Source organism: Scardinius erythrophthalmus (assembly GCF_964197995.2).
Source record: "Scardinius erythrophthalmus genome assembly, chromosome: 21".
In the NCBI taxonomy this organism is placed as follows: domain Eukaryota; kingdom Metazoa; phylum Chordata; class Actinopteri; order Cypriniformes; family Leuciscidae; genus Scardinius; species Scardinius erythrophthalmus.
The window spans coordinates 34,476,765-34,548,853 of NC_138241.1; the positions used below are offsets into that span (position 1 = coordinate 34,476,765).

Genomic DNA, 72,089 nt, shown 5'->3' on the forward strand with positions numbered 1-72,089 from the left:
AATATGTTTTGATGTGTTGCAAGTGTGTTTTTAACTATCTCGCCTGAGAACTGTGATAATAGGACAGCGGAGTCTTTTGAGGTGCGGCATCATGTGAAATAAAGATCCAGCGTTTTCAAAGCTCCACCCATTTCCCTCCTCATGTATAGAGTTTATCTCTGATGTTCAAGCTGCAACACATTAAAGGCTCTCTGTGGATGACTTCATAGTGAAACCAGAGGCTTTTACAACAGTCATTAACCATGTCATAACCAGGACCGACGCAACATATGGCTTACTGCCGACTGATGGATCTGCTAAATGAGACGCCTAATCCTGAAATATATGGGTGAAATGCTAAACTATTTATGTTAAAACATCCTTTTTAAGTATTTAATAAAGCTTGAAATAACCTGGATGAACTTTTGATTGTCCCAAGCTCAGGAGCAAAGAGAGCTCTGGAGTTCTCGCATATGTTTCATAGAAGCATCAGCTTTGTCTCGGTGGTTTCTCTGAAAATGCTAAGAGAAATGTAAATTAAATTGTTATGAAATTGTTATGAGAAATGTAAATTAAACTTTAAGAGTAGAGATGCACCGATACTAAATTTCTCCGCCGATTATGCATAATGATATCTGCCGATACCGATAGTTTGATTTTCTTTTAAAAAATCTCATATAATGCTGTAAACTATATAGGGAACCCTCTCATTTGGTACAATAATTTAATATTAGAGATTAACATTAATAATAGAGCTATTTTATTTTCAGATATATTAATTACAACTGAATGTTTGTATACAATTATATAGTATTTTTCAGAAACACTTGAATGAACGAGGATGAACCTCATTGGTTCTTGCTGAAGCTCAAACATGATGCGTAACACGAGAATGAACCTCATTGGTTCTTGAAGCTCAAACATGATGCGTAACACAAGAATGAACCTCATTGGTTCTTGAAGCTCAAACATGATGCGTAACACAAGAATGAACCTCATTGGTTCTTGCTAAAGCTCAAACAATAACCGCGTTTAATTCATATGGATTAGATTTACGATCTCTTTATGAACTTTATGAAGCGTCAAAGTGGTAGTTGCGTAGCCTGTAAATGGAGGGACAGAAATCTCTCAGATTTCATCAAAAAGATCTTCATTTGTGTTCTGAAGATGAACGAAAGTCTTACGGGTTTGGAATGACAATGACAAGGGTGAGTAATTAATGACAGAATTAATTTTTTTTCATTGAAATATCCCTTTAAGCACTTCAAACAAGTATTTTAACACAACTTTCACAAGCTTTCACCCCGTCCATCACGTCTGTCGTTTTCTCTGCTGTTGTAAATGTGACTTAGTCAGCTCCACACATGCCCTTATATCACTGTTGTCAAGGGGTGAAAGGTCATCATTTGTTCAGAACACATGTCGTTCCTCTGCCTAAATTAGCTTGTGCTCTTTCATTGCTCAGGAAACCTGTTGAGACAACTGTTGGAGGCCCAGAACAAAGACGTGAGGAGAACGTCTGAAGCGCTTCATTTGAGAGCAGACAGCGACGCGAGTGCAACTCCAGCACTGATCTTCACAAGGTCCATCAGACGCCATAAACACCACCTCAGATTTGTTTTTTATTCAACTGAATCAGCGTCTTTGGAATGTGAAGCCGTATTGCTTTTCTCAGTTGTTATTTTCCTTAGGAAAGCATGCGGATCTGCTATTTCTAAATATTTGCAGTAAGGTAAGGGCTTCTGTTTGCATTGCATTCTGGGTCGCCCAGGGGTATCCGGCCGTCTCGCTCTTATCTCCATTCTCCTCTGTTCTCAGTCAGAGAGGAAGTTTTGACAGCCAGACTTTACAACCTCCCGCCTGCGCTTTGCACATGCTCTGACAGAAGTCCAGTGACTTCATCCCTCATTCACGAAAGCTTCCCCTCCTCCTCTCTCTCTCTCTCTCTCTCTCTCAGTCCGGCAGCATGCCAGCCGTTTTCCTCTTGCTGCGCTCTCTGGTTGTCAGTGTGTTCAGTAGCAGATTAGCAGGCTCTGTCGCGCAGCTCCTCCGCCGAAGCCTCACGGCGGCTGCTGGCCGACTCGGGACCGTCCTGCGATACATCTGGGACCGGATCAGTTCCCAGGAGTCCAAGGAGGCCATCCTGGGCTGCGTCTTGTGCATTCTCAACATGCACAAGAAGGTGGACAACTAGATTTTTAATTTTTTGTGTGCATTTCTTGGACTTTTTTTTTAATTTAGACACTAAATTAAGTTTTTATCCATACTGAACTTAACCATGTCGGAGAGCATTGTGCGGAAGATCCAGCCTTTCACCATCGGGACCAAACTCTCGGCACCGGCCGTGCCGAAGTGCTCGGACTTGGTTCCAGATGGTTACCTGCCAAATCGCACGTTCTCTGAAAACTGCAAACTGAGGCACCTGAACGAACAGGTGTCTCTCTATCTGGGCCGTGAGAATCGCTGCGGGTCGATCCCGGCGAAGCATCCAGGTGAAGACGAACACCTGAACAGAAACACAAGCCCCGTGAACACTGCGTCCAGATCCATCCGCAAGATCACCATCTCCAGCCGGATGGAGGCGTCGAAGGACAGACTGACTCCAGGGATGGAGCTGAAGAAAACAAGAGCCAAATCTGAGAATATTAATAACAACAATAACAACAACACAACCTCCAACACGCCGCTGCCTAAAATAGTGGGCGTCAGCTGTGAGAATACACCCAACTCGCATTTGAAGGTAAGAAACGCTTTGTTTTGTATTCCTGTATTCGATTTATCTGTAAAAATGTGTCTTAAAGAGGAACTCACTGTAGCTTTCAGAAAAGTCATGCAGTTAGAATGAGTCAAAATGAAGATATGCAAATTTGCTTTAAACAAATCAAAAAGGATTTAAGTTTATTTATCAAATGATAATTAGCAAAATGATAATATAAATAAGGCTGAAGTAAAAGGTTTTTTATGTGATGAAGATATTAAACAAAAATGCTTAAAACTTTCACAAAATTCTATTTACGGCAATATAATGTTACATAATGTGTACGAAAATCCAAGCCATTGATATCCAGAAAACAATGCATTTTTTTCCCATTCATTTGATCATTATCAGCATACATTTTATTTATAAAGCACATAATATTCATTTTAAATAAGTGCTTTATATATGTAATGTATGAATTCATATTATAAGGATGAATTCAATATTAAGACAAAAATGCTTAGAACTTTTACAAAAATCTATTTAGGGCTATATAGTATTACATCAATATTATTATTATACAATTATATATACTATTAAAAAAGTTAAGTTTTTTTAAAAGGGTGAAATACATTCTAATTTTATCATTATTAATGATGGAATTAGCATACATTTTATTTATAAAGCACATAATATTCATTATAAATAAGTGCTTTATACATATAATAAATGAATGAGTGTTTATTTCATGATGATTTAATAAGACAAAAATGCATAAACAACAAAACTGTTTTTTAGGGCAATATAATATTACATAATGAGTAAGTAAAAAAAAACGATTGATATTCGGAAAAACAACAATGTTTTTATTTAGGTTGCTCATTTCATCATTATTAATGATGAAATGTTGATTTGTTTCATTTATGAAGCACGTGATATTCTTTATAATCAAGTGCTTTATAAATATAATAAATTAATGAATGAGTGTATGAATAGAAAGCTTTTTTATATATATTTTAACTGGTTATTAATAGGGATGATATCAAGACAAAGAAGGCACAATCAACAAATCTGTTATAATATAGTTCATTAAATAGATGAACTATATTAGATGAACTAATCCGCTGAAATCTCCTGGTGTTGAGGAATCTTGTTTTCGGAATCTTGTCATTGTTTAGCCAAAGCTTCCGTAATCAAAACATAAGGAGATGTCATGGAAACGGTACACAAACACACACTGACCCAGATCTGGCCCAGGCCGATGATTTCATCACTCTTTCAGCTTTAATATTAGTCGATGCAAGTCCTCCTGAACTGATAGGCACGTCTTCCGCGAGCTGGAAAGCGCAGGAGACGAGTGTGTGTTGTGTGCTCAGGATCTGTGTGGTTCAGATGATGTGTTTATTATGTAACGCTGCTCGAGTTCAGATGATGTCAGAGCTTGGGCTCAAAGGCTCCTTTCTATTGCCTTCCTCTGTCAGGATCCAGCGTGTGTTCGGCCCGGCTTTGTTTAATGTCAGTGGGTCAGCAGGAGACACCGTTCACAAACACTTCTCTATGTTTAGACTCCAGAACATAAAGATATACTGTGGGTCTGATCACACTAGTAAAGAATGATCCTTTTTTTCTTCTCATGTTTATTTCATTACAAATTGTATCATTTTTAGTTTGAGTGAAACGATTTGAAATGTTTAGAAATTTTAAGTATTTCTTAAGTATTTGGTTTGTTCTCATATTAATACAATGCAATGCAATACAGTACAATACATAATATAATATAATTAGTGCTATCAAAATAATATAATATAATATAACATAACATAACATAACATAACATAACATAACATAACATAACATAATATAATATAATATAATATAATATAATATAATATAATATATAATTAGTGTTGTCAATTCGATTAATCGCATCCAACATAAAAGTTTGTAATAATAATATATACATACATAAACATTTATATTATATTATATTATATTATATTATATTATATTATATTATATTATATTATATTATATTATATTATATTATATTATATTATATTATATTATAATATTTACAAATTTACAGATTTGACAACACTAAATATAATATATAATAATATAACAATATAATACATTATTTAAAAAAGACAATAAACATATAATAATATGTATATATAACATAATAATATATAACATAATAATAATAAATGTTTCATTTATATAGCACCTTTACATAGTCTCAAGTTTTCTTTAAAATAAATACATGGTATATTATTATTGCATTTTAGTGTATTTTAAAACCTACAAATAACCGGGTTTGGTCATGAAAATCAAAACTCCAACGTTGTCTATATTTCAGATAACAGTTCTGGATCATACCAGCTCATTGTGTGTGTCTTTGTTCAGGTGTTGCTGTGTAAAGACGGTGAAAAGCAGTGCAGTGCTGACCGAGAGAAGTTCACCTCTTCTCCACAGGTAAACCTCATGATTTACCAGATTCATAACACTATTCTGAAATGACTGACACCATTTAGAGGCCAGTTGCATAAACATGAGACTTAAGTACTTGTATAACCAACATTTTATTTCAATTAGTTTTAGTTTACTATAATAACCATTTTTGCTGCTATTTATGTTTTCATGTATCAGTGACTTCTCTCATTTGTGAATTATGCTTATTGCATTTAGGAATGTATAAATTAAACATCTGGCTCTTAAAGAAGCAAATATCTTCACTGAACAACATTAGAGCTCAAACATTTATGTTATTGTTAAAAATCTATTTCTCTAAGGAGAAAATTAATAATTTTTGGTAACACTTTTTTATTTTAAGGTGTCATTGTTACAGTGTAATTATATAATAATAATAATTAACTACATGTACTTACTATAGGGTTAGGGTAGGGTTAGGGTTTGGTTGAGGGTTAGTTGCATGTAATTATGCATCATTTACTGTTAATACTATGGTAAGTACATGTAACATATGTAACAAGGACACTGTAAAATAGAGTGTTACCCCCTAAACCAAACCCCAATCATAACCTAATCACTAGTAAGTACATGTTAATTAATATTACTCACTACTTAAATGTATAATTACACTGTAACAAGGACACCTTAAAAATAACAGACTTTTAAATAGTAGAAAGCCAATGGGATTGTAACTATATCACGTCTCTATTGCTGTGTCGGTTTGCAGATTTCTTGTATTTCTTGTTCCTCTTCCGCTGTAAAAGTGTCTGAAACGCACGACTGACCCCTGACCTCTCTGTGCGGCAGAATTAGATTCTGTCGGTGAATTCCCTGTGGAGTGGTTTGTGTTCAGCCGTAGCCAGATGTATATAAGATAATGGGCTCTTGGAATTTAGGAAGTGATGTCAGTGGCGCAGCCGGCCAAGCCTAAACGACTTATTATTTTAAGTGTTCAGTTGGGTTTTGCAGAGGAAAAAGCCGCGGTGAAACTTTTACAGGCGTTCTGGGTTAATGTGAGCCGAGGGCCTGAGAGCGCGAGTGGGCTTTGATGAGACGTGGATGTGGTCTCGGACACCTGTCTCGGTTCAGAGGCTCGATGCCTGTGAAGTAAACGTTTACTTGCAGCATTAAGGGGAATCAGCGGCGCTCACAGCAAACCGGCGGCCTGTGGGCCGAGGCTTGAGTCATCCTGCCATCGGGAATCTTTCCTCACTGCGACATGCGGAAAACATGAGGTCATTCAGGATGAGATGACACTCGGAATCACTGGACATGGACGGGACACGCCGAGCGATGGACACCGCTTAGATTCACACTGCAAGAAAACCTCCATAAAACAACATTGCTTAAGATTTCTGACTTGTTTCATGTGTTTAATTAAGTGTATTTTTTTTTAAAAACATTAGCATGTTTTTTCTATTCTATATGTGGAGTGTATAATATTTTCTGTATACATATTATTTTATTTGCTTAAAACAAACAATTTGTGCTTATTGGATATATGACTATTTAAAAAAAACATTTATTGCTTAAAACAAGAATAAACAATATTATATAATATAATATAATGCTTTTAATATATATATATATATATATATATATATATATATATATATATATATATTATAATTACTTTACATGTAGTTAAAAAATAATATATATAAAATATAATATAAAAGTGTATAACCCTAACTTTTTGTTCGCTTGAAACAAGAAACAACATTTTTAAAGCATTATTAAAAAATATTGCTTAAAACAAGAATAAAAAATATAAATTCATATATGTATATATACATTTAATAGAAATAATATACAATATAGTATACTTTTATAGTTTTAAAATATATACATATTTATCTTTAATAATTATAAGCATGAATTTTTTACTATATATATTTTTTTATATCTATATCTATATAAAATTATTATAATTTTTTTTTTTAAGATATAATTATTGTAATAAGAATAGTCAAATATAAATGTATCTTGCATAAAGGATATTTAATAATGAAAAACAAGACAAAGATACTGATAAAGGTGATTTTTTTGCAGTATAATGTTTTTGGAAACAAACATATGCTCTCATCTTTTATTTCTGATGGTGATGATATGATAAAGTAATGTGCCGCCCTTTCCCAGCATCGCCACAGATGTTTCCTGACTCTATTCACTTTGTGAAATTGTTCGGGCACTTTAAATTTGTCCTCGCCACCATTCTCGTCACCGGTTGTGCTGACGGTGTCTTCTGGTTATATAAGACTGTTTGCTCTGGCTCTCTGTGTTGTAAACCGTGTCATTATCTGTTCACACAAACGTTCACAGCTCCGGTCAGTCAAGAGACTTGATTGGATGGGCATTAATATCATAGAGCAAATTACCATGAGCATCACTGTTACTGTTGCACATGTGTTAGTGATAACCATAGTGGATCATTTCCCACATATTTAACCATGAGCTGCTCTTCCTCACTCGTAGTCATCAATGACATAATCACTGTGGGAATTTACTTTGTGGTTTTGTGTCCCAGTGATCTGAAATGACCTTGTTGCTTGTTTTTCAGCCCTTTCATTCTCACTCTCAATATAAACTCACAATGACGTCACACAAACATCTCAGGCTGACCGGCACAGAATGTTCAGATGTGTTGGCTCGTATATATTACCACTTTTTCCCATGAATAAGTGACATTTTCTTATTTTTTTCCCCACACAGACCCATATACTCAAAAGCCAAACAAGAAGGGAGGCGGTGGACAGTCCGTCCTGTGAGCTTTTGGTTTCAAACGTCTCATCGGTGCAGAATGACCACAGCTTTACCCAACAAAACGCTCTTTTTAACAAGGAGATCACTCAGGTATGATCGCTCGACTCTGACTACCATAGAGGAATTATTCTCACAAAAGTTAAACAATTCATTAGTGGCGTTTTCTGGGTTATTCATTTGCAGTTTATGTACTTGGCAGATGATTTTTATTGCTTTTATTGCATTCAAGGCATGAATGTTTTTAAATAATTAATACATTTTATGTCACATTTCACACCAAACGTCAAACATATTGTAAGAAAATTAAGACTATTAAGTTTATCATTGTAACTATTTATTTTAACAATAAAAAAATACGCCAATAATTATTTTATTCAAATCAGAATTTTTTTTTTTTATTAAGCAGTTCAAATTATGCAAGCATAATATAGACATAAAATACATTTAAAATTATATATATGTATATATAAAATGTATATTTTTATAATAAATATAAATACAATTTAAATAACATCTGTACTTTCTGTAGCATTATAAAATGTCACAATGCAAAAAAATTTGATGGATAGATAGATAGACAGATAGACGAATGGATACATAGATAGATAGATAGATAGATAGATAGATAGATAGATAGATAGATAGATAGATAGATAGATAGATAGATAGATAGATAGATAGATAGATAGATAGATAGATAGATAGATAGATAGATAGATAGATAGATAGATAGATAGATAGATAGACTGATGGATGGATGGATGGATGGATGGATGGATGGATGGATGGATGGATGGATGGATGGATGGATGGATGGATGGATGGATGGATGGATGGATGGATGATGGATGGATGGATGATGGATGGATGGATGCATAGATAGATATTATAGATGGATGGATGGATGGATGGATGGATGGATGGATGGATGGATGGATAGATATTATAGATGGATGGATGGATGGATGGATGGATGGATGGATGGATGGATGGATGGATGGATAGATATTATAGATGGATGGATGGATGGATGGATGGATGGATGGATGGATGGATGGATGGATGGATGGATAGATATTATAGATGGATGGATGGATGGATGGATGGATGGATAGATATTATAGATGGATGGATGGATGGATGGATGGATGGATGGATGGATGGATGGATGGATGGATATTATAGATGGATGGATGGATGGATAGATCTCTTTGAAGAGGTAGACCTGTTTTTGTTCATTTTTTAGTTTTTTTCCCTCTAAACTGATGTCAAAAGTAGTGAATTGTTTGAGTGGTTGCATCACTAAAGTGGAAAATCACACTTGCAGTTCACAGACAAAAGAATAAACGCGTGCAGATAAAGGTGTAAACGGAGCGTTCTGGCCCTCTGACCCTGTTCTAGCCCTTCTGTGCTTCTCCTCTGTGGAGTTGGGGAGTGGGAGGGAACAGAACAGCCACAAGAGGAGCAATTATTTTGGGATGAGATCATTGTTTGGCCGCGTCTGTTCACGCCTCTGGTCTTCTGAGGCTCGAGCGCTCTCGTTCTCCCATCGCCACACACTCGCTCTGACATACAGGGCATTTGTGCTTCAGGACACAGCTGCTGCTCTCATGTGACCTGTGTTTCTGATGACGGATGAGCGTAACACGTCCTTAATGTTAATAGGCTAAAGATTTGTTTAGGAAATGGCCTTTAGATGTATATTTATTCTTACGTTCGTGTTGGGCAAACCCTCCATCTCTTTATGGGCTTCAGTTGACTGATTGACTGCGTGCAGCATTATAGCGTCGAGGATGTGGAAACGGGCCTCTGTTTAAGAAATCCCAAATGAAGGTAAATTAAAGGGGTGAAAGTCAACACATCCTCCAGCGCTCTTTAAGATTGCCCCGTAAAACCCTTTATAATGTAGAAAGCATAATATTGTGTATTCTGTAGGGATCCACTTACAAAAGTGGGTTAATTCTAAATTTATATACCAATTAAATGAAACTAGATTTAGATTCAAATTAAGTATGGCATTTACTCTGAAAGAAAGAAATTAATCCTTTTATTCAGCAAGGATGCATTAAGTTAATCAAAAAATACATGGATAATGTTACAAATAAATGCTGTTCTTTTGAAATGTTTCTATCCCTGAACAAGAATGTATCACTGTTTTGACAAAAAAAAAAAAAAATAAGCACAACTGTTTACAACATTGATAATTATCAGAAATGTTTCTTGTGCATTAAATCATCATATTAGAACGATTTCTGAAGGATCATGTGACACTGAAGACTGGAGTAATGATGCTGAAAATTCAGCTTTGATCACAGGAATAAATTACATTTTATATTCAAATAGAAAACAGTTATTTTGAATGATAATAATATTTCACATTATTGCTGATTTTACTGATTTTTTAACAAATAAATGCAGCCTTGGTGAGCAGAAGAAACAAAAAAACATGAAAAAATCTTACTCTAGTGTATGTCTGTGGGATTATTTCGACCCGTTTCATCGTCCAGCAAGTGAAAATCGTGCACCCGATTGTTTAGGAAGCAAACAGCTCAAGTATGAGGAAGATTTTTCAATTCATATTAAACATTTCCTAACTAAATGTGACCCTGGATCCCAAAACCAGTCATAAGTCGCACTGGTATATTTGTGGCAATAGCCATTGTATGGGTCAAAAGTATAGATTTTTCTTTTATGCCAAAAATCATTAGGATATTAAGTAAAGATCATGTTCCATGAAGACATTTTGTAAATTTCCTACCATAAATATATAAAACATTTATTTTTTTTTATTTTTTTGCACCCTCAGATTCCAGATTTTCAATAGTTGTATCTCAGCCAAATATTGTCCTATCCTAACAAACCATACATCAATGGAAAGCTTATTTCTTCAGCTTATTCGTGATGTATAAATCTCAATTTAAAAAAAAATGACCCATGTGACCGGTTTTGTGGTCCATGGTCACAAATAACCTCAATGTCACTCTTTTTGCTAATTCACTCAAAGAAGGAAGTTGAAAAGCCCGTGTGATGTCAGGCACGCTGATGACATCTATTGCAGTATATCATTTCACCAAAACATGCGGTATGATTTACAGAATGTTATTTTTTGAAAAACAGACTATTGTTCTAAAGGGAAGCGGAAGAAACAAAGGCTTTGGCCTCCTGTATGAAGTCATCGAAACGAGGCGATAGAGCTGTTTACACAGGCCTCCAATATAGAAATACCTTTGAGCCTGTGGGAAGCCATTAAAAATAATGGCTGATCTTTTATTAGAAGTGACATCATATTATTTTTTTATCTGCACTGTGAGATCTTGCCAAGCATTGTGGTGTTTTTTCCCCCTTTAGTCCACATGTGATGTGAATCTCCGTGTTTTTGATGCGAGAAAGATTTTGCTTTATACTCTTAAGACCACAAATTTCTGAAAAATGTGAATAACAAAATTGACGTGTCCTCTGCAATCAATCACATCTGTCGGTGCGGGACGAATTTATGAGGCGAAGATTACTATTTAATATGTGCACTAGTAATAGTGAAGGTTTCTTTAGCCATTATCCCAAGCCGTCTCCTTATATTTAGCCTGATTTGTTGGTTTTATTGGCTTTGGAGATCACAACGCAAACCGCAGCGTTTAGTCTTGTAGAAATGACAAGTTCATTTAACAATCCTTTCGTTGGCGGTGATGTGGGTGGGCTTTTTGAGGACCGCCAGTGGTCATACATTGTGTTCATACCAAATAAACATGTCCAGGACCTATCTGGGCTCGGCCACCTGTTTTCTATTCGCGCAGTGCAAACATGGCCAGAAATGGTGCTTTCAAAAGCCTTATGCAACAAATCTGTGCGCTCCAGCCAAAAGAAACCTTTGCTTCTCATAACGGGACATCTGAGAAGCAGCGAGCAATCTCCCGATGATCTTTCTGAAGTGTTTCTGTAAGCCGAGACACAAGTAATCGCTGTTTTCTTCAGAAACAAGAACTTGTCTTTCCTCGGCGTGAAATAATAGCGAGCGACTGTGACTTCACACATGTGCTTTAAAGAACCCTTTAAAATCTATTTGCTTAATATTGTGTTTCCACAGTGCACTCAGAAAGCTAAGCGAGCGTAAAATGGGCCTTAAGTGTCTCAACATGTGTTCATGTTTCAAGCATTAACAATAAAGTACAAAGCAAAAACAGAAAGGATGAAACTAACATGTGATCCAGGCTTAATAGTTCTTAAAATGGTCATTTTGCGTGGAATTGCCATTTGTTTTGGCCAGGTTTCTCCAAGTTTGGGGTTGGTGCGATATTTTTTAATGTTTTTGAAAGAAATCTGCTAACCAAGGCTGCATTTATTTGATCAGAAATACAGTAAAAATAGTAATATTGTGAAATATTTTCTATTTGATTATATTTTAAAATGTAATTTATTCCTGTGACCGATCAGCATCATTACTCCAGTCTTCAGTGTCACATGATCCTTCAGAAATCATTATAATATTCTGATTTGCTGCTCAAGAGACATTTATGATTATTATCAATGTTGAAATGTTGAAATCAATGTCCCAATCAGGCAGCATCCATTTAATCATTTTAATAAATATAATCTTTTACACTTTGGGCCCTATTTTAACAATCTGAAACGCAAGTATCAAACGCGTGACGCAAGTAACTTTTTGGGCGGATCTGGTTATACCAGAGGATATACCGGCGGATATACCGGCGGATATACTGGCGGGATAAATGACTCTAGCGCCTGACGCAAATCTAAAATGTGTTGATCTGAAGTAGCTTCATTACTCATTACTCGTGCAATAAACCAATCAGAGCGTCATCTCACATTCCCTTTAAAAGCAGGCGCGCTTGTTCCATGGCGGATTGCTATTATAACGGCGGAATGTCTTGCCACTATTGATCAAACAGGTTTGATCCGTCATTACTGCAATTAGCCTGAATAATTTGGGTAAATATGTAAGGTAGATTTATGCCTATTTTTTCACATCTTCATGGACACCACAATGATTTCCCTCGTGTGGTAATATTTTTCCTTGTAATTATGTATGATTTGCAAAAATGTGAACTGCTGCGTCTGTGTGTTGATGAGAGAAGCAAAGTGTATGTGCGTTGTGCACACGGTACATTATGGCCAAGCATGCGCCCTTAAAATAGCATCTGAATAACGCGCCACTGACTTTAGACGAGGTTTCTCCTGGTCAGTGCAGGAATTGTTTTCTGAATCTGCAAAATAGCACCAGGGAACGTTGTAGCACCTCTTTTCGCTGATCCGCCCCCGGGAGCGCAAGTTCATTCCCTAATTTACCGACGTGCGTCTGTGGAGGGAAAAGTTCACTGTGCGTCGGGTGCAAAATAGGAATGATACATGCGTCGCTGTACAAAGTCAATTGCGCTGGGTGAAAGATAGGGCCCTCTATGTTATTATTGCATACCGTTTAATGTACAACTGAGGTGCAAACAGTATCTGCCACTATTTTTAAGTATAAATAGCATCTAGCTACTATTCACACTTATTGCAAAGTAAATGCTGCTATTTTCAATTAGTTTATTTTTACTTGGTATAAATAGAATCTAGTTGCTATTTTCACTTAGTGCAAATAGCCGCTGCCTTATTTGAAATAGAACACTTTTTGTAACATTCTAAATGTCTTAACTGTCACTTTTGTGTTCCAAAGTTGTCACTCATGAGGTTCCATTTCAATTAGTTGTAAGTGTTTAAAGGAAGCGTTGTGTGTTTGTGTCCCGCAGGCTGAGGCGTGGATCAGAGCGAAGCTACGAGACCTGCGGGACGGCGGGAACGTACAAAAATGTCCTCTGACAGACTGGGAGGAGGTTTGTCAAACACTCCAGAGAGATTTGAAGGACTTTGAGAACACAGTCATACAACTCAACCAGGTGAGGACACACTGTCTTCATTAGGACAGTAAGACTGATGAATCATCGTTCTAAAACACGTCAGGTTTCAACAGGTTCCTCAGCCAAAATCAACAAAAAGAAGTTCTCCCTTTCGCAAATAAACGGCAAAACATTTACAAATTGTTATGGTAACAATCTTTTAATGCTGACCCGTCAAAGCAATTTTTAACAGCTCAACTGTTACAAGACCTGTAGAACCTCAAAAAGCTTTTTGTGAGACATCCAAAATGACAAAAAATAATAATAAAAAGCACAGCTAAATTTGTCCTCTTTTCCTACATTTTGAAATAGATACATTGCAAAGAATTAACCTCTCCTGACACACATCCCAGGAGGGGTTGCAAAACTGGAACTCTTGTTAGTCTAAGAGAAGGGGAACGAGGACTTGGGTGGATTTCAAGTCCTCTGATATGATTAAGCTGTTGTTTTAGCGGACTGTAAATCATCAGAATGTTCTTTTGTAGCTTGTGTAATGCTGCTGAATGTTTGTGCAGATGGGAGAGCAATTAATGTGCAAGCTTAACCCGACGTCTGACCTGGTGAAGAAACAGCTGGGTCAGATCCGCGACCAATGGAACGCGCTCAAACAGACGGCAGCCAATCAAATCAAGGCGATGGGCGGAGCTAAGACTCTCCAGGAGTTTAACAAGAAGGTGGACCGTCTGGAGGCATGGATCAAAGAGAAGGTTAAATACACCACTAAACCTAGTTATACTAATCAACAAAGCCTTTGAATGGGATTGGTTTTGGATTTTGTCCTGAATCAGTAATCTCAGGGGTTTATATAGAGAACATGGAGGTGATTCTGTGTTAGGATAAACATATCACAGTCACGTTTCAACTCACAACCAAAAGAGACAAATATGAATTTATATTTTGCATAAAAAAAATGAAGCCTGTTTCATGGCCCATTTAGATTTTACATTTTGCGTTGTGATATTATTTTCATGACACACATTTTCATACACATTTTCTACAAAATTCTTATTCATTGTACATACGCTTTTTTAATCCTTGTAATTTTTAAAATGATGCTCATTAATGAAGTAGAGTAAAAGCGTACTGTAATCAAATTAGCCTTATTTTAAGGCAGTTCAACAAATACTAACATGATGTACACATATTTTTAATTTTATTTTTCAAATTACAGTAAATTTGTTTGTTTGTAATGAGAATTTTCTTTTGGTAAAATATAATTTTTGAAATATGTTCTTGTTCTTGACAGGTTTTGTGAGATTTACCTGCTAATTGTAAATGTGTAAAATGAGATTTGGGTTCAATTCAATTCTACATTTATCATTTATTTTAATATTATTCAATATTGTAAGTTTCAGTGCTGATCTTTTAAAGTAATGATAAAAATACACTTAAGAAACAAAGTACTTACATTATTGTAACCTTACAGAGAGTTACTATCAGTGTAAAAAAAAACATCACTGTGAAATTTACTTTAGCTAGAATTATTACAATGAAATGTTTCATATTTTAGTAGCCTATTTATCATGCTATATATTTATTTATGAAATGTATGGTTTGCAACACAAACATAGAGCCATATACATTTTAAAATACATTGTTCCTTGTGTGATTTTGGTCCTATTTTTACTGTTTTTCTTCACTCGTTAATCGTCTGCCTGCTTTGCATCTGCATCCAAGAATCCGAGGTGTTACTTAACAAGTCTGTTTTACATCTCACCATGGTAGCCAGGCTCATTTAGAGCAACAGTAGCCGTATTCAAAGCAAACAATCACTGGGCTACAACAATTCAGGGCTGTAAAGCTTTTATATGTGTCAGCAGGAGCAGGAACAATCGCTGGCCAACATCCTTGGGGAAAACACTGACAAGATGCAGCTTACCAGGAAGATACTGGATTTGAAACAGGTGGGTGATTCCAGACAACAACCGTAGAAATTGCTGCTAAATTCTCAGCAGGCATCAATTATCGGTCCTGGAAAACAATTGGCTTTTTTTGAGATAACATGCATGTTAGTAAGTGCTTCCGTTTATGCACATATAGGCCACTATTCATTGCTCTTATTATTATTACTCACAGATTCACTAGCATCCTTCAAGTCAGTTGAAACAGCCATTTGTTCTTATAAGGGTTGCCAAAAATGGGATTCAAGCACCTGGTTCAAATGTGGCTGGGTTAAAACTAAGATTATTAGAGCTCAGGAAATCTTGTGTGCTTAACTTTCTTTCAGGATGAGCAGCTCTATCATAATCTCCATGAGGAGATCAATCATATGGCCATCAGACTGGAAAAACAGGGAAAGACTGAAGGAAAGACCATCTCAACCCGCAGAAAACACATCAACAAAATGTTAGTGCACATAATAATAATAATAATACATGAAGACATGATTACAGATCTTTAGAGTCATTTATTATTTGTACAAACTTTTTAAAATTAATTATTGTAATATATGATTAGGCCTGAAACATTTTGCCATACCTAAGAAAATGTACCAGCCATAAATATTTTTTTTTTACCAGTCATGAAACATAGACGAATCCTTATTAAAGTTACAAAAGTTATTCAGTCAAGAGCAATAAGTGATTGTTCTTTGTCTTTTGTTGTTTGATTAACATTAATGACACAGACGGCAGCAGGAATATTAGGCTGCTGTCACTTTAAGAGCTAATGCATGAATCCAGTGTGATACTGTACACGTACGTTTTTTTTTTTTACTGTTTACGTTCAGTTAAGACATAAAACTGACTACGTTTACAAAGATAAAAGGGCGTTTTGACTATTTTGTTTGAATACTGTATGTCTGTTCAAGCGCAAGAAGACGTAAAAGAGAGCTCGATTCAGTTTTTTCACACGCTCTCTGAGACGCGGGTTTCTGGCCAAGTAACGAATTATGTTCCCTTTGTGTCTTCTTGAGCTTGAATATTTAAATTGGCATGGCTTAAACTTTCATGACGATGCAACACCGCCTCGTCAACTGTCCAGAGAGTCATTCACGCTTGTTCATGTTCTCACAATTTTGCATTGTTAGAATTCATAAAGATTTTAGCGGCTAACTGTCGATTGACACGCTTCATATACTCGCCAACACCAATTTTTACTTGCATTTGGCGCTTGGCGAATCTTAATTTTAGGCCCTGTATGCATTTGTATGCATGTTTGTATATATATAATTTTTTTCCTCATTATTATTTGTCGACTATCTAGATGGCTAAAGGCCCAGTCGCACTTGAAAGAATATCATGAGAATCTTCAGCTTGCCCTCGAAGTCTCATCCTTCTACCAGCAGGCCGATAACGTTGTCTGTTCCATCAATAACATGGTAATCATTTTCCTTCATAGCTCCATTTCTTTCAGTTCAAACCCCAGTATTCTGACGTGTCCTTTGATATGAATACACACCCCTCTGCTGCACTGAATGTTGAGGTGCTGATGTAATCCAATAATGTTATTTATGGTTTTGCTCCTTTTTTATCTTTTCATCCAGAGAAAAAGCCTCTCTCCAAGCAATGGAGTGGAAAACGGCCGAGACGGGGAAATTCGGGACATTGCCAGTCAAATCATGGTGTGCGATCCAAAATTCACATCCCGTTATAGCTACAGGATAGCTATGTGCCCTAAATGCGTTAGTTCACCGTCCAACTGTCTGTCAAACAGCATCTTGACGCCCGTGTTTGTTTTTTTGTGTGGTTTCAGATGCTGGATGTGACTGTTTCCCAGTTATCCAACCTTCACCCGGCGCTGGCGGCCCGGGTCACACAGAAGCAGAGCGAGTTAAAAGACTGCTGGGCCGTCCTCCAGAAGACTCTCAGGTAACTCAAACCACCATAGTTATAAACCGCACAAACCCTATGATGTCCTCTCGGGGACACAAGCCATTTCCCTCCTTAATGGGCAAACTGTAGGCTTTCCACAGAGCCGAAGGCGCTTTCCACAATCCTGTTTTTGTTGCATTTGTATTCTCCTCCACCAACCGTGTGGTGCACAGCCAGGGAAAACGTTTCCAAATGATAATTAGATGCATATAAAAATGCGTGCTTATTTTCATAATGTCAGCTATTACCAATCGGAGTCCGCCCCTCCCGGTTAACGCAATGTTTTAAAATACTAAACGCCAAAACAAGCCGTTTAATATCAAATTTTGTTGGATATTACTCTGTTTGTTTGTTTGTTGCAGTTTTGCAACTGAATCCAAGTTTGAGCTTGTTTTGCATTTTATTGCTCCATCATCTAAAGCGTTCATATTGATTTGATTGTCGTTTGAGGTCTAAAAGTCTGCAGTTCCTGCTCCCGAGCCCAGTTAGTCATAATAAATAATGCGCTTACTGCGGAAAGATTGCCTTCTCCTCCTCATGCCTTCGCTTGAGGATGAAGTATGTTTATCCCTGTAATTAGAGGAATTTATTCCTTATATTAAATTCATGAGTTTATTTGGGCAATGCAGATGTTTAATCAAGATGAATTCATGGCAAAAGTTACTAAAGGTAAAATAATACACAAACAGCTCGTTCTGTTCGGTGAACGTAGTAAAAGTTCACAGGAACATTTCTGAGGGAAATTAACAAAGACTTATTTATAAAAAAATATATATATATAGATTTTATTATATTATACATTGATTAACCCTTAAATGCATGAATGTTTGGCCAATCATTATTACATATATAAAACAAAACAAATATATATAAATATATGTATTTGTTTATAATTGTTTCTATTATATATTTTTAGTAAATAATAATGCAGTTCCATACTATTCAGTCCTTATCCATTCACAAGGAAGAACTACTGTATATAATATAATATAACATAATGTAATATAATATAATATAATATAATATAATTTGTGTATATATATATATATATATATATATATATATATATGTATGTATACATGTGTGTGTTATCCTCCAAAAGTTCAGCATGCTTTAAATCCCTTGAATCTGGTTATTCCCATGTGTGTATTTATTTTAAGACATGATGTAGTGTTTAGTCATCCGTCTTAGTGGCTTCGTTTTGAAAACATTTTGGAAGTTACAAATACCAGATGCGTAATCGGCTATCATCAGTCGCTCACGGTCTCTATATTAAATCTCCATAGAGTAAATGAGAATCCACCGTCGACATAATTAGAGTCAGGGACGAAGCTTCTGTGTTCTTGGCTCGGGTCTCCAGTGCTGTTGGCCGGTTGGTTTGATGGCTGAGTGTTTGTGTTTGTAGGAACGAAAAGGCAGCTCAACAACCCTCTTTATCCAGGGACAGCAGTGACCCTGAAACCTCCGGCCCGGAGACGCCCGGCAGCGTGGGAACAGACACACACAGAATTATGGGAAAGGAGGTTAAAGAGGAACAAAATCGCCTGAAGGGGTTTACGGTATGCAGTTATAATTGTACAATTATATTCACTTACTTTCTTATGTTGCCTATTTTTCTTTGCTTCCTTTTTTTTTCCATGCTCTTTCTTGACGAGCGGAAATACATAAATGACAAAGGAATTTTCAAAGGAAAAAGAGACTGCAACCGGCACATGCGAAAACAAGGATAAATATCGGAAGGGAATTAAATGTCACGCAATGCTGATGTTTTTAACATTAACAAATTGAGAACAAAGAATAATTTGACGTGATATGATTTACTGCAATGCTTTTTTTTCCTTAGTTGCTCAGAACAAAAGTGGATGTTACTTATTTGTTCATTCGACTTTTTCCGGTGTAAACTCATATGTTGGTCATTCTTCCCAAAAGTAGAATCTGAGATTGCGAATGACAGTGTCCACACTGACTGACAGCTGCACGTTCTCCACAAAACACTGGATTCATCCGCACTGTGCCGTGCCGAGGCACAACCCACGTAAAGTTGATGATTCTGCGAATAACTGCAATTGCAGATTTTGAACAGAGATGGCGACAAAGAGGAAAAACTACGGACTGCAGCTTTAAGTGTTGCAACCTTTGCTAGTTTATCATTATCATAATATTTATATTTTGTTACTTCAGCTTTATTTTAAATGAAAACCTTTTTAACAACACACATTTGTAGTCCTGGCGTGAGTCGTGTGAAAGAACCTCGAGTGTTTTGACTGCTTGACGCTGAAAGGGCGATCAGCACTTTTCCATAATTACATAACAGCCGCTAAACATGAGTGAGCATTAACTCCTCTATAGCATGAGCTGATTCTGTGCAGCAGTTGCTTGAGTTTCGATTGTAAATTACCTCTGACACGTCGAGTCTGGCTCCTCTTTCAGACACACAAATACACTTAAATGCATTCATTTAAGAAGCAAAATGCGAGGCTCCTCTTTTCCGGCTTGTCGGTTTGGATGGGATGCAAATGAGTCAGTTTCTGTCATTTATTTTATGACATCCTCTCTATCTAACAAAGCCCCGTTGTCTGTGAGACACCACATTCAGGAAAAGCCTTTCAAGGTGTTATTGACACTGGCACGACGCATCTAGACGTTTCCATGAAGGATGACGCGCTTCGATTGTGCAGCGAGGGCAAAAACAGGCCGCCAGGACAAACGGCATTCTCTCTCAAAACTCACAAATCGAAAAGTTTTCATATCCGCTGACATTATGGCTGAAATAACATCTTTTGGACGTAAATAGAAGAAAACACTCATTGCATTAATAAAATAGCAACTTCTTATATCACAGGCCATTAACTCTGAAGAAGAGCTTCAGTGTGTGTGCAGGATGATTATCTTGGCTGCTTTTCCTTCCTTTCTTATTTTTTGGGTCAGTACGATTTAAAAAAAAAAGAAATTAATACTTTTATTCAGCAAGGATGCATTAAATTGATGAAAAGTGACAGTAAAGACATTTATTATGTTACAAAAGATAAAATAAACACTGTTCTTCAGAACTTTCTATTCACAGAATCCTGAAAAAATAGAATATAAAAATATATTAAAAATATAATGTGTCTCAAGCAGTAAATCAGCATATTAGAATAATCTCTGAAGGATCATGTGATGAAATACACATACATTATATGTGATATATGTGTATACATAAACTCTTTTGAAGAATACCATATTACTACCATGGTAAAACTGTGCTATTTTATATGCATTTAACAATAAAAAATTAAGTTGTGGAGGATTGGTGAAATATATAAAGAGTAAATGTACTGTGGTTGTGTATGGTATCAAATGATAATACTGTAGTACTTTAAAATTGACCGTGGTACTGAAATGTCCAAATGCAGATCTTCTTTTTCCCAATATTTCATGTATGTGCTTAAACTGATACTGCCAAAAATGAAGAGTAATTTCCAGTAAAACATGACCTGTTTCGTCCAGTTGCACCATATTGTCTCTAGCTTTGTTTTTTGACTAGTTTAAATTGTTAGATCCCAACATAAGCATTGCATCAGGTGGTTGTCTGGCTCTGGTTTCATTGGCACGATGCTGGTGATGTTCTGGGCTTCAGCAGGTTTGAAACACACAATGGCCGCTTGTGTCAGCGCTGGTTGCAGAGGTTACCTGGGTGTATCGTGTATGGGAGCCGCGCTCATTACTCTTTATGGAGACTTTTACTGGAAGACGCAAATCCCCAAAACTAGCGAGATGCCAGATGGCACCACCGGTCCGAATGCTTCTAACCGAACCGTTCTCAAAAACACACAAATGCTTGAGTAATACACTGCAAGTGTCCCGTTGTGCATGCTTAACTTTCTCAATAAGATTCTCTTCAAACTGTTGTTTTGTCAGGACTACAGATGACGTGAAAATATCTGTAGAAAGAGAGTTTGTGCTACTGTAAACTATTCAGCTGCTGAAACCAGCTTAAACCAGCCTAATATGGTTTACTGACTGGTCTTTGCTGCTTTAACCCTCTAAAGCTGATTGGATCATGAATTTCTAAAGCCTCTGAATGATCAACATGATCAAATCTTTGCTAAAAAAACCTGTCGCACACAATCTACATGCTGTCGTCTGATTGATTAGTTTAGACTCTTTTAGCAAGTAAAAGCCTTTTAGTAAGCCTTCACGTGTCTTTTTGCTGTAAAATCATGATTATTATCAAGTAAATGTAAGAATAACTTGGTCATATTTCAAGATGAACACTTACTGGACTGAAGCAACTTAGCTTTAATTGATTAAAATCATGTTTAAAGTTTCAAATATGATCATCAGGCTTTTGAGGAAGGTTTATTTGTCCATCGCTCAATCATCATTGTATTGCATTGATATGTTTTAAAACTATCATCTTACTAAGACATATTATCATTGTCAGATATAGAGTGACGACGGATATTTATTTATGTTTTATGTAAGTATCTGCTATAATGTTATAAAATCTTTCTGATTTACATTACAAGCATCAGCATTTCATCTTGCTTTTTGTCCATATAAATATCAGCATCTGCACCAAATTGCATATTTTTGCTCAGTTTGGACCTCTGAATAAAACTGAGGTGTTTGTCCCCTACATATACTTACTATATCATACTGTATGAACCATAAAAGCCTGATGCATCAAATATGATTCTCAACAAAAAAAAACATGTGCAAACTTTTCTGAGCATTAATTCATATGCCAGGCTTTACAGGGTTAAGCTACATGACCAAAACTAACATTGGTGAGTTTAAGCTTTGTTTTTTTCCAGTTCTAGCATGTCTAAATGAATATTTTTACACGTTATGAGGCACAGCATCTCTCCGCTGGTGAGCATGCACAACCAAGCTTGTTGTTTAGTGACGTGAGGTAAATATGATGAAGAGGCCTGTATTTCTGACTAATGTCTCCCAGATGCTACGAGAGCAATTGGCTGACATCACTCCTCAACTTTACACTGAAACGGAGGTCTTGAAAGATAGAGAGAGAGAGCTGATGAAATACGAGCAAAAACACAAGCTCTAATTGGTATCAGCGCTGGGAACGGGCAGAGAAAGCCATTCAAGAGCTGTCTGTGACGTAATGCACAATTCCTTACGTTTTGTCGAGGAGGAAAGGCGTTGGAGTTTAGACAAAAGCCTGGATTGATCTGAAGTGAGGAGACGTCTGTAATGGTTATACAGTGTGTAATTACACCACGCTTTACTCAAACGCTTCACGCTCGCCAATAGCATGATAACGTGCCGTTGTGTGATTAAACTCGAGGCTTCCACTCTTTGAGTGGCGTGTTTATAAATGCCATTAAGCCTTGTAAATTTGCTGCGCTCTCCAAATGGCACTTTCTCAGGCGACTGTTTCCTTCTTTCTCTCAGTCTCAGGCATCATGCGTTTCTCTCTCCCAAACTCTGACTCATTCATCCTGAGCTCATAATCAGAGAAAGCACGGCTCGGATTCACACGCTGCCATGAAGCAAAAACGGGCCTATGGGGTGCCGTGCATTAAAACTCATTTAATCTAAGCTTTAAAAACTTCTAGTGTTCATAGCATCTTTTTTATGAAAATATTTGTCTTCTGTTTGCATTAGAAATTCCTACTGGATTGAATCCGGGGCTTTGGGTTTCCATCCAACTTACTTTCTTGCACAACACAAAATGAGACATCAATCTCTAAAAACGTCCAAAAAAAGCACCATGAAAGTAGTCCACACAACTCATGCTCTGTCTTATACTAAGTCATATTAAGCCATTGAAATTTAAATCATTGAAACAGGTTGAAATCATTATACACTGAAAGTCTTGATCTCATTTGCATTCAAATAAGCCACTTAAAGGCGCATCACACCATGTTTTATGTCAGTTAAGCCAAATGTCATTGGTTTTTGCATATATTATATAACCTAATTGTTAAGTGCCAAATTGGAATATGTGGACATGAATGAGTTTTGAAAGTTTATGGTACACTGTCAGAAATAGGGGTACAGTAGGAGTCCATTTCTGTCCCCCAAGGTACAATCTACACTAACGTACCCCATAGGGCTTATTATTGGACCTCAAGGTACATATATGTACCTTTTTGAGGGTCAAAAAGCATTAAAAGGTACATATATGTACCGTTTCTTTTAAAGGTTAGGGTAGAATATTGTACCCTTGAGAGTACAGCCCCAGTGACAAGCCATTGTATCCCTAAAGGTACAATTATGTACTTTATTTTCTGAGAATGTACTTTATGGTGCTTTTTGTCATCTGTCCCCATTCACCTTCATTGTAAAGAAGAACAAGATCAAGATTCAGTCTCATTTTGTGTTTCATGAATGAAAGAAATAGTAAAACTGGTTTGCAATGAAATGACAGAATTGATATTTTTAGGTAAACTTTTGCTTTAGCTAGTGTTCAGAAGTTTGGGGTCGGTAAGACTTTCTATCTATCTATCTATCTATCTATCTATCTATCTATCTATCTATCTATCTATCTATCTATCTATCTATCTATCTATCTATCTATCTATCTATCTATCTATCTATCTATCTATCTATCTATCTATCTATCTATCTATCTATCTATCTATCTATCTATCTTACAACTATTTCAAACTGGAATTTGAAACTAAAAGCTTTTAAAACTACTTCAAACTTTCTGGCTATAGGCTTTCTCAAGCCAACTTAAAGTTTATCCACAAACTTTTTCATCCAGTTACACTTTAAAATAACTGTTTTCTATTTGAATATATTGCAAAATGTCATTTTCAGCATCATGTGATGTTATGATTATTAGAGTATCGTGTTGTGCATTGTTAATGTAATGTGCATGAAGAAGCATTGGTGACCTTCTCCTGAAGACATGATGGCGAGTGAGAGAATAATTATTTCCCCGTCTTGGCTTCCTCCTGTTTAACAGCTGCTTACTGTAACTTTCCAGAAAAAAAGTATTCCCTCTCTTTCTGGGATTACATCCACACTGTCCGCACCTCCAACCGCACGCTGATATTATAGCTCAGGTTATCCGCCAACCACGCAGTTCAGTGCCGCCTCGATATCACGGCGGACCACCGTGTGTTTCACACAACCACACACACAAGGATCCACTGTAGTTTAAACACATCAGTGTGTGTTAGATGAACATGCACTTTGTGTTTTCCTTCACAGGGAGTTTGGGTTCTTGCCACAGTCGCATTTAGCTTGCTCAGTTGGGTTTAAAAAGACACGCTGCTTTATCTAATTCGTTTCATAATTGACAAATTTTGCAACATGATCACTGAACTGACTTGAGCTGAATAATGACACTATTGTCTTCTGTAGAGCTGAAATGAACTAGTTTCATAATTGATGAACTTTGCACAGTTATTGAACTATTGTCTCTCTTTACAGCAGAATTTGAAATTAGAATTTTAGAATTCGTCTCATATTTAAAGTTTGCATCATTGATTCTGTTATTTGTTGCTGCTTTAAAACAGTCTATTGCCACCGGTGGGATGTTTGCCATTATATATTTAAAACAATAATATCTTAGTAAAAACCTTAAAGTAATATTGTCAAAGTATCACTTGAAAGCTTACAAACTCTAGTTTTCATGTTTTTTGACTAATTTTCAAACTAAATCACAGAAGAGCAGTAAGATATTAATTTGCATCAAGAATATTTTCATACTAATAAGGCGTGTTTGACCTTTATTTTGAAATAGCGATGAACATGACAAATCATGAAAGATTGGTAGTAACCTCAGTTTGTCTTCATGCCAAGAGATAACATCCTTTAATTTTTTTTTTGAGAAAATGTTTCAAAAATATATAAAGAAAAAAATGATAGATTCTCCATTTGTGATGCGGATGCGAGCTATAATGCACATACGTGTTCTTTCCTCATGTCTTTTACGTGTTTGTTAGAGGTTGAATTCAAATCATATTCTGCCAAACTTCCCATACTACTTCTGAATAGGATGTTCACTTAATAAATTATAGAAATATAAGGTTTGGATCACTCAAACCATATATGGAAATGGAGGCGAGTCTGGATGTCATCTAGTGAAAAACTTTGGTACTGCACCCAAACTAAATCTGACTGAAAGCTCATTTTTTGAGATATCAACCTACAATTTGGAACACAGCTTGTTTTTGATTTTTGGTTTAGATTTTAAAGTGAAATATGTATTTTATATAAAATATTACAAATATTCGTACATTCGTAACTCTTTTATTTTTATATTTCACTACACAACAATACAATACTTCTACAATTCTACTTCAACTTCTTTAAACAAGCCCAACCATAGGTCTATATTCCAAAGCATTCTTGAATTACTGCCATTTATGTTTGAATAGTGCGTTTTCATGTCTATGCGAAACAAACCGTGTGAAAGGTAAGGTTTAAAGCACTATATAAATCAAGCTGACTTGACTTCACAGGGTGGGAGAGACGAGGAGCACTTCGGGAAGCCTTCAGACGGCATGGAGATCCCAGCACGGGCCTGTGCCAGCGATATCATGCTCAGACTCCAGACAGCCACTGAAAGGTGACATTTAGCACAGCCTTTTTCTCTTCGGAACATTTTTGCACTCATGCAAATTAGAGAAGCATGTTAAATAGAGGTCCTGTGTTTGACTTTACAGCGGGAACGCGTTGAGGCCCGAGTCCATCGGCCACCCACCGCTCCACACGCAACTCCAGAAGTTCACCGTTTCTGCAGACAAGGTGCCCATTTATTACTGAACCATTACACAATCCTTACACAATCATTTATGCTTCGAAAACACCAACTGTGTCCAATCGGACAGAACAGGGAAGCTCTTCCAGCCGACATCAGCAAACCTGCTTTTACTGCGGTTTAACTGAGAGTTTGGATTCCTCCTAAATAAACTCATGAAAGGTTGATGATGGATGGGTTTTTGCTAATTGGTTGAGGATAGTGTGTTTGTTTGACACCGGTGTCGGTCTCCGCGAGTGCATGTGACTTCCAGGAATTGTTCTGGCTTGAAGACCCAGTCAGCGGGTTCTGAACCCAGTCTGGCACAAGTAGCCAGCGGTTCAGAGGTCAGCCAGGTCTAAATATGGATTTCTTTTCTCTTTCTGTTGGAAATATGTCTTCCTATTTTTCCATGCAATGTGACACCTCGGTCCTGTTCAAAGCTAGTGAGCTGCCTATACCTAGAATACAGCATAGTAGGTGTGCTCCTGGCCTCATGGTGGATGCATCCATATTAATGAACTAATAATATTAATTATACATCAGACTGTTAAATAATATGAATGTTTTATGTATTATTAAAAAAGCTATTATACTGATAAATGTAATAAAATCAATACAATAATCACATTTAATGTTTATTAATAATGATTAATAATGATAAAAGTTATTAAAATACTTGATTTAATGTTATAATTTTTATTAATATTAATTAGAAATCAGACTTTTTAAAGTTAATATATATATAGCATTTATTTTAAAGTAACAATATTATAACATTTATATTATACTGATAAATAAATAAATTAGAAATGTCACTTAGAAATAAGACTTAATTATTTTTTATATTATTATATTTGAATTATATTTATAGAAATTAAATTCATATTAATGTGTGTATATGTGTGTGTGTGTGTATATATATATATATATATATAAACACACATGAATATGAATTTAATATAGCCTATATATATATATATATATAATTAAAAGAATATTATCACATTTTTACTTTACTGATAAATATGATAAAAATAAATATTATTAGCAATTGTAATAATTAAGCCATTAATCATAATGAAAATCAATGAGAAAAATTAATTACAAATTGATAATTAATTTTAAAGTTAAATTATTTAATTCTTATTAAAATAAAAACTATACTTAGTTTAATATTATTATTGTTATTATAATGATTATTCATTAGAATACATTTAGTTTAGAAGAAGTATAATTAGAATTAGTTATCAGAATATCTTTTTTAGAGTATTGTGTTGTTAGCTTAGCAACATGCTAATGTCAAACTATTGGAATCATTGAACCAATAAAGTTGTGTCTTTTGTTCACTTTATGTGAGGAAGACTGTAGGGAGTAGGCAGTGTTATGTGTTCATGTTCTCTCTGTGTTTTCCACAGACTCTCTCCTGGCTCAAAGACAGCGTTGCGATGGCCACTCAAATGTGCAGTTTGGACGGACCGAACGGTTTCGACGCAGCCAAGAGACGTCAGGCTTCACTGGAACAAGAGATCCTGTCCAACAGAGCCAGAATAGAGCTGGTCAAGAAGGTGAGCGCAGCTGGCAGTGTGTGTGTGTGTGTGTGTGTGTGTGTGTGTGTGTGTGTGTGTGTGTGTTAGCGCTGATCATGGCTGCTGGCCAATAGTGAAAATAATAGCTTTTATCGGCCAACACCGATTATCGGTATCGGTATCTACTTTAGGGCTAGATTGACTATAGCATGAGGAGATGAGGGAGCACTCACACAAAATGCTCAGTTGTGTTATTAGTAAGAGTGTGTGTTTCCATCCAGGAGGGTCACAGTCTGGTGCGGGCTCAGCATCCGGGCAGCGTCAAGATCCAGGAGTTTCTGAGTCAGCTGGAGGTCCTGTGGGACGAGCTGAAGAGAAGACATGAGCGGAACGGACTGGTCCTGAAGGTCTCAGAGGAACTCAACTACAGGGTACACACATCTAGTGTTTCTTTGAGTGTTTGGACTGACAGGCCTTCTGTTTTTGAATGAAAGTAGTAGTATGCACTATGTATTCTGAGCACAATATGACATTTATTTTGCTTAGCATGCAAAAAATGCCCAGATAAACTACTACATTTGCCGAAATATACAAGTAGAGCGCATGGTGTGGAGTACTGTATCCCATAATGCAATGCATGCAACAACATTGAGAATCCATTTCCAGTGTGATGAAGGAAATATGATCAGTCATGATTACTCTTTCTTTCTTTTTTGATTGCACGGTAAAAAGTTAAATTGTTCACAAAACTGAAATATAAAAGCAAAAACACAGTATAAATGTACAAGATGAATTAACTACGCAACATGAGGTCATGTGACAAAATGTAACACTACTGTTTGAAATATTGATCATTGCATTTTGCATACTCTTTCTAAAAATAGTATGTTTAATATATATAAGCCTATTTTTAATACCGTCAAGGTTTTTAAAAACATTTAATCTTTCTCTTTCTATATGTGTAAGTATTTATTTAAATTATATATTTAATTTATGCTGATAAACTTAATAAAACAATTGTATTGCTATTATTGTCACAGTTAATATTGTAATATTTACTTTATTACAGTTATGATAATAACTCAAAAATAAAAACTCAAAAATTAAATGTCTAGATGCATTTACAGTAATAAGATTTTTTGTGGAAAAAATGTAATTGTCTTGAAAATAACATCACAATGCAAAAGTTGTTTAAATATAATACAAAAAACATACAATGTCAGGCAAATATTTATACACGCAAAAGTGTACTGAAAAAGAAAGGGGCAAAAATGTAATAAAATTTAAAATTTAATTCAATAAAATAAAAAATAAGAAACACAAGGACATATTTGTATGATTTTAATCTTTTGGACTCATTATTTCATTGGAGTGCCATAAGATATTATATTCTACACACACAAACACAAATAAATTGTTAATAAAGAAAGTAACATGAAAGGGGCAAAAATGTAGTAAATAATAACATAATTAAATTAAAAATACTAGGACTATTTCATTGGACTGTCAAAAGATTAGATATCTTGCACAAAAAATGATTAAAACAGAAGTATAAAAGGAGTAAAAAATGATAAAATAATCAAAATTATATTAAAATCATAAGGACATATTTGTATCCTTTGGACTCATTAATTCATCTAATTCATAAAAGATATTCTACACACACACACACACACACACACACACACACACACACACACACACACACACACACACACACACAAAATATTTAAAATGCAAAATAACCATATTTTGGCAAATGTATGCAGTATATATATCCCTACATTGTGCAGGATAAAATCAGAGCAACCTGTATGGAATATTGTATCCCACAAAGCAATACAGCAAATTTCTAATTATAAGACGTAAGTGTGCTCTGCCTCATGAGTGCATCTGTGCATTGCAACGAATATTTACAGTATTTAAAAAAAGCACATAGCAGCTTTGTGTAGATTGTAATGTGAACTCATGCATTTTCTGTAAAGCTGCTTCGAAATGATGTGTATTGTGAAAAGCGCTTTACAAATAAATGTGAATTGTTGGTTGTGTTTGCCAGGTGGTGCGGATGCTGCAGGCGTTGGCCAGTCTGGAGGCCTGGTTAGAGGCGGTGGAGTTGTCCATCACACAGGCGTCTCTGGCTGGAGACCCCGAGTCTGTGAGCGTGGCGGAGCAGGAGAGCTGTCAGCTGGAGCAGGAGCTGGAGGCCCGGGGACTGGAGCTACAGAACCTCAGACTGGAAGTAGATCATCTGAGCAAACAGAGACATCTCCACACTCAGCTGCTTCCAGCCCGACTGAAGGCCGTGGAGGAGAAGTATGTGCTGTCAGTTCAGGACGCACAGATGCTGCTTATAATGATGTCCATTCTGTCCATTTTATCATGAAATTCAAACAATAAATGGCATTTTGACACTTTAAATGTGTAGTGACAGACCTAAGTTAATTAACATTTAACTATTAACTGTTGTGTTTAACTCAATTAACTTTTTTTTGTTCTACATTTACATTTAGTCATTTAGCAGATGCTTTTGTCCAAAGCGACGTACAGATTAGGATTTGTTCTGTTATTGTTTCTGTTGGAATGCGATATGCAATCGCTGATTTCTTGCACTGGACAAATGTCTATTGTCAATTTATTATGTACTTACTGTTTGTTCTTTACTGTTATTGTTAAGTGTCCTTGAGCTTGGGAAAGGCACTGTATAAATTAAACTTATTATTTTTATTATTATTATTATTAGTTCAAGTGGCAGCACAAGTCTTTTCTTTCACTTTCATACAAGTTATTATCGAAAAAACATGCATGAACGTCAGTATTTCTTTCAGGTTCAGCCGTGTGCAGATGGCGCTGACCCAACAGAGCTCAGAGCTGAAGGACACGCGGATGCTCACCGAGTTCCTGGAGAAGGTGGAGCTTGAGGAAAGTCACTACAGCACCGTGGGACAGGTTCGGGTTTTTCCCAGTTCACTTACACTTGTGCAATTGGCAGATGCTTTTATCCAATGTGACTTATATTGAAAGGTGTACATTGATCAGTTCATGCATATCCTGGGAATCGAACCCATGACCTTCTCGTTGAATATAAATGTTGTAAAAATATATCGGCCACCATATCGGTACCAGCCGATAAATGTTAATTTTTAATGTTATTGTTATCGGCCCAATAAAAAAATAATTAGCCGATATATTAAAGCCGATAAATAATGGTTTATTTCTTTGAGCTGAGACACAGATGTTCGCCATGATGGATTTGAATTGCTTTAAATATGATTGGAATGGCTTAAAAAAAAGGAAAATACAGTTTAGTTCGACATGTGCAGCGCAAGTCTGTCACATAGGCTACGTAAAATTATGAGTTATACTACGTATAATTATCATTATAATTGTAATTAGGCTCTCAAAAATTATATAGAAACTTGGATTTAGATCAATCAGCCAATATATCGGTTATCGACTTTCAAATATAAAGGGTTATCGGTTATCGGTATCGGCCAAAATGTTCCTATCGGTGCATAAATAAAAATAATATTCTAAATATAATTATATGATTAGAATGGCATGGTCGACCAATCAGAATCGAGTATTCCAGAGAGCTGCATAATAACGTGAGACTCATGTTAGTCTATTCTTTTGGTTTGATTTCCTAGCTGTTCTAGTCTTATTCTTTATTGCTGTGTTTTCCTGCAGCCGCTGTGCAGTGAACTGGACTCTGGACCGTCTCTTCTGGGTTTACAGGGGAACGAACATGATGACGAGCCCCTGATGGAAGCCATCGGAAACCCTGTGAAGGAACTCAGAGAAGCTGTGGAGATGCTCAACGATACGGCTCGAGAGCGGGGCCGTTCGCAGTCACATGACCAGAGCATCCAGGAACTGCTCACCAGGGTGTGTAGAATCGGAAATCAATTATATCAGATCAACTTTTTAATGTTTGTGTTAAGGCAGACCTGGCAAGGAAGCATTTTGCGTAAGCATAAGTGTTTGTTATTCCTGGTACTATTCATGTCCTCCTCGTTTCCCAGCATGCCATGGTGTGTGTGCGCGTGGAGCAGTGTGTGCAGCGCTGTGCTGAACTGGCCATAGATGTGCTAGAGATGGAGAGTGAGATGGCTGTGAGGTGTGAGCCGGATCGATGTGGTCTGGATGTCCTGCAGGAGTACCAGGACCAGCTGGAGGTACGGCGACTCTGAACATTCCTAATGGACTCACAGAGAAACATGTTTAGAGTGAATCTCACAAAACCTGTCAAGAACATGCCTTTTCATAGGGCTTTTCATGCCATGACAGTTTAGCACATTTTCGCCTCATATTCTTTTTTGCTGTAATGCAAAAAAAAAAAAAAAAAAAAAAAAAAAAACTGATTCTGCCATAATTTATCATTTTTACTTAATGCAAAATAATACTATAAAGTTTAATCAAAATTGTTTTTTTTTTTATTTAAAGTCCACTGGAGTCAATTATTTTATCTCTTAAAACTCATCTTTAATCACCAAAATAACATATTTAAGCGTTTTTTCCTTAAAAAAAATGTTCTTCATGCCTTAAAATAGCTTGAATGTAATTCTACACCCTTGCCTCATTTAGTATACACGGTTCTATGAATATGCAAATGAGCCCCGCCTCCACTCACTCCCTCAGCTCAGAGATCCACTGGTTGACGATCACACGTTGATCTGATTGGTTACGAGGTAGTTTGTGACGTCAGAAACACCAGCGATTTCAAAGCGTGTTTTTGAGACTGTCTTTGGTTCACTGCAGTTTTAAGGAGGAAATACTCAGCAATGCTGTCGACTTATGAATTTACACATGCTTTGTCTTAAAGCATATTAACAATATTAAAAACGTGATTTTCACCACAGGGGGACTTTAATGAAAAAATACTTTAATACCGCAATTTTCTATTTTTTATTACTTAATTGTCATGAAAATAATCACAATAATCATCACAAATATTTTTTTACATTTATTATTATTATTATCACAATGGAAATTAGTTTAAATTATTTTATTATGTGAGACAAACAAGACTATGGGGTGATATGAACCATGAAACCTGCATAGAGTTGTAGGAAAATGGTTAATAATACAGTTTAGTGTCATCATACACAAATATTTAGTTCGACCAGTCAAAATCGAGTATTCTAGAGAGCTGCATAATAATGTCAGACTTATGGTAGTCTAGTCTTGTTGTTTGATTTCAACTAATTATTATAATATTATTATAAAATTAATATTTATACAATTATAAAATAAAAATATTGCTAATAAAAATATTCACAACTAATAATATAAAAAAATATTATTATTGGTTGGTTATATGAATTATATTAACATTACATTTAGCTTCTGCTAAATGATTAAATGTAAATGTATTATTATTATTATTACATCACAATGAAAAAAATGGTCTTAAAAATAGAGCTGTTTTATTCATGCATATTTTTGTGGTGAAATGTGACCTGAATATGTCTTCATGAGATTCACCTTTTTGTGGGGCTGTTTATTTTTCAACAAAAGTCATTCCAGACAGCAACCAAGTGTTTTTGCAAAACCATAACACATCCAAAGCACTTACTAGCCAACGCGCTCTTGAGAACAGGAAGCATCTTGTTTGCCGGGACTCGGTGACCTCTGATGGAAATGGCTTTCTCTCTTTTGTTTTAGCACATTGTTTCTAGAATCTAGTTTCCTGTTGTGGTTAAAGTTTGACATGCACTGAGGCTCAGCCAGACCCTTGTTTCGTTCAATAGATGTTAATAAAGTCAGTGAGCCCACACATTACTTAATTATCCACACAGGACTCCATTGTGTGAGAGTTTTTTGGCATTTATGATGTGCATTTGTACGTGTCGGTGGATTTATTTGTGACTGCAGCATTGTGCATTGTGAGGTGCTTTGCAATGCAACCTCAATAGCGTGCATAGCACAAACACACACATCTGTCTGGAAACCCCAAAGCGCAAGAAATGACCTAATGGCTCATACTAAAATAGTTTGACGCTCATGCATAAGGCATCTGACAATCTCTGTTTTGCAGGCGCAGATCTGAAACACTGAACGGCTTGATTCTTATTAAGCCTTTAACACTGTTAATTACATTCAGAAACACTGTCAGGGATGCCAGCATTGCATATGTAAAGCATATGGTTCCTTTTAGGGTTTATACTGCCAAAATAGCACAGGTAGAATACCACGGGTGTCTTTTCTGTCTCCAGGCTGAATACAGGATCTTAAAGGAGGAGGTCGAGGCCATGAAGAGTCTGGCGAGCCGTTTGTCAGATGTTTGTCCAGAAAGGATGAACGCTGTAGGATCTGAGATTCAGACCAGTCTGCATTCCTGGGAAGAGCTCGGCAAGAGTGTGTCTGAAAACAAGGAGAGACTCCTGCAGTTTGGGCACCTGCGCCATTTCTTCAGGAACTACCTGGCTATGATGTAAGGAAACGATGAAACTATTAAATAAGGCCTTCTTTTATCTCACATACTGTTAAAACTAAAGATTTACCTCACAGGAACATGTCCAGGTCATAACTCACCCCAGAATCACCATCCATCAAGACCATCAAGCTGTCTGTGAAAATGCATCTAAATGCCACTTCAGATGCAACTTCTGAAAAATAAAATAAAATGCTGTGGCCACATTGTAGTCTTAAGTTTATATGTAATAAATTCTATGTTGAATCCAAATATTTCTTTATAAAGCTACTTTTTGTTATCTAACACAATAATGACTTTAAATGATCTTTGGGCTGTAGTTTCTCAGACAAAATGATTTGTGATTAATTAATCAGCGCATCATGTAATTAATTAGGTTAAAAAAATAGTATGCATAATTTTAGTATTTAAAAAAATAAATCCTAAATATAAATGCAACACATAATTTTTTATTTCTTTGTTTTGATTTTGGGGTGAAATATGGCCTGGACATGTTTTTGAGTGATTCGCCAGGAATGTTCTCTAAGTTTATTTGCAGAGCTTGTTTTATTAAAATGTTTTATTTATTAGTGGGAAATGCCTGTTCACATTGTGTTCTCTTCATCTCTTCAAGGTCTGGTAAGCATCATCTTGAGCTGTGTGTATTGGCCTGAAGCTCTTGTGTTCATCCCACTGCTGTTCATCTTCTCTCCCACAGCTCTTGGACAGAAGACACCCGCTCCTGCATTTTCTCAGAAAGCGCTCTGCGTCAGAGCCGAGAGAACCAGGAGCCTCTGGTCGAGGTTCTGGATCGGCAGATAGAACAGAAGTTTGAGGAGTTCGATCAGCTCACCGTGGCTGGAGAAAAACTCTTTGGCGATGAGCATCACCTTAACAAAATGGTATGAGTATGCTTTGTATAAATAAAAGAGATATCACAAATAAAGTTTCTTTAAAGAGGTTGTATTATACCGTTTTTTGGGCTCTACTAGAACAGGATTTCATGCTCGAATGATCAAAAAACACATTATTTTCCCTATATTCTCCATTGTTGCAGCTCGTCTGTCAGTAACGCTCTGTTTAGTTCCTGTCTCTATGAAGCCTCTCCTTCTGAAAGCACACTGTGCTCTGATTGGTCGGCTGGATCAGTGTGTTGTGATTGGTCGAGCGCTTTGAGTGTGTTTGGGAAATGTCCCGCCCCTTACCATAACCGCCAGTTTAACACACTACTAACTAACTCAACCAGGCCCCGCCCCTTTATTCTGCGCATTAATTATTTAAATGAGGAATATTGTGACGTGTTCGTTCCCGGAAGAAACTCAAGACTACAATGGAGGCGTTTCAGGGAGTTCAGAAACACTGACACTGATATAGAGAAGAACTCCCACTGGAGGAAACCATTTTCATGCTCAAACAGCAACATTACACACTAAAAAAGCATAAATCCTCTTTAATATCGATTTCAATTGCTTTGCCCAATTTATAGCTCTACTCATACTGTTTGACAACTAATTTACCTCATGTCTCCTTTGAGAGTACAACCAATAAAAGCTTCCTCTAGGATGACAGAAACAAGAATGATCGAATGTTTTTTCCATTGCTCTTTGTCTTGTGATCAGATCAGAGAGCGGATGGAGGAGCTGAGGAGCATGCTGGGATGGATCCTGGTCCACTGGAGGGCTCAGAAGGATCAGCTGTTGAGCAGACAGAAGGTTGAAGAGCCTCAGACAGATGCGATTTACTCTGAAGCCACGGTCTGCACCTCGCAAACACAGGTAGATCCCATTAATGATGGTGCTTAATTATCATAAAAATCAACTTAAAGGGATGGTTCGGAGTGAAACCAACCTAGGGTCCTTTGCACCATGACCTCGAGCCAAACACCCCCCAGAAGCCTTTTTTCTCCCTTGGTTGAACATTATTAAAGTTAGAGCTTATTTAGAGATATCAGCCGGATGGTTTAGTGCAGGCGCTAATGGATCCAAGGTTGTATCTGGTAAATTACCGCACTAATAATGCCCAGAGTGGCACCAAACTTCTACAGTAGTACAAATAGGTTCTGTACTCATAAAACGAGGCATTGGAAAGTTTGTAAGTACATCAGGAGTTTATTTAAATAACACTTGCCTGATGGCTAATGCTACCGCTAACCCGGAAGTCGACGTCACTTCAGTGGTTTGGGAAAAGCCCGTAAAAGTCCTGGCAGAAAGCGATGCATGAGGATGTTATCTCTGTAAAGCTGCTTTGAAACAATCTGTATTGTAAAAAGCACTTTATAAATAAAGGTTACTTGACTTGACAAAAAAACACACTTGCACAACTCAGTTGCTGAAAAATGAATTGCATCCACTGTTCCCCTAACACTGGGAAGCTGAAGAAGGTTATCTTTTCCTCACAACCAAGAACACACTTCTTTGGTGACATTGTTGATTTCGTGGTCTAAAAATAAAATGACAGCGCTGCCGACGTTGCTCTTGCTCTCGCTCTGGTTGATGTGTGTGTGCGCGCTCTTCCGAGAGAAGTGCCCATATAAGGAATTCTTACCCTTTATGACATCATATAGGGCCATCCCCCAAAAAAACTTTAACGAATCCTGAAGGAGTGTTTTTGGCACAGAAATACTCTGTCAAAACTCATTTTTTAAAACTTTGGCCATGCATGAGAAGTCAGAATGCATGAAATAGCATTAGACATTCCCTTAACTGGTCCCAAAATAAGATTTGTTTTATTATTTATTTATTTATTTTGTTTGTGAAATCTGGCAAATCCTTTACAGTCAGTTTTCATTAGATCGACCCCAAAATGCAGTCTCCTCATTAAGCATGCGAATTCTGCCTTCTTTCAGGTGGAAACCTCAACCGAAGTCCCCCAGAACAGAATAGAAAGCCTCACAAGTCTCACTGGGGACATGGAGGATAGTTTGCAGCACAATTATGGATATGAGGTGATGAAGAGTGTCAGTCCTAAAGGAAGCGATGACAGCAGTCATTTAGAGAGTCCGGATTCCCCGTACCTGGTTCTGGAGGAACCCAGTCCCAATGCCGTAGGAGGAACCGTCAACCTCATCCTCAGCTTCAGCAACTCTGGAGACACACAGATCCAGGTACAGGCACCTGGCAGGGAAAGTGGCGTGCCGGTGCCCGAGCCTGTGCACAGGGTGAGAATAATGCAAACACCACAAACATATCACCCCACTGTCGATGATGCAATGCTCTAGTTTGTGTTCTCTATTAAGGTCCTTGCACACTGAGTCCGAAATTTTCGCACGTTAAAAAATTTGTTGTGTCAATCACTTTTACACACTGCCTCCGAAACTTTCGTCCGTCACAAAAAAAATCAGAACGGGTTCGATTTTCTGCATTTTTCACATCCGTAGCAATCATTTTTCAGAGTCAAAGAATGACGAATACGTAAAAACACATACGAAAATATCGGACTCTCTTAAATTAAGTTTCTTAAATTTTGATGCTCTGTATATTAACACTCCTGATTTTTCATTATTTGTACCTACCTCTGCCAAACAGTTATTTCATTATATCATAATATCACATTACATACTGTTTTGATATTGGGGAAGAGGATTTTTTTTTTTTTTTTTACAATGTTAGACATAGTTCTGATCTAGTGTTGGCCTCATTTCAAAAGCAAGATATATATGATAATACCACTAACAACAATGTCAGACGTAGGCCTACTTGTGCTATAGTGATACACATTTCCCCAATATCAAAACAGTATGTAATGTGATCTACACATGACTGAATAAGTGTGAAATATTTACATTTTATTTATTGTGTTTACCCCTGACTGTGCCAGAAATTTTTCTCTAAGTTCTTCTCTAATTTTTCTCTAAGAGAGTAAGAAATTACTCTCTTCTCTTTCCTCATCGACATCCTTTTCTGTTTGATTTTCTTGTGCGTTCTCCTTCAGCCTGCTGAGTCTCACTCTTCTGCCTGTAAAAGCTTTTGGAAGCGCTGCCAGGGGCTTTTTGGTAGTTTAAAGCAAAAGAAAAAGATTTATCGACACAGTGCAGAAGAGGTAAATACAGTTGGTCGGTGGCCCTGCATGAGAAAACAAAAACATGGTTTGTTTGTGTGCATGAGGACTGTAGTGTGATGGACTGACTAACACCATGATCTTCAGAAGAGAAATCATCTCATCGTATCATTTAAAAAAAAGACGCATTGCAGTACATCTCAGAATCGTAGTATAATAGTATGCTATTCTGAAAAAGAGCCACTGGCCTGATCAATTGTTTGTTTGGTGGTTGGAAACTCGATAAAGCCAAAGAGACTTTGGAAGACGAGTCGGTGTGGTTAAGGGGAGATTGCAAACAGGTATAGGCAGGTAATGAAAAAATTACTGAGGAAATTGCCACTTCCACTGCCAGTAGATAGGAAGCATTAGAAACCAAGGCAAGAAACTCTTCCAAGACACACATAAAGCCTCATTTCAGACGTTCGGGTTGTTTACAAAACTGTCTTTGGGAAAGTTTTGAAAGTAATTGCAACAAAAATAAAAGTGTGTTTCTTGGAACGGTTACAGGGACTTCAAAATATAGTAGCATATAGTAGCCTTACATGGATTTGCAGTATCCTAATTTTATTATGGCTCTAGGGTCTGTGAAGCCCTATTTTAAAGATCTAAGCACATGGTCTAAAGCGCAGGGCGCAAGTTGACTCAGCTTTTGCTAGTTTGATGATGGGAAAAATGGTCGGCGCTCCCGGCACATGTTCTAAAAGGGTTGTCCCTATTCTCTAAATGAGCAATGGGTGTGTTTTGGGATTTACGTGAGTTAAACCAATCAGAGCGGAAAGGGAACCGAAAGAAAAGACCGACCGTGGAAAGACCGAACGCGTCTCCAGAGCGCAAACGGATCTGCTCGTGCGCAAGGTAAAAGTACGCAAGCAGAACATCTACGGGACAAGCCGGATACACGTAACAATACACAAGGATTATTAATAATAATAATGGATTCCACCATATCTTTAAGTACACAATAATAATCTTTTACATTGTTATCCTTTTATTTTAAATATTTGGCATGTCGCGTTGTGGACCGGGCTATAGGCGCACATTACTAACACGCTCTTTAAATAACAAAAATATATATATATTGCGCCATTGACTTTAGACCAGGTTTCAGTTGGTCAATGGCGCAGTCTATTTCACTTCCTCAAAATAGCAACGTGCCAACAATGCGCCAGAACACACCTCATTCTCAGACCAGCACACCCATGGGCGCAAAATAAATACATTTGCTATTTAAACAACATGGCGCAGGACATGAAAATGATAACTGCGTCGGACTTAAAATAGCAAAAAACACTTGCGTCGCGCTTGGCGCTGCATTGCGCCGGGTGTAAGATAGGGCCCATAGTGTGTTCGTAAATTTGGGGGCGGAGCTATCAAGATGAGGCGTGTTTCTTTTGGTGATTTAAAATATTTGTTTCTCAGAAATCACTTACTGCACCTTTAAGACCAGACATATACTCTAAAATGAGTGTTTCAAGTTTTCTGAACTTATACAGTAACTTGAGGAACAGAGCAAAAGTTTAGTCCTCATTCTCTTTAAACTATTGCTCCATCATGACAAAAGAGTCTGAAACCAACAGAGGCCAGGGGCTTTTGTTAGATCTAAAGATATGCTGCAAATCGGTTGTTTTAATCAGATATGCATGTACGGAGAGAGACGGAGGAAGCAGATGATAAGAAAGGTGATAAGATGCATGAAGTGGAGTTTTTCACTCTTACAAAAGCTATCTTTAAGCCTGATGACAGCAGCGCTGTGCTGAGATGTGACCTCACCCTCCACTTCCCATGATCGCTGAGTTTTGAAATGGCTCCCAGCAGGAGTGGGGGGTGCTGGAGAAATTTGTTGTGAACTTTCTAGAAGGCCCTCCTGACTGGCCTGCGTGATTTATGGTCTGGGGCTGCCAGAGAAGCACAAGATTAGTCACGGGGTGAAAGGTCAAGCCATTACAGCTGTGTATGACGACATGTTTAACAGCAGATGATTCTTATTAAAACCCAGAGTAAAAAAAAAAAAACCTAAGTGTGCTTGTGTAGTGATGCTAGTGTTCTTTTGTATGTGTTCATGTTTTTCTCTTGTAAATCTAATGGAGTGTGTGCTTATGTGAGCCAGACACTCACAGAAGTGGTGTGTATTCAGATACTAAAACACTTATTTACACAAATGATTATTCAAATTCTCATTTTTGTGCATCAGTGTTTGAATTATGAATTGCATTGGCCATAAAAGGTTTTTGGATGCTTAAGCCACACTTAAATATGAATGTCATTGCATAAGATGATAAAATATCAAACCAAGTTACATTTATTATAAAGATAACACAAGGTCCAAAATGAAAACACGTTGTGGTTGTGAAACATGAGTGAATGTTGATAGTTAATGTGATAAGCTGCACCTGTATGAATTCAACGATAACCGATTTCATACATGCATGAAAAATGACCTTGAGACCAGCAACAGTTTGTATATGCCACTTCATAACTTTTATGCAATGCAACGACATTCATGCATTTTTTTTTTATATGTGACCTAACTGTCCAAATGATTTTTGGACCATTTTACATCAGATAATTAGCATGATGTATCTTTAAAGGGTGAACTTTGTATTGAAGCGTGACACTTATGCATGCTAAACACTTCATGCATGGGAGAACAAAGTGATAAAATAACACCCTAAAGCAATCTTTTCCTTTCGTTTTAGGTAAGTACTTACTTGCATGTTATGGAAAACAACATGGCAGTAGCCCCAGTGTATGAGAGTATGACGCTACCCAGAGACAAAGCCCGGTGGCCCTCATCCTCCTCTCCCAGAACATCCCTGTATGATTTCTCCTCCACTTGCACCTCTCCGCACCCCTCGACCTCCACAGAAAACACCCTTCAACAGGCCAACAACAACCCCTCTGTTCACCTCTTGCCAAAGAATGGCAACATCTCAATCTTCAGCAGCCTGAAGAGAAAGAGCAAGAAGGGGAAGAAAGAGAAAGATGACCGTGGACACACCATTAAGAAAATCATGGGAGAAGAGGTGTCAGAAGAGGCTGGTTTGCCACCTGTACATGAACCAGTCATATATGATACTTGGCCCCTGAAGGAAAGGAAGAAGCGGAAAAATGCAAGAAAACCAAACAGCGATGAGACTCAGGTCTTGGACTACATGAAGAACCCTTTAGTGAAAGACATAGATGCAGAATGTTCTGGAGAGGTTGGATCTTCAGTTCATCACACCTTAGAGGTTGCCACCCACGGACATGTGAAGAACCACTGCAGATTTCTGTCCTTGGGCTCGGTGTTGAGCTTCGACCTGCCCAAGGATATGAGCCTTATCCCTAGCATTCAAGATGTCATTACAATTGGCCCTCCCGAGCAAAAGAAGACAGACTCTCAGCACCAGGACTCTCAGGTTGATCGTCCAACACCTCTGAGCACCTTTAAAACTGCCCGCTCACCTCCAACGCAAAAAGTAGAGTCCAAACTAACTTCTCCAGGTGAAGTAATCCTTAAGATTGATTGTAAAGACTCCAAAAAGATTGACACTATTTCATTTACTGAAGATGAATTTCCTCCTCCACCTTCTCCAGTCATTGAACACATCTCATTTGAGGAGAATCATCCCTCATTACTCCAACAGAAACACCTGTCTGGGATAAGTACAATGCCCAAAGAAGAGGTGGATAGTTGGGACACAATGGGAACTAAACTCGACAACAAAGAAAACCACTATGTAAGTCCGCCAGAAGATGCAAGCCAAGGGATTCCCAGTCACAGCTCAACTACAGCAGAGATTCATGTATGTCCTAGCATCCATACCTTGGTTCACAATCTTAATGGACACATCTTCAATAGGCCAACAAAGACCTCAAGCACTCAACAGTTGAGTCCAAGCCATGCATCTCAGGTGGTGTTGAACTTCAGAGCCAATGGAAGAGAGGACTCAGTGGACTCTGGTCACTCCAGCTCGGGAAGTTTCAAGTTGTGTTCAGAGAGTTTGTACGTAGACTCCTCAGAGTGTCCAGTTCCCAAGAGGACCATTGGGAAGGTACAATCCCTGGATGCAGGAGTCTCCAACAGGAACTTAGAGTTCTCCAAAGACAAAAGCCTCACTTTATCAATTGACGTTGAGGATCCAGTTCATCCTGACCACCAACAGTTTGAGCTGGAAGAGGAGGAGCTGGAGGACATCTGGAACCACACCAACAGCTACCGACAGAGTCTAAACTCTGATATCATGTATAACGGCTACCAGGCTTTGACAGCAACCTCTTCTCCAGACCAGCACAGGGAACCCTCAACCAAAGAACAAGCAGGACTCTTCAGAAAGTTGGTCACAGCCTCCGCACCCAACCTTCTTGTGGCAGAGTTTCGACTGCCACCATCTATCCAGTCTATGGTGGGTTGTGGGAAGCGGCAGAACTCGGTGGAAGAGTGTACAATTCTGGATAAAGGGGACAGAAGGTCTTGGGCTGCATTCACTCAGCGGGAACAGGTTTACAAACAGGTGGCCATTAATGAAACTGCTTCAGATCCGGTGAAACTACCTGAAATAGAGGACCAGCAAAAGTATATCTACCATTATAGAGAGGAGGAGGAGGAGGAGGAGGAAGAGGAGGAGAAGGAAACAGGGTTTATGAAGGTGAGGTCTACAAGTTGGCAATTCATCCTGTCAAACCCTGTCGTTTAGGAAGTTCGAGGTGTCCAGTCCTGCTTCTGGAGGGCCAATGTCCTGCAGAGGTTAGCTCCAACCCTATTTAAACGCATTGAACCGAGGAAATCAAGGTTTACTTGGAACCTCAGGGCAAGTGTTGGATCTAAACTCTGCTGGATGTTGACCCTTCAAAATTGGACACCTCTGGGTTAAGCAGTTGAGCTGTTGACTTGTTCTGCCTTCACAACATGTCAGAATAATTTTTATGAGATGAGTATTGTATTCAACAGTGGGAGGCTTAGGGCTTTCTTTAAGGCCAGAAAATACTACTTACTTTGGCTGGTTTATGAGGTGACAGGTTACATTTCCCATCATTCAATGTAATAAATAACATGCATAATAAAATTCTCTTCATTTTGTTGCTTTTGCACTGAAAGGCTAAAATAGGATCTTCCCAGGAGGATTGAGTTTTTTTCTTTTTTCGAAATCTTGTGGCCAGCACATTTCATATCATTATCCCCATTGTTGTTGTAGTTATTATTAGTGCCGTTTAATCTGTTTTTGTCACAGTACTTAATGCATTGATATGTGTCCTCCTCTCTCCACAGGACCAGTCCATGAGCCTCCTGTCTGTTCATATGGGATTGGATGGCACCAATAACTCTGATATCCAGGTAAACAGAAGTTAAACTGCAGACCATACCAGAAGTTTACATGTTATTTACTTACATTACTATCTATTCATTGTGAAAATAATGGTTGTTAACTCTGAACTTTGACCGATCTTTTTCAGAGTGCAAGAGAAGAACTGGAACTGCCGTCTATGGAAGGCACACTGGAGAGGAAACACAAACTACAACTTGGTGGAAAGAAGGTAAATATCACAATTACAGATATTTTCTTCACACAAACCAAGACAAATGAGCATTTTGTGTCACAAGCCTCATGCTTTTACCTGTGGTTTAGGTTATTTTGGTGCATTTTTCGTTGGTCTTTATGTAACTAATAAGCTAAATGTGCTATTTCAGGCACCATGCAGGGCGTGGAACTCCTATCATGCTGTGCTGTACAAACAAACAATATGTTTCTATCAGGACAGGAAAGATGCACTCAAGGTAAGCTTGAAGACTTCATGATCTGGCTTTGCAAAACCTTTTGTAACTTTAATGCAAACAGATGTCATTAGTTATATTTAGGGATGCACCATATATCGGCCACCATATCGGCAGATATATGTCATTTTTAATGTAATCGTTATCGGCCCATTAAGAAAATTAGGCCGATATACTAAAGCTGATAAATAATGGATTATTTCCTTCAGCTGAGACACTTCAGATGCGCACTGTTCAACATGATGGTTTTTAATTGCTTGAAATATGAAAGGAAAGGAAAATATAGTTAAGTGCAACATGTGCTGTCATATGGCTACATAACATAATGAGATTATTATAATTGTGTGCTTGGGAAATGTACTTTAATGGTGAGACTTTTGTTTTTTTAATCAGGCTCTCAAAAATTATATAAAAATCTGGATTTAGATTTATCGGCCAATTTATCTGTTATTGGCTTTCAATTATCAAGAAGTATCGGTTATCGGTATCGGCCAAAATGTTCACATCGGTGCATCCCTAGTTAAATTGCAAGGTTGAATTGTGATTTGAATTACATTCAATGACAGCTGTAAAGCAGCTTAGGATATGAGTTCACCAAAACGAGTCTGTATTTGTACCCTATAGAGCTGTGTGACGAGCCTTCCTCTGAACCTAATTGGAGCAGTGTGTGAACCGTCGCCGGAGTACACCAAAAAACCCAACTGCTTTTGCTTGAGGTAAATGATGGACAACTAAAGATTTGTTTTAGTTACAGATGGGAAGTAGTTTGAATCGCTTAACTTGTTTTACCATTTTCTCTCAGATTGCGTGATGGATCTGAGTATCTCCTCAGTGCCTCCTCACGATTTATGATGAAGAAATGGATCCTTAGAATCCAAGCACACACTGGTATTATACCATTTACTATCTGTCTGTCTTTAAAAGTCTGTTTTTACAGTCATATTCAAATGAGATCCTCTCTCTCTCTACAGGATCCAGTGATTCTGTAGTGAATAGATCGAAGTGTCATGGGTCTTCAGCTTCAGCGACGCTCTCTAGATATTCTCCTCCTATCTCAGACTGTCAGTATGGAGATAAATGTCGCTGCTCCGTGAGAAATTATGTCACCACCACGGTTTTAGCACAGAGTCAGCCTGCCTCAGGCCGAACCAAAGAGATCATAGTGCACACCAGTGACGCTCTGCAGATCCACCAAACACATCAGGATCTGGTGCTCCCCTCATTCACAGATGCAGGTCATTCTGGTGAGAAACTGTGTGAAGACTGGATAGATCTATCTATCTATCTATCTATCTATCTATCCATCCATCCATCCATCCATCCATCCATCCATCCATCCATCCATCCATCCATCCATCCATCCATCCATCCATCCATCCATCCATCCATCCATCCATCCATCCATCCATCCATCCATCCATACATCCATCCATCCATCCATCCATCCATCCATCCATCCATCCATCCATCCATACATACATACATACATACATACATACATGTATATATATAGCCATTTAAGTTGACTTGAAATGCTGCTGTTCATTACCATTATATTATAAATTATTTTATTTTTGTTTATAAATTAAGTTTATAGATGTATTTCATAAACCCTCGTTGTTATTGTTCCAGAAAAATGGCTCCAATTGTATTATAAAATGTATCATTTATAATAAATGTGTATAAATTTGGATATTTGATCTATAAATAGCTTCAAAGTAGTAAGTTAAAAAAAATAATCATTTTCTTAATCAGTATTTTGCCTTGTTGTAGAATAAATTTTTTAAATAAATATCAAATTAAATATATAATTTATCTTAAGTATGCTAGTATAATGTATTTAAAAGCACACATGAGATAAATTTAGCTTTTAGTTTGACAGTAGCTTCCTCAACACTGGCCACTAATGCAAGTAATCAATAAATAATATGTTAGACAAATGTTTTGGACATCCAAAAGAGGGCAGTAGAGGCCTCTGTTGAACATGAGCCGAGCTTCACGCAGACATTATGAGGCATGGTCACATCTGTTTGCTGTCAGCGCATTTCTATTTCTGGAGAAGCACTTCTATTCAGCGCTCTGGATTTTGTCATTTCCAACTTGGTCACATTTTTTCTCACCTCAAGTACTTTGTTACTCAATTACACTGTCTGCGCTTGTCCTGTAGAGGTTGAATGATTCATGTTCTGTTTTTTCTCTCTGTAGAGGATGAGTTTGAGTCTCATGGCGAGTCTCTGAGACAGAAGTTGTCCTCTATGTCCACCATTCAGGGCTGGACCAGTGAAAAGAGACGCTCACACTCCTTTACCTCAGGTACAGCCACTGCACTCACAACATCTGCCATGTAAACAGGTCATTCTTAGAAACGGTGCTATATAATGGTGTACAGTTGTGTCCAAAAGTGATGTCCGGCCTAGGAAAATTGACATCTTCACCCTTTATTCAAATATTATCAAAAATGAGTTAAATAAGCATATTGCATAGTTGTGCTTGGAGTCAATTGTTTTATTTGTGATAATGACGCAATGAAACATGCTAAATGTGCTGACATCATTTTTGGCTAGGCTGTCATAGAAATTATGAACACATGCAAAAACAAGACAGAACCAATGAAATATTAATAACTAATTATGATGTAGTCAATGCAAGCTTTCTGTTTATCTATGCTTTTTATTTTTTGCATAGTAAAATAAAACCTGTAGCTGTAATTTGCCTTTTTTTGCCAAATAATTTTTTCAGATAGATACCTTAATCAAGTATAGTCTTTTGTACTTCCCTCATAATATATAAATATATATATTTCCCTTGTATTTTTATGGTTTAATCAAACTTTTAGGGTCATTAAAAACAAATATCCCCTCCGGACGCCGCTTTTTGCCACTACTATATTCACACATTAATGCATATGACAGATGCTTTTATCCAAACGACATGCATTGCATTCAAGGTATATATTTAATCAGTTCATGCATTGCATTCCTAGGAACAGAAACCATGACCTACTCTTGGCTACAGGAAAGCTATACAATGACTGCAACATAATCAGTTATTAATGTTTATTTTGTTGGCTCTCTCTTGTTTTTGCATTTGTTCATAATTTCTTAAATGACAGCCTGACCAAAAATGATGTCCCACAAAATTTGGCATGTTTCATTGCGTTATCATCACAAATAAAACAACTGACTTTTTACTCATATTTGAATAAAGCGTGAAGATGTACATTTATCTAGGCTTGACATCATGCATTGTATATATAAAGTTTAAACACTGATATCTCTGTCCACAGCCACGTATCAGAGGATAAAGCCTGTAGCGCCCCCTTCAGGCAAAGGCCAGGACAGCAGCTCCAGCTACTCGGTGACTTTATTCATCGGAGATCGAGAGATGCCGTCGGTCAGTAGAAGCTCGGCGATGGCCGAGGAGTCCCTCTCCGATCTACCCATGAGGAGCTACATGAGCCTCCCGCGGCCACCCAACAAATCCGTCTTCAGGAAGTTCTTTGGGAAAAAGGAGTGACTGACACTTTCTGTGACAAAGACCCTGACTGACATGTGCAGGACACAAGTTAAACGCTTCTGAAAAACTTTTTTTCTTACAATTTATTTATGGATATGATATCGAGAATCATTTTTTGTCATTTTTAAATGAGATCTTGTATGGTTGTTTAATATTCATTCCTTCAGCCGTTTTGATATCGGGTTTGTTTAGCCTAAAATGAAATGTACTCACCCTCATGTTGTTCAAAACCAATATGACCCTTTCTTTCATGGAACATTATATTTACATTTATGCATTTAGCAGATGATGTTATCTAAAGAGGAACAAAAGCAATTTGTCACAGAGCCAATGATATTCATAATATACAATGCCAGGTTTATTAGATTCAAACAAGCTAGAAAAGAGGAGAAAATGCAGAGAAGACAACCCTGGAATAACAGTTCATCATTTCTGATGACAAAAAGCACCACATAAGTATCATGACAGTAGTGCATGTGACTTGTCCACTATATTTCAATTGCTCTCAAGTCATAAAACAGCTTTGTGTGAGAAACAGACTTGTGTGAGAATCTTCCCTTGGTGCTTTTTTTTGTCATTTTTGGAGCTTGACTGACCCCTTTCGTTATGTAAAAGGGGTGTCCAGTCCTTCTGGAGGGCCACGATCCTGCAGAATTTAGCTTCAACCTGTGAGGATATTTTTTGTAATCCCAAACGCCTTCATTACCTGGGTCAGGTGTGTTTAATTAAGGTTGGAGCAAAACTCTGCAGGAAAGTGGCCCTCTAAAAGAAGGACTGGATCAAGAGAGTGAGATATTTGAGTTTGCAACATCCAAAGGGTGAGTTGAGTTTCATTTCTGGATGATTTTTTTTTCTCATGCTAAAAGTCCCTTGTTTGGCATTGTTGTTTTAAATGTGCATTAATGAGTGAAGTTTGCTGTGGATACGGTGACAGCTGCCATAATGAATCTACTGATACGAGACTTTTGTTATGTAATGTATTCGGTGTTTCCACCATATTCCAGTTGAGGTGGTCTGATGTGTTTTCAGTTCATGTATGTTCTTTTGGCCTGGATTGCAATAATCTGTCCAGTCATTGTTTATTTTTTATTAGGTTTTGGCACATATTATTTGTCAGCTTGTCATGTTTTTCTGTGTTGGTTTGAGTTCTGTGTGGTCTTGCAGGGTTAGTTCACCCAAAAATGAAAATTCTGTCATTCATTTATTCATTTTTTGGCAAACTATCCCTTTAACACGTGTGTTTCCAAACTAAACATTTGATTCACTTATTCTAGTGTTGCTTTCGGTATTTAAACTAATGCATTGTGTCATGTGCATTTTAGAAGGAGATTTTTATGGGAAGAAGTATTGTTACGGTCTGGGTTAACTGTATCATATGATGCTTATTGTTTAGATATTGGTGGCCTGGGTGTTTATGACCAATTGTACACATTTAAACATGTAATGCATTATTTTAGACTTTTCACAGTGGAAAACATTTTTGGATTATGCTGATATGTTCAGTTTGTAAAAAAAAGAAAAAAAAAAGAAAAAAGTAGCTGAATTGTGCCTTAAAAAGAAAATAAGGTCATTACAGCAGTTTAAACGAGTTTTGCATAATGGGATTTTGTGGTTAAAGATGTGGCAAAAACAGAAACTGCACTGGTGATCATTTTATTGAGTGATATACATACATAAACCACCATAAACCATGCAATTATGAGTGTCTAAAACTAATGAATTAGAAAAAAAAAATTTAAAAGTAAATATTGTTAAAGTATAGCTCAGTTTTGTCTCTATAGCTTGGCTCAGATTTATGCATTTCTATATCAGCACTATCAACGGTTAAATTAATCTGCAGCAGTCAGGTGGTACAAGAGCTCTGCAAGTTGTTTATGTTCATTATTATTGTAATTTTATGTGCTTTGAGACATGAGGTAATTTAACGCTGTCTCTCGTGACGATTTGCAGACTCTGGAATAACTGGAAACGGATGACACCGGAAGCCAGACGTTAAATTTACAAATTCGCTCTTATGTGAAAAATAAGGGGGATAGACTTTATTCAGAGCAGCACCATGACAGGTGTGAAGTGAAAGCGAGGCTGTGAGGGATAGACTTACGGTGTTTTCAATGGCATCCGCTGTAAAAAGTTGTTTAAAGCTTTTTCTTGTTTGTTTTTTGTGTACTGAAACTTCTTGGAAATATATGTTTGCAGTGTTTCGTCAGCAGAACAAACCAAAAACACATTAAATAAAAGTACAGCCCACTGTAGAGATGTAGCCTATGTCTATCCCTCACAGCCTCGCTTTCATTCCCGTTAAAAAATCAAAGATGGCGCTGATGTGAATGAGGTCTTTTGCTAGCTGCTCCGAAATTGCCTAACTTTAACTGGTTTTAAAGGGGTCATATTATGCCCTTTACAAAGTTTTGGGGTGTACTAGAATATGTTTTCATGATTGATTGTTTAAAAAAAAAACAAATTTCTTTAACATATTTTACATTATTACAGATCCTCACTACCCATGAAGCCCCTTCTTCGGAAATACGAAATGTGTTGTGATTGGTTAGCTGGCCTAGTGTGTTGTGATTGGCAGTGCTTAGGGCGTGTTCTGGAAATGTCCCGCCCATCCATAACTGTGAGTTCTTCTCTAGTGTAAATAACGATGGTGTCAATTTCAAACCAGTTTGAGCTCGATTCAGACCCTGACAATGTTAATGAACAAGAGGATTGTGCTGACCAGATTTCGGACTTTGCAAGCATGGATTTCACAGGATGTTTCAGAGTGGGATGTTTTTAGGAATTTTAGATATGATGTTATCCACTATTTAATTGTGATATTTGTTGGAAAACTAAGGTAATACAAACAGTAATCGATCACAAAACCATGGTTAATTTGGTGGACGGTAGACAGTCTTACAAAAGCGAGAGCTTAAAGAAACAGAAAACAAGCTGTTCTCCATAAAATGTGCAGCGCACAGATAAACGTTTGGGTTTTAATGTTCAGGGACAGTGTTTAAAATAAATTTTAACCACTCTAAGTTCCTCAGCCTTAGGAAGGTCAAACAAACGAGTTTTGGCAGCTCAACCAGGCCTCATCCCATCTTTTTACGTATTCCATAGGTGGGGATTATTTAAATGAGGACCACTGTGACTTCATTAGATCCGGAAAAAATTACATTGTAGTCCAAACGACCTTGTAGATCTTTTTTATGTTTAAACCGCAACATTACACACTAACTAAAGTTGAAAAGGTGGAAACGCATAATAATAGGATTCCTTTAAAGGTTTTATCACAGTGAATATCTCCGTATAGCCTAGGCTACTAACTAACATTCAGACAGGAGAAATGATATATAACCGTATATAACAGTGGAGTATTTTATCTGACAGACAATATTTGAAAGCATCTTTATATTTGTAAAATGAGCAAAATGTGTTCTTATAAGCAGAGAAACGCGGACACCGCCTTCATCTGGGATAAATCAATGGCAGCAGCTTCTCATAATGAAGAAATGATCTGTTTGTTTGTTTGATGCCTGTTTAACGATCCACCGGGCACACAATCACCTCCAATTCAACACACCCTCGTCCTTCCCTCTCCGATGGGGATTTCAAAAGCGCTGATATGCCAACTACAAACAAACAGTAAGAAATCCTCCACAATAATCATTAAAACTGAGCGGAGGAGATCTGAGCCTTCCGGCTCAAACCCAAACCCTCAGAGGTCGATACTGGGCTCGTGAGTTTGCATATGAAAAGCTGTTATGGCTGGAAGCTGGATGCCCCTCCAATCCCTTTAAGCTTTCAAAGAGTCTCGGCATACATAATTGGTGAGTATTTCACGTTGAAATGATAATAAGAGACGGTACAGTCGCCACTCGAAATGAAGCGCGAAAGGATGCTAAACAAAAGAGGATCCGTGGTAAATCCGAGCTGACAGAGGGGGGGTGAAAGTGCTCAAACAATGGCTTTCACCACACGGTCAATGTCGGATTAGAATGCATTAAGTACTCGAAATGTGCCAAGTGCAAAGGGACGGGCAGATTTTTTAATGGACCGTGTAGCATCGTTCAACAGCGGCTCCCTCCCATCATGCAATACGATATCCAGTCAGGTATGAAAAAAGAGAAACGGTCACACATGTTGGCTAGCTATTGCTTGATACAGTAAAACGAAAAGGCAAATTATGCTTAAATATTGGTCACACAAAGCATTAAAAAGCATTAGGTCATTTTAAAAGTTGTTTTGGCTTTCACCTTGCATTTATTATGTTTGCCAGTAGACTGTCTTCCACAGAAAGCCAAGCACTCGCGTAGCCTTCTCACAACGTTTTTTAATTTTATATTTAATTTTTTTTTTTAAATGTATGTTTATAGCACTACGTTGTATTACCGGTATATTACCTTTGCACCAAATTACAAAAAAACGTGTTAATGCTGCTTTGATGGAGTTTTTAATACTGGCTATGAGTGACGATAAAATTGACATCTTTCTCTTTTCCAATTTCCTTTATTAATCAAAAATGTTTTCCTCTTTTGAAAGTTATTAAATTTAATTGTGTAGTTTTTCTTTAGCTATTTGAGCAAATGGGAATACGAAACATATATTTAATGAAGTCTCAAACTCGCCATTAGGTTTACAAAACTATGAAGATTTCCCTTCTGAGAAACGCGGAAATGTGAAAAGTGTTAATTAGTTTAGTGACCTCTATATTGAATAATTGTTCATAATTAATTAACGGGAAGGTTAGTGGAACGCTCTGCAAACCTAAAAAAAACATTATATTTCTGTAACGAAAACTTTCCTGGCTAACTAAAAACGTACTCGGTTACTAACGTAACCTCGGTTCTCTCTAGAAGAGGGAACGAGTATTGCGTAAGTAGCTTACGCATCGGGAAAGTCTTCTTTCTTCGAGATCTGAAGCCAAAAAATTATCCTTAATTTTGTATTCATTGTCAACGCAGTGCAGCAGCCGACAGACCTAGGCAGGCTGTATAAGCGTGCTCATTGGCTGCTCGGCTGCAACTGCTTAAGCCTATCGGTGAGCGCTATGAACGCGGCAACCAATGAGGGCGCTTCGCGCCCTCCGCGCCCTTCTAACCGTCAGAATGGGCGTGGCCAGCGTGTATATATTCAGCGCTCACAGGCTAAAATTCTGGTTTTCGCAGTCTGAAGCGCAAAAGCTCGTGGCGCGACACGGCAGGTTACGCAATACTCGTTCCCTCTTCTAGAAAGAACCGAGGTTACGTTAGTAACCGAGTACGTTCTCTTACGAGAGGTTCTCTCGTATTGCGTAAGTAGCTTACGCATCGGGAACCCTTTGTCAACGCCGTGTGCGCCGAGCATCCAGCCCATGAATCCCAGGGGAACCGGGGAAAACACTCTGCTGGAAAATGTGGCCGGTCGAGAGACGGGCCAGCGTAGTACATGCACTTCATGCAGCATATGAAATAGAGCGGCGCGGCCGGTCTATAAACATAGCAGTACAACAGTAGGGCCGGCGGAGCGAGCCCAAACAGTACATAAGCACTCATAAGGGTAGGAGAAAACGACATAGTCGGTCTCACATGAAGAGAAAAATTCCCACGCGGCAGAGAACAATGCGGGCGGCCAGCAGCGCGGGCCAGCACCGATCACAGCGCGTAACGGGAAATAGGAAACAGAGCGGATCAGCCGGTCTGAGTCAACACTTCACCCTGAGTAGTTACCAGAATAGTGCCAGCATATGAACGTAGTCTGCACACGGGAGCTGGGCAGAGCATACATGTCACTTATACTGACAATATTTTTGCCTGTAGGGCAGGAACTTCCAGGTTATAAAACCTCACGAATGTAGACGGGGAGGCCCAGCCCGCCGCCATACAAATGTCGTGGATAGAAATTCCGCTGGACCAGGCCCACGACGAGGCCATGCCTCTAGTGGAATGGGCTCTGATGCCCAGAGGGCACTGCAGGTGTTTGGAGGCATAAGCTGCTGCTATCGCGTCCACTATCCACCTGGACAAGCTCTGCTTCGAGGCGGCAAGACCCTTGGTGCGTCCGCCGAAGGAAACAAAGAGCTGCTCTGAACGCCTGAAAGCGGCGGAGCGCGTGATGTAAACTCTCAGCGCCCGGACAGGGCATAGGAGGTTATCACTGTCCCCACCATCGGATGCTGGCAGAGCCGAGAGGGAAATAACTTGTGCCCTAAACGGGGTTCCAATCGCTTTGGGGATGTAACCGTGCCTCGGTCTGAGAATGACTTTCGAGTCATTCGGCCCGAACTCGAGACATGCAGGGCTAACAGATAGCGCGTGCAAATCACCCACTCGTTTGACTGAAGACAAAGCTATCAGAAAAACGGTTTTAAGCGACAGATACCTTAGATCCGCGGATTCAAGCGGTTCAAAGGGAAAAGCCTTTAGGGCCGCCAGGACCAAGGACAGATCCCACGAGGGAACCGAGGGGGGCCGCGGGGGGTTCATCCATCTAGCTCCTCTGAGGAAGCGGATAATGAGCTCATTCCTTCCCATTGCCCGGCCGAGCGTCGTCTCAGCGAACGCTGTAATAGCGGCCACATATACTTTGAGCGTGGAAGGGGATCTGCCCTTTTCCAACAGCTCTTGCAAGAAGGAGAGCACCCGCGGAACCCCGCATGCGCGCGGATCCAGGTTTTGAGTAGCGCACCATTTAGAAAACACCGACCATTTAGACGCGTAGAGCCGTCTCGTGGAGGGGGCTCTGGACTGCGTGATCGTGTTCACGACCCCTTCTGACAGGTCAACGGGTATCCGTTGATCACCCATGCATGCAGCGACCAGCGCTCTGGATGGGGATGCCAGATCGATCCAGCGGCTTGGGAGAGGAGATCCTTTCTCACCGGGATCGGCCATGGGGGTGAGTGCGACAGCCTCACTAGCTCTGGGTACCAAGTTTGGTTTTCCCATCGCGGGGCTATAAGCAGCACTGAGTGGTGCGTTTCTCTGATCCTCGAAATGACCTGTGGCAACAGGGAGATTGGAGGAAAAGCATACAGCGGGAGGCTGGGCCATGTCTGGGACAGCGCGTCCTCGCTCTTCGAGTAAAACTTCGGGCATTGAGCATTGTCTTTCGACGCAAAGAGGTCGATTTCCGCTCTGCCGAATAGGCGCCAGAGAAACTGGACTGTCTGGGGGTGCAGAGACCATTCTCCCGGGGGAATGTTGTCCCTGGACAGTCTGTCTGGACCGACATTCAGGTGGCCCGGCACGTGCGCGGCTCTCAGCGAGCGCAGCGAGCGGTAAGCCCATACGAGGAGGCGTTCTGTCAGCCTGCACAGGTTCCTGGATCTGACACCGCCCTGTCGGTTCACATAGGATACCACGGACATGTTGTCCGAGCGGACTAGCACATGGTGATCCCGTATGAATGGGAGGAAGCGCCTGAGCGCGTTCTCGACCGCTATCATCTCCAAACAGTTTATGTGGAGGCATCTTTCCCGGTCTGACCATAGGCCAAAAGCCGGTTTGCCCTCGAACAGAGCGCCCCAGCCTGAGGTGGAAGCGTCCGTCGAGATAACTTTGCGGTGTGAGATAGCTCCCATTGTCACTCCCCGCTGGTACCAGTCGGCCGCTAACCAGGGCTTCAGAGCTGAAACGCAGCTCTGAGTCACTCTGATGCGAATACCGCCGGAAGCCCATGCTCTGTGAGGCACTCGGGCATTCAGCCAGCGTTGTAGCGGGCGCATTCGTAAAAGACCCAGCCGAAGCACTGCTGCGGCTGAGGCCATGCAACCCAGTAGCCTCTGAAATGTTTTGAGAGGTACGGTGCTGCCCGGCCGGAGGGACGCGGCCAGGCGTCGAATGCAGCGCGCGCGCTGTGTCGACAGGCGGGCCGTCATCGCTACAGTGTCCAGATCCAAACCCAGAAAAGAGGTTGATTGACTGGGCACGAGCGAGCTCTTGGTCCAGTTGACCGTAAGCCCCAGGCTGTCCAGATGGCTTAAAAGCACTGTTCTGTGGGCGATGAGTTCGGCCTCTGACTGTGCTAGGATCAGCCAGTCGTCCAAGTAGTTCAGAATTCGCATTCCCCGACCCCTCAGGGGAGCGAGAGCCGTGTCCATGCACTTCGTGAATGTGCGAGGTGCCAAAGACAGGCCGAACGGCAGGACGGTGTACTGATATACCTGACCGTCGAAGGCGAATCTCAAGAATGGCCTGTGACGGGGTATTATCTGGATCTGAAAATATGCGTCTTTCAGATCGAGAGATATAAACCAGTCCCTCGGGCGAATTTGCGCGAGGATTTGTCTGGTTGTGAGCATTTTGAACGGTCTTTTCATAAGAGCCTTGTTCAAACGTCTCAGATCTAGAATTGGTCTGAGAGCTCCGTCCTTCTTGGGAACGAGGAAATAACGGCTGTAAAAGCCCGACTCGCTCATGGAAGGGGAAACCGGTTCTATTGCCCTTTTGCACAGAAGTGTGGCTATTTCTGCTCGAAGTAGATGTGCTACTTCCCCATTCACTCTGGTCTCGACGCGCGCTTGAAAGCGCGGAGGGCGGCGAGCGAACTGCAGAGTATAGCCTCGTTTTACTGTGCTCAGCACCCATTCTGACGCGCCTGGAATAGCTTCCCACGCTTTCGCGTGTGCGGCCAGGGGCAGAATAGCCTCCGGGCTCTGATCGCCGCTGATCGCGGGCTCGAGAGCTCGAAACGGAGGGGCGGGCGTGATGCGCGCGCTCTTGGTGCTTAGATACGGCGGGTCGCTCACAGCGGTGACCGGCCGTTTTACACACAGCGTCCCGGTGGCTTTTGACGGGGAACATACAGTGTGAAGCATGACGCTCGAAGGCGGCGTCGGGGGCAAAGTACGAGAGCGGATGTGTGAGCGCGTAGAAGCGGGCACAGCATCCGTGTTTATAACCTGACCGGTACAGAGGGGTTGTGTAACAGAGCGGGCAGTGGGTAGGTGTGGGCACAGCGGGGTGGACACATGACCTACTTTTGACATTCGAGCGGCTTGTGCCAGCTTTATGCGAGTGGGCTCTGTGAGAGACACGGGGTTTACAGTGCTTGTGTGCAGAGGTGAACACAGATAAGTGGGCACATTTACTGCATTTGAAACACTTACAGCGCGAGGCGCGCGACCAGGCATAATACTCTCTTTGAGATTTCTCTGGGTCGCCGTGAAAACGGCGGTTGTGTGCAGGCGAGAGGGTGAGTTCACCGGCTCGTTGGCTGCAAAATGAGTGTCTGCAGTAACCGTGGCAACGGGGACTGACAGAGCTTGAAGCTTTGACGACGGTCCGGCCGCGGCGGGACCTAATCGTCGCTTCTCTCCTCGGGCTAGGAGGATTTTGGAGGCTCAGGCTTCACCGCGATCCTCTGCCGGGGTCCCCGGGGAGGCGGCGGTCTAGCGCGGCTGGTCGAGCGAGAGCGAGGGCGGCCGCCCTGTCGTCGCTGTGAGGACGGAGGTCGAGCTGGACGCCGGGCAGAGCTTTGTGCAGGCTGGTCCGAAGGACGGCGTGCAGCGGGTCTGGAGCGTCGAGGCAGAAACAAATTCATTGCCTCAGAAGTCTTTTTCACCTCCGAAAAGCGGTCGACGATCCCGCTAACCGCTGGGCCGAACAGGCCGGTGGGGGAGAGGGGGGCGTTGAGAAACACCGCGCGCTCAGACTCCCTCATGTCCGCGAGCGTGAGCCAGAGATGCCTCTCTGTAACTGACAGAGAGGCCATGCACCTTCCAATGGCCTGGGCAGCGGATTTCGTGGCGCGAAGGGAAAGGTCCGTCGCGCTCCTCAAATCCGTAAGGGAAGCAGGCTCCGAGCGCTTCTCGTCCAGATCACGGAGGAGGTTAGCCTGGAGAATCTGCAGTACTGCCATAGAGTGTAGTGCTGATGCGGCCTGCCCCGCGGCGGCGAAAGCGCGGCCGACGAGGGCTGAAGTGGTCCTGCATGCTTTGGACGGGAGGGCAGCCTTTGAGCGCCAACGAGAGGGCGGGCAAAGGTGCGCTGCGACCGTCTCCTCCACAGGGGGGATGGAATTATACCCCTTCTCAGCGGCGCCGTCAACCTGTGAGAGCGTCGATGAGGCATGTGAAGACACTCTCGCGGAGAATGGAGCATTCCACGACTTCGAGAGCTCGCTGTGAAGCTCCGGCAGGAAGGGTGCTTTTCTGGACGCCGGCTGTCGGCGGCGGTGGTGAAGGAAGCAGCCGTCGAGTCTGTTCGGGGCCGGTTCTTCCGGGGAAGACCAGTCAAGGCCCAGCTGTTCGACAGCTCGCGTGAGGAGGCGTAAAAGCTCCGCGTCCTCGCCCGCTCGAGATCGGCCTGAATCCTGGACTGACGAGGAGGCAGTGGACCACTCCTCACTGTCAGAGGCCAGGAGAGAACAGCTGTCCGCGGCGCGTTCACCAAAGTCATCCGCCTCATCCCCAGAAGCGGCGGAGGCGCGGGCGAGAGCCGGCGGCTGCGCGGCCGAGAGGGGGGGCGGGGAAGGCGAGGGAGAAGCTCGAGGGAGAGACTCCGGCGAGCTTCTGTGCGCCTGGTTGGTCTCCGGCGGTCGCTGTGAGCGGCGCTTCTTCTTGCGCGGCCCAGCAGGGACGGGCGGGGAGACATGCTGATCGAAAACTTCAAGCCGAGCCCGCAGGGTCGACATTGGAAGTTCCTCGCACTCGGGGCAGCCGCCCGTGGAGAGTGCGGTGGCGGCGTGATCGCGGCCCAGGCAGAGAGCGCAGATGAGATGGCGGTCTCCGTCGCTGAGCGTGGCGTGGCACGAGCCGCAAGAAAAACGGGGCATTTTTAGAAAAACGCCCCGTGCTCTTTTAGAGAAGAGGGTGTGTTGCAGTAGGCGAACACACAGCAGTGAAAAAGGATATGACGCCGGATAGCGTAGCAGGCACGGAAGGCTGAAGGCGGCGAAGGCGGCCGGCTTCTTCAGGCGCTGTCCTAGGCTTGCTGGTCGCTGGTTTCAACGGCGGCGGCTTCTCCAGATCCAGCGATGCGAAGAGCTTCGCTGAAGACAAGAAAATCAGAATTTTAGCCTGTGAGCGCTGAATATATACACGCTGGCCACGCCCATTCTGACGGTTAGAAGGGCGCGGAGGGCGCGAAGCGCCCTCATTGGTTGCCGCGTTCATAGCGCTCACCGATAGGCTTAAGCAGTTGCAGCCGAGCAGCCAATGAGCACGCTTATACAGCCTGCCTAGGTCTGTCGGCTGCTGCACTGCGTTGACAATGAATACAAAATTAAGGATAATTTTTTGGCTTCAGATCTCGAAGAAAGAAGACTTTCCCGATGCGTAAGCTACTTACGCAATACGAGAGAACCTCTCGTAAGAGAACAAATGTTACAAATACATGTTTTGGGAATGTTCCTATTTAACAAAAAATTGTTAGCTGGGAAGCAATCGCCTACAATAGCAAGTTAGTAACGCTAAAATCACTCAGAACACCTTAGCAACGCCCTTGTAACCACCTGGAATACTCTAGCAACACCCTAGCAACATGCTAAAACCACTCAGAAAACCTGCAAACAAGTCTCTTCTCACTAAAGTTGCATTTATTTGACCAAAACAGTAAAAACATGCAGCAATATATTACTTTTACAATAGCTGCTTTCTATTGTAATACATTTTAAAATGTAATTTATTCCTGTGTATGGCTGTATGCCTGACACCAGTGAGACGGGACATTAATTAAACCCACTTCTCTGTCAATGACTCATTATTTCAATGAGTCAGTCGTTTATCCTGAGCGAAGTTTAGCATTGCTGCTATTTTCCTGTCCGTCCACATCCCATCTCCCCCAGTTTTATCCCTGAGGACCCTGATGACCATAATGAATCAATGAAGAATGGAAAACTCTCTAGTTTCCTGGACTTTTCACAAAAGACATTTATCCGTGGTCATTAAAAACATCATGCAGGAAAGAAAATCACAAATGAGATCTCAAGATCAAATACAGAAGCATTTCTGTTTGATACGATGCATTAGCTCTCTACTCTTAGTGTGTTGATTTTTATTAGAGAAACGTCTGAAGCAAAGATTGAGATTTAAATGTCATATATTGGGGTCCAAAAGTCTGGGACCACAGTCACTTCTTGATGGTCCTGGTGTCACTTTTACTCCATGATGTTGATAAATGAGCCGGTTTAAAAAGGCCATTGACTGGTGTCACGAGTCAATTACACTGATGAAAGCCAACAATCGAAGTCTTTTCTCTGCCGGTCATCAGAAGGACTGAATCGGAGAGTATCGGGTCAATGGCGGGTCAGAGGGGCATGTGTCGCTTTCACTGGCCCGTGTCACAGAGGTCGTGACCCGCTCCTGTAGCCTGTCCCGCTGTCAACATTTGATCACGTCACAGGTCAAACTCACTTGACTGAAGAAATCAATGTGCACTAACAGGCGTCTCACATTCTCAGTAGTCTATATCGTTGCCTGAACCAAAGAAACACTTAATTTTTTATAAAAAAAAGTCTCCATATGCTCACCAAAAAACATTAAGCCTTACGCGTGTTGAAAACCCTGAAACACCTTTGGTGTTCCCGATCAAAAATGACCGACCTTTTAAAAATTACTTGTAAATCACTTGCGATATTATCACCAATTATTGGATTCAATATTTTTGTAATTTTTCTTCCAATTAGGACAGGTTGTGTATTTATTTTTCAAAACTGATTGATCATAGGCCTCATTAATCTGAGGATAAAGTTGTAATAATAAAAAAGTTGTAAAAAGCCTGTAATACTCTAACACTAAATAGTGTGTGTGTGTGTCATATGTGAACATGAACTTGATGAACATGCTCCTGAACACTAAATATTTCTCTTATTATTGATCTCCCCCATTCATTTTCAATGGACGCTCATTTTTCTCAGATCAATGAGGCCTACAGTGTCAGTTTGTATTCAGTTTCAAAAAGAAATACAAAACCTGTCCTAATTGAAAGAAAACAAGTTGACAAAAAAAATGTAATCCAATATTTGGTCATTATTTTACGGTCTTTACTGTGTTTTTGATCAAATAAATGCAGCTTAGGTGAGCAGAAGAGACTTCTTTCAAAACAGTAAAAAAAAAAAGAATTATTCCAAACTTTTGGCCGGTACTGTACACCACTGTGCGTTTCACAAAAGCATTGTTTGCCAATTATTCCGTCGTTATCAGCATAGTCTGTGTTTCCTGAAACCATCGCTCCAACAAACATTAGTAAACAGCTTCGCAAACTTGTGTGTTTGGAACTACGGCTCTCGACCTGTGTGTTAGACAGAGTTTCTAGTCTGCATGACATGTGGACTCAATAAATCCTTATCTTGAGCAAAACTAGATGTACCGCATCGCGGTACAAAATATGACCGCCGCTCAGGCCTGCACTGGCTTTCCACAAAAATAAATGACGTGGAGTAATTTGGCTGTATTGCGTGTTTATGTATATACCTAAAAAAAGTAATAGTATGTGCATGTCTGTCTGTGTGTGTGTGTGTGTGTGTGTGTGTGTGTGTATGTGTGTGTCTGTGTGTGTGTGTGTGTGTGTGTCTGTGCGTGTATGTATGTGTGCGTACATGTGTGCGCGTGTGTGTTTGTGTGTGTGTGTCTGTGCATGTGGATTTGTATGTGTGTGTATGGGTGTGTGTGCATGCTTGCGTTTGTTTGTATTCCTGCATGTGTGTGTGTGACAGTATCATCCTAAACCAGCAACCCTTCGCTCAACAGCACCATCTACAGGCCGATGAGTGTACAGTCACTAAATGTGCACATAAATGAATTTATTTTATACCCCCCCATGGATGAAATTCTACAAAACTTAGCAGAGGATACCCCCAGAGGATGTCAAGTTAATCATACACATGAAATATGGTGCAGTTCTGAACATCTCCACTGAAGATAGGGGCGATTAAAGCAGAATAATATTGCATTTTAATTTTTTATGGGAGGGGCGCAAATCACAAATGAGTGATTATGGGCTAGGTTGATGTGGGCCCTTAAGAGCAACATACCATAACAATTACAAATGTTTACAATTACAAATTACAAAGCAATAACAAATGCATTTTTTTGGGTTTGGGGGGGCCCAGCGCGGGGGGGGGGGGGGGTTGGGTGAGTGGCCCCCGGGGACCAAACGAAATTTTTCCGTAGAAGTCTAGTGGGGCTACATGCTCACCAAATTTCATGTTCCCCGGTGTTTCGGTGTCCCTGGTATCGTTGACGAAAAATTTACGGGGGCCCCAGCGCAGGGGGGGGGGAGTGGCCCCCGGGGACCAAACGAAATTTTTCCATAAAAGTCTAGTAGACCAACACACCATAAAAATTTCTTCATCCTCGGTGCCACGGTTCAGGTAGTTATTTAGGAAAAACTGCATTTTTTGGGGTTTGGGGGGGCGCGGGGGGGGGAGTGGCCCCCGGGGACCAAACGAAATTTTTCCGTAGAAGTGTAGTGGGGCTACATGCCCACCAAATTTCATATTCCCCGGTGCTTCGGTGTCCCTGGTATCGTTGACGAAAAATTTATGGGGGCCCCAGCGCGGGGGGGGGAAGTGGCCCCCGGGGACCAAACAAAAATTTTCCGTAAAAGTCTAGTAGACCAACATACCATAAAAATTTCTTCATCCTCGGTGCCACGGTTCAGGTAGTTATTTAGGAAAAACTGCATTTTTTTGGTTTTGGGGGGCCCAGCGCGCGGGGGGAGTGGCCCCCGGGGACCAAACGAAATTTTTCCGTAGAAGTCTAGTGGGGCTACATGCCCACCAAATTTCATGTTCCCCGGTGCTTCGGTGTCCCTGGTATCGTTGACGAAAAATTTACGGGGGCCCCAGCGCGGGGGGGGGAGTGGCCCCCGGGGACCAAACGAAATTTTTCCGTAAACGTCTAGTAGACGAACATACCATAAAATTTTCTTCATCCTCGGTGCCACGGTTCAGGTAGTTATTTAGGAAAAACTGCATTTTTTTGGGTTAAGGGGGGCCCAGCGCGGGGGGGGGAGTGGCCCCCGGGGACCAAATGAAATTTTTCCGTAGAAGTCTAGCGGGGCTACATGCCCACCAAATTTCATGTTCCCCAGTGCTTCGGTGTCCCTGGTATCGTTGACGAAAAATTTACGGGGGCCCCAGCGCAGGGGGGGGGGAAGTGGCCCCCGGGGACCAAACGAAATTTTTCCTTAGAAGTCTAGTGGGGCTACATGCTCACCAAATTTCATGTTCCCCGGTGTTTCGGTGTCCCTGGTATCGTTGACGAAAAATTTACGGGGGCCCCAGCGCAGGGGGGGGGGAAGTGGCCCCCGGGGACCAAACGAAATTTTTCCATAAAAGTCTAGTAGACCAACATACCATAAAAATTTCTTCATCCTCGGTGCCACGGTTCAGGTAGTTATTTAGGAAAAACTGCATTTTTTGGGGTTTGGGGGGGCGCGGGGGGGGAGTGGCCCCCGGGGACCAAACGAAATTTTTCCGTAGAAGTGTAGTGGGGCTACATGCCCACCAAATTTCATATTCCCCGGTGCTTCGGTGTCCCTGGTATCGTTGACGAAAAATTTACGGGGGCCCCAGCACGGGGGGGGAAGTGGCCCCCGGGGACCAAACAAAAATTTTCCGTAAAAGTCTAGTAGACCAACATACCATAAAAATTTCTTCATCCTCGGTGCCACGGTTCAGGTAGTTATTTAGGAAAAACTGCATTTTTTGGGGTTTGGGGGGGCCCAGCGCGGGGGGGGAGTGGCCCCCGGGGACCAAACGAAATTTTTCCATAAAAGTCTAGTAGACCAACATACCATAAAAATTTCTTCATCCTCGGTGCCACGGTTCAGGTAGTTATTTAGGAAAAACTGCATTTTTTGGGGTTTGGGGGGGCGCGGGGGGGGAGTGGCCCCCGGGGACCAAACGAAATTTTTCCTTAGAAGTCTAGTGGGGCTACATGCCCACCAAATTTCATGTTCCTCGGTGCTTCGGTGTCCCTGGTATCGTTGACGAAAAATTCAGTAAGGTGACGAAAAAAAAAAAAAAAAAACTTTGACAATCCCTATATGACCGCTTTCGCTAGCTACGCTGGCGGCGGTCATAATAAGCAAGCTGACATTCAGTACAATCTGTATCTTTTATTTAGAATACATACAAATGTCATTTACATCTTAGTTTGTTAAGAGATTTAAAGCACCGTTTTTGAAGAGTGCGCATGTGCGAACGTGCTTAAGAACGAGTCTATGATTGAATCTGGAAATAAAGCAAAATAACTGAGAAAAATAAGAATTAGTCCTCAGATACCATGTCATTTATAATGAAAAATATAGCACTAATTCTATCTCAAACAGATTCATTCAATTTTTTTATTACTTTTATTACAATACGGTTTGTGGAAACGGTCGTGAGCTTTGGTACGCATCATACTTTGGTAGTTAAGCAGCGAGTTCACCTTTGTTTGATTATCACATTCATAAGCTTTTGTATTTGAATGGTACTGTAATATACTTCAAAATATACAGTAGTATTTCATGGTATATTTCTAAGGTGTTTGCAAAGCGTCTTGGTGGCGAGTTAAGTCTAGATATGTAAAGGAAGACTTTCAACAGATTCCTCTTGTAACTTTTCTCCGAGCGCGAGCTGAAGGGTTTGACCCGGTGTCATGGGAAACTCTCTGTCTAAATGTGTCCCCGAGGGCCGCTTCTGACCATCTCTCTTGTTATTGTCACCACTGGCCAGAACCCTCAGAGGTCACGACCTCTCTCAGTATTCACCGACTGGAATCCTATATCCCGTCTCAGGGAACTGAGGATGTGTTTGTCAAATGGAGAAGAATGCTGAGAAACAAGAGCTCTTCACTGAAGCAAACGTTTCATTACATCATAAAGAAATTGCAATGCCAGTTTAGTCTTGATGTGTTGCATTTGTCTCAATTCTGTTGATTACCAAAGATATTTATTTCACATTCATGCATTTGGCAGATACTTTTAATCTAAGTGGACATTTGACCAGTTATGAATTTGAACTCATGATTTTGGTGTTGCAAGCGTCATGCTTTATTTGAGCTACAGGAAAACTTTTATCACCAGTTTGTATGACTGTTGTTAGATTTTAATTCGGATTTGAAATATTTGTTTGCAATATGAACTGACGGTAATATCTATGGACTTTTAAAGGGTAACTCTCGCCAAAATTGAACCTAGGCTCTTTTTTTTTAATCTACCCGAGTCAAACTTGCATTGTAAAAGCATAATTAGAATGGAAACGCCACTTTTAAGTTTGACTGTATTTTCGTTTTCGGTCAAAATGCCTTTTGATTGGGAGTGCATAGGGCACGACTATGATAGCATCAAAAATCACTATTTTTAAAACACTAATGCGGCTCGACACAACATGGAACTGTGCTGGAAGTATCACCAGGGGCTCTACACATGAACTCCAGCATTGAGAACAGTGTTTGTGTACACAGAGTTTACTAAAAAGAAAGATTTTTTACGACTCACTTTATAAAAATGGAATGAAATTGAATGCAGATCGACTACTTTTGACTGACAAAATTCCAGCCACCGGAAACACTAACTGATAAAGTCCTACAAAACCTTTCTTTTTAGTAAACTCTGTGTACACAAACAATGTTCTCAGTGCTGGAGTTCATGTGTAGAGCCTCTGGTGATACTTCCAGCACAGTTTCATGTTGTGTCGAGCCGCATTAGTGTTTTAAAAATAGTGATTTTGATGCTATCATAGAAGTTCCCCAAGCACTCCCATTCAAAAGGCAATTTGACCGAAAACGAAAATACGGTCAATCTTAAAAGTGGCGTTTCCAGTCTAATTATGCTTTTAAATGAAAGTTTGACTCGGGCAGATTAACAAAAAGAGCCTAGGTTCAATTTTGGCGCAAGTTACCCTTTAAGGTAACCCGCTAACTTGGCTAGTTCTTTTTATTGTTGGCATTTTATTCTATTTAAACATCTAAATGTAAGTGAAAAGACGACTTTTTTTTTAGATATCAGTTATGCTCATCTTTGCTCGCTCCTTTGAAGCCATCTTGAGTAAAAAGGCTTCATATTTAAGAACTTACAAAACACCTGAACTGTAATAAACCGAGAGAAGCATGCAGTTAATTTAACCTGCAGTCTAGCTTTATTGCATCAAACGTGCTGGTTGAATAGACGTGAGAGTGTTTTGCTCATGAACGGGTGTCTGAGTGTTTGTAGTCGTGTTCTGGTCTCCAGTGATCTGTGCTTTTATATCTCTCTTTACTGTGGTCTTCCTCATGGCTTTGATCTGTGTGTCCTCAGAGGTGAAACTCTACACGCGTTGAGTGTTTGATCACGGCTCGCAGCGCTTTTACACTGAACTTCTGCTCTTGTGTTCGGCCCTGTACTTTTGTTCTGCTCTCAGGTTAAAGGTTATGCAAACAAATGATTAAATGTAGAATATTAATATCTGATATACACACACACACACACACACACACACACGCACGCGCGCACACACACACAAGCATACATATATATATATAGATCAGTTTAGTCTGTATTTGAGTTGTCAATCAATTTAAACGATTAACTGAATTAATTATCATTTATTAACTAATTGCAAATAATTCAATATGCAAACGTATGGTTAAATGTGCTCTGAGCTTTGGCCCGGATCTGCTGGTTAATACTATAGTGAGGAGAACGGGTGGAGGAGGGATAAACTCAACGAACAGAAGGAAGAGGTCTCTAAAAATAGATAAATCTGATATACTGTAAATAAATCTGATGAGCAGTTTTGACTATTTCAGCTGTCAATCAATTAAAAAATGAACTGAATGAATTATAATTTGTTTAATTGCAAATAATTCAATGCGCAAACAAAGGGTTAAATGAGTAAATCTGATATAATTATAAATCTAATAAGCAGTTTTGACTGTATTTCACCTGTTAATCAATTAAAAATGAACTGAATTATAATTTGATTAACTGCAAATCATTCAATACACAAACAAAGGGTTAAATGTGTAAATCTGAAATCTAATAAGCAGTTTTGACTGTTTCTGCTGTCAATCAATTAAAATACCAAACCAAATAAAATAAAATAAACATATATGCATACATAAATTAATTCAATAAAAAAATCAACTGAATTTATTTGTTAAACTATTTGCAAATATTTTAGTATTGCAATCAATATTCTCTGAAAAACTAACAAGCCCTTAAATGTAGAGTATTCAAATACATTATTAATTATTAAAATGACAAAAAAGGCTTTGGATGTAATTTTATTGTTGTTGTATATAATCATTTTATTTGAATTATCATTAACTTTTAACACATTTCAAGACCCCTGAATTCTGCCTCATCCTTTTGAACAAAATATTGTGCTGACTTTAATTTCCAAAGTCTATCTTTTATGCATTTACCAATTCATTATCTCAGACTAATATATGCTGCCGTCTCCCTCTTTATTCTCCAAACGCTGCTTTGTTCAGAGAGCATCTCTCATTTGTTGTATTCTGAGGCAGTGGTTAATTGGCAGCACGCCTGTCTGTTGTGATTCATCTCAATGTGTGAGGAAGCTTGTTGTACACTGTAATATATTAAAAGGGTGCTCACAAAAGCTCCCTCGCTCTTTTCTGTAGTCCCGAGACTGTGTAAACCCCCTGGGCTTCAGTCAGGGAGGGCTTGGGCATTTAGCGTCTGCCCTCTATGAATGCATGTCAGCGATATGGAAATGAAAGCCGATTCGAAGGCGTCCAAACATGCTTATTCAGTAAGGCTTTGTGTTGATGGCTCTGTCAATGAGGGAAGAAATACACACACACACACACACACTCTTCTCACCATCTGTATGTGTTGGCACCGGATGGAGGGGCTCTTATGGGCAGACGCTCGTGGTTATGACCAAGTCTGTTCTGCAAGCTAAGATAAAGCAGACTTCTAGAAATTGCTTCTGTCCATTTTCGCTGAGGCTTAACTCATCTTTAGTGCGCACAAGGGAACGGCTCTGAAAGCAATTTTAGAGGAAAATGAATGAAAAACAGGATGCAAAATCGTTGGGCGTAATGATGCTCGGGTGTTAAAAGTGAATGAGTCAACATTTATGCTGAATCTTTAGTAGGCTAATATTACCTCAAATATAATGCAATTACTTTTCTAAGCAATCAAACTTACCCATCAGACCGTTAAACATATGAGAAAACGTGGCCTATTTTGAAAGAAGCGACAGATTTTAGAGACCAGAATGTCATAGAAGCCTGAGGGTGGAATTATTTTACCATTTAATTATTTTTAATTGGCAGTTGTATAAGTGCAACACAATACAATGCAAACCTAGAATGCACAAGCAACTGCATAGCAACACCCTGGAAACCACCCAAAACATTCTAGTAATCGCATAGCAACACACTAACAGCCCCTCAGAATGCCTTAGCAATGGCATATCAACATCCTAGCAATGCAACCACCCAGAATACCCTAGAAACTGCAACTGCATAGCAACACCCCTTAAAACCACCCAAAACATCCTAGTAATCGCAAGGCAACACACTAACAGCCCCCCAGAATACCCTAGCAACTGCATAGTAACATCCTAGCAATGCAGACACCCAAACTATCCTAGCAACTGCATAGAAACACCCTGGAAATCACCCAAAACATTCTAGTAATCGCATAGCAACACACTAACAGTACCTCAGAATGCTTTAGCAACTGCATAGCAACATCCTAGCAATGCAGCCACCCAGAATACCCTTGCGACCGCATAGCAACACCCTGGAAACCACCCAAAAGATCCTAGTAATCACGTCAACATTCTAACAGCCCCTCACAATTCCTTAGCAATTGCATATCAATATGCTAGCATCTACTTAACAATTGCATAGCATTTGCAATGACCTAGTAACCAGCTAGAACACCTTAGCAACTGCATAGCAATGACCTAACAACCAGTACAAACACCCTAGCAATTAGCAACACCCTGTAAACCACACAAAACATTATATTGCATATAATTGCATAGCCACATACTAACAGCTCCTTAGAATGACTTAGTAATTGCATAGCAACAACCTAGCAATGCAACCACCCATAATACCCTAGCGACTGCATAGCAACACTCTGGAAACTATCAAAAAAAATCCTACCAACCACATGGGTACATGGCATGCTAACAGTCAATTGCATAGAAACATGCAAACACACAGAATACCCTAGCAACTGCATATCAATATGCTAAAATCTACTTAACAATTGCATAGCTATGACCTAGCAACCACCATAGTAACATGACACCCTACCATTAACACCATATTGTGGTGGTGAGTTTTGCATAGGCAAAACATTGGAAAATGTAAAGATATAATCTTTATTAGGTAAAATTAGTCTTTATATATCTACTTAACTGGAAACAAATGCAATTACCCTTTCATGTGAATCATTCATGGTTAAATTTATTTCCCAGGGCACATGCTATTCACTGGTTGCTTATGCAAGAAGACAGATAGAGATAAAGGTTGGAGAACAGATGCATATGGGGTCAGTGGTCTCTGGCAGAGATGCCGTCGCAGTGGGTGAGGAACGGGACGGGCGTCAGCACGGTTATGTAATCCATCTGTGCTGCCACTGCAGGCGATTGGCACTGACTTTAGGAGAATAGCGACGAATGACCCTCACCAGTCCCCTGACAGCCACAACTCTACCCACAATCCCTTTCTCAATCTGTCTGGCCCTCTGCAGCCCTTCACCTTCAAATGACCTGGGCTGTGTTTAACTTTAAGATATGCACTCGTGAACTTCCACAAGAACTTCCCCGCCGCCATTTTGAAGGGCGTTCAACTTCGTCAAGTGGGAGAGGGAAGTTTATTTGGACAGACCTTCAATATGTACGCTTCAGGGAGATCCATAGACCATAATGCATCGTGATTGTGACGTCACAGAAGGTCACGCTTAATTTACCGCCATCCCACACAACTTTAAGAGTGACATTTAACCGCATTTAATACCTTGCAGCATCTCTTCTCTTCTCTGATGACGAGGGCGGGGCAACCTGTCACTCACACGAGATCCACCAATAGCAAACCACAACCATCCAACCAATTCCCCACAGACAAAATCAAGCCCCACCCTACATTTTTCTTGTTCGAGAAGCCATTTCACTCGGATATACGTCACAATAGGGGAGAAAAGACTATCGCAACTGTGTTTCTATCGCAAGTGATGTTTCAACACTTTTTATGGGGCCGTGCACTGAAGACACATTCTTGAGTAACTTGCGACAGAACATGCAAGTAAAATAGGCTGTGGATGTCATTTCGTATTAAATTTTAAACACTTTTTGAGAAACTCTATACACACTAAAACATGGACTTCACCAGATGATTCATCAGAGACCTGTGTCTGAAAACTGGCACAGAAAGCTCTGTGACGCACATCTCTCCTGGCAGTGGCCTTTCTCCTTCCTTTGCATTTGGACAAACTGTTATCCAACTGACCCTTGGACCCGTTCATCTCTAGACCTCAGTCCTGCAAAAACTCAACATTTTATTCATATAAGACAAAAGCACAGTTGAGTTGTGTTTGTGAAAGAGGTCTGACCACAGCACATGTAAGAGAATATCTTCACTAATTAATGCAAATGCAATGGTAGATAGATAAATTTTTTATTTGATTGATCTCACATATTAACACTATAGGCTTAACACGAGCACACAACTTTCTCGAGCACTTTTTCTTGCTAAATTCCTTATTTTTATTTCAAATGCAGTGCTTAAAAATGCTTAAAGTGAGATCAAAAATGATAAATTGGGGGGAAAGCTGTTGAGGTTGGCTTAATAGAATTGCATTGGCCATCTGTGATCATTATTTTTTTGCATGCTCCAACAATATTACATGCATTAATGTCAATATGCCTACAAAAAAAAGTTAACAGTTGTGATTCGATTAATAGCATTGCATTGGCCATCTGTGATCATGCTGAACGACTCTTATTTTTTTCCATTTTTTTTATAATACTCGATGCATATGTCAATACTTTTTTTGTGTTTAAGGAATATGTTCATAAAAAATAAATTCTGTCATCATTTACTTTTTAGTCATTCAAAACCTGTCCATCTTTCTTGTTGAACACACAAGAGGTTTTCCAGAATTGCTTGGCAAAAGCATATATTGACCAGGGATTGTCAAGTGCCCCCCCATAAACCCCACCATAACAGTAGTTCATGTGACCACATTCCAAGTCTTCTGAAGTCACATTAAAGCTTTGGGTGAAGAAAAGCCAAATTTATGGTGTTATTCTATCAATATTTATGTTGTTATCCTTTCAAGAGTTGTAGCTCTCAAATTTCATTTGCACAGGAAGGTTTTAGTGAATAACAACATCAATTTAAGTATTTTCCTATTCAAAAATAGAATCATAAATTTTTTTTTTCCTTCTGTGTTCTAAAGAAGACATGCATTTTTTAAAGGCATATTAAGGCACGCTTTTCCATATCTGAGGATAAATTAAACATCTGGAAGCCTGAAAGTGTTGTCAACTCAAATACGAATTTATTTTCCTGTTTAATGGCAAATGTAGACACAGGAAGTACACGTCTCTGAGAGAGGAAAGGTCGGCGCCTCAGTGGCCTCTTTATGGATCTGAAGCTGTCGAAGAGCATTTAAGGCCTGACGAGACTTCATAGGAGCATCATCTCCTCTCCGTGACTCTCACACTCCCTTCCTCCAGTGCGCTTGCTCCGAATCAATAATGCAGGGGTCGATCCATTATGAGACGTGTTAATACATATAATGCATGCATGTATTTAACACACTGCACTATATTGAAGCGCTCATGAGCGCTTGAATGAAATGAAAATGACTTGAGAAATATATTATCAGTAGTTTATCAGTTCCTCCTCTTTTACTTCACGCACTCTTGTACAGCAGACACAATTTCATCAAAGATCGTGTCTCTGTTTTCCTTTGTGACCTGTGGGAGGAAAAACAGACAGCACAACTTAACTGGAATATTACATTTTCTGAAGAAAATGAGAACGGAAAGGATGAGCAATTGTGAAATGAGCGAAAATAAAGGCTGAATTGTTAGTTAAACATCCACTGCAGAAAGTTCCCAGCTCAAGTTTGCATGATTTTTTCCAAGTTGTTTGTGATTAATAAGACTTTTTAAATAATTTCATAGAGTTTGCAAGTTCATAAAGAGCAAGCTCTAGTGGATTAATAACTAGAAAAGCCTTTATCTCGTGATATAGATTCAATTTTTAAGATTCATTACAAACTGTTCACACATTGGCAATAAAAAAAAAGTGATTAAAACATGAAAATTCTTACATTTAGCCCCTTTAAATACTTGTTTTTCAAAACACTTTCAATATGCCGTTACGAAGAATATTGAATAAATAAACGAGTAATTGTGGAATGCATAGAATTTGGTGAACAATGCAAGTTTGAGTCCTGTGGAGCTTCTGTTGATGTGGGCGCAGACTCCATACAGACAACAATCAGCAGTGTAAAGGAATCTGAGTTATCAAGCATCAGATCAGCACACGACACATGTAAACCTGCACTGGTTCACAGCGTATGTTTCCAGACGCCTGGATTCATCACATGCTGGTCTAAACACACTGGACAATGACTCACGGATGAACGCTCAA

The 72,089-nt window shown here is 39.6% G+C and overlaps 2 protein-coding genes across 5 annotated transcripts in view; one reads left to right on the forward strand and one right to left on the reverse strand.

Moving 5' to 3' along the window:
- The first annotated feature begins 1,958 nt into the window (after window positions 1–1,958).
- Window positions 1,959–48,834, forward strand: mymx (myomixer). Of its 4 annotated transcripts, none has more exons than XM_081351430.1 (33): window positions 1,959–2,719; window positions 5,084–5,152; window positions 7,862–8,002; window positions 13,657–13,803; window positions 14,319–14,510; window positions 15,624–15,707; window positions 16,031–16,149; window positions 17,008–17,122; window positions 17,288–17,365; window positions 17,497–17,612; window positions 19,021–19,174; window positions 26,042–26,148; window positions 26,246–26,327; window positions 27,738–27,887; window positions 28,130–28,279; window positions 29,905–30,161; window positions 30,674–30,794; window positions 31,536–31,733; window positions 31,871–32,023; window positions 34,064–34,281; window positions 34,979–35,162; window positions 35,880–36,035; window positions 37,106–37,417; window positions 38,191–38,298; window positions 40,995–42,926; window positions 43,547–43,612; window positions 43,732–43,812; window positions 43,967–44,053; window positions 44,675–44,766; window positions 44,853–44,938; window positions 45,022–45,294; window positions 46,256–46,363; window positions 47,337–48,834. In XM_081351430.1, exons 1-33 carry the CDS (start codon window positions 2,258–2,260, stop codon window positions 47,564–47,566), a joined length of 6,828 nt encoding a protein of 2,275 aa, XP_081207556.1. In that variant the 5' UTR covers window positions 1,959–2,257; the 3' UTR covers window positions 47,567–48,834. The 4 variants fall into 4 exon arrangements, with proteins under 4 accessions (XP_081207556.1, XP_081207555.1, XP_081207557.1 ...); XM_081351429.1 differs by having other exon boundaries at window positions 1,985–2,719; window positions 15,621–15,707; XM_081351431.1 differs by lacking the exon at window positions 38,191–38,298 and having other exon boundaries at window positions 1,985–2,719; window positions 15,621–15,707.
- A 21,942-nt stretch (window positions 48,835–70,776) lies between these two features.
- The window catches only part of ntpcr (nucleoside-triphosphatase, cancer-related), an 11,709-nt gene continuing 10,396 nt past the window's right edge, over window positions 70,777–72,089 (reverse strand). The window contains exon 5 of the mRNA XM_081350208.1: window positions 70,777–71,407. Coding sequence (XP_081206334.1) covers window positions 71,339–71,407 — 69 coding nt within the window. The 3' untranslated portion in view covers window positions 70,777–71,338. The remainder of the gene's footprint in view (window positions 71,408–72,089) is intronic.

Coding starts and splice junctions, on each gene's coding strand:
- mymx (XM_081351429.1), top strand. CDS start 2,258: ATGTCGGAGAGCATTGTGCGGAAGATCCAGCCTTTCACCATCGGGACC. Junction 13,804..14,318: donor CAGTCATACAACTCAACCAG/GTGAGGACACAC, acceptor ATGTTTGTGCAG/ATGGGAGAGCAATTAATGTG. Junction 17,613..19,020: donor GTCCTCCAGAAGACTCTCAG/GTAACTCAAACC, acceptor TTGTGTTTGTAG/GAACGAAAAGGCAGCTCAAC.